The sequence below is a fragment of the Eumetopias jubatus genome, unplaced genomic scaffold, assembly GCF_037043125.1.
Source record: "Eumetopias jubatus isolate StellerSeaLion01/CBP00866 unplaced genomic scaffold, mEumJub1_p1.0 scaffold_3, whole genome shotgun sequence".
Lineage (NCBI taxonomy): Eukaryota > Metazoa > Chordata > Mammalia > Carnivora > Otariidae > Eumetopias > Eumetopias jubatus.
Window position 1 is genome coordinate 177,326,728 of NW_028274809.1, and position 72,089 is coordinate 177,398,816.

The following is a 72,089-nucleotide window of genomic DNA, read 5'->3' on the forward strand; positions in this document are numbered from 1 at the left end:
AGTGTCTGACTCTTCATTTTGGCTCAGGTCATGATTTCAGGATTGTGAGATCAAGCCCCGTGTCAGGCTCTGTGCTCAGCAAGGAGTCTGCTGGAGATTCTCTCTCTCTCCCTCTACTCCTGCTTGTGTGCAGGAGTCTTTATAAATAAATAAATCTTTAAAAATATTTACACATGGATTTTTATAGTTTAAATTTAAAATGTTTAGTTAACCTTAAAATCAAGAATTTAAGGCTTTAAAGGTTGAGTTTGAGAATTTGTATAGTCTGTACATTTTCAGATGGAGTCATATTTAACAATTCTCATATTTAGTTCTTCATTTGTATGGAAATTCTTCCTTAATCAACTGTCCTAAGTGAAATACTCTAAGAGTAACTTCTTGTTTGCATAACCTTCTAAGTTTTAAGGGTACATGAAGCCTACATGAAGCCTACACAAATTAGTTAAAATATTATCATCAAGCTATTTGATTTACTGTATACCATTTCTTGAGTATATTTTGATCTTTGAAAAATTAATCAGAATTGTCATAATAGTTATCTTTGGAACCTCTTCTGTTCTTTGTTGATATTTCTGTGAAAATTTTATTTTCTAGGCCAACATATTTATTTCTTCTTAGGACCCTCTTCAAGTCCTACAGGAATACTATTTTACTAAAGGTCTAGGAAGCAAGACTTATAACAAGCCAAGAAAAAAAAAAAAAGCAAGCATATTGAGTATGTTTTGTTCCCACTTCCATCTCCCAAGTCATGTTATTTAATCATAAGATATAATGCAAAATAATATTTTTTTCTATTTACCTCTTCTTTAAATATTTTGAAAGAAAAAGAAATCTGCACATTTTGGTTAGAAACTAGCACTTTTACAAAATGTTCCACCCAGGTAATGAACATCTTGCCTAAATTGCTTGTTTTCCTTTTTATATCTTGAAGTTTGCTCCAAACTCCTCACTTGCTTCATGTGCTTTATAAAGTTATTTAGCTGACTCTTAAAAGTAAATGCCTTTAACTTACTAAAAAGAGGCTAGGAAACAGTCCTCTTCTTAGGAGTGTGTCCTTCCTCCCTGGGGAAGGAGTGATCCCTTATTAGTGAGGAAGGCTGAAAAAGATGAAAATGAATAATCAGGTTGTTGGAAGTAGGGTTTAACAGCTGGCACAAAGTAAACAAACTGCAGGTATTGAAAGAGTACAGGCTTCCATTCCATTTCCTTTTTTGCAAAATGCCTGGCTCCTGCATTCTTTATTCAGATGGGCTCATACCTGGCAGTAAAGTTTTTTGGCTATATTTTTGTGAAATATCTGTAGGAAATGAGTTGAGAAACTTGACAGGAACAGCTTGAGGTATTTGATGAATAATAGAGAACTTCCACCATTCAAGTGTCTGACTAGGGCAGAATGAGAAGTATTAGAAACTTGGAAAAAAGGACAGATGGATTCAAAAATAATACACTGCTCTAAGCCAGTGGCAAATACAACTCTTTCTAAAGCACTGTAGACAGATCACATAGGGAAAGAGCTTAAATTAGGTTTCCTTAGGCTTATTTGGATGGTCTTTCCTGTTGTTTGTCACTTGCTGCCTGTTTCATCCCAGCAAATATAAAAGTATTTAAGGGGAAACGAAAACCTTGCACAGAAGTACTAATGTTTTAAGGGGCTCTTTCTCGTGTGTGTGAGGGGCTATTTATTTTGCATTCTCACGCCATGAGAAGTGATGGAGTGAACGCCTACAGTCCTCGTAGTTGTATTTTCCATTCACCTTGACAATTTGGAAAAAAGAAGTCTTATTTAATGACCCTGTGATAGCATAACAAGGATAGGATGCTTTCTTCTCATTTTAATATAGGAAATATCTAGCACATGCTTAGAATGACTTGACTTAATAATACAATGTTCTCTATGTGGACTTCCTAAGCACTGAAAGAATTTTTAAACTCCAGCACACATTCAAAAGGAATGAGGAAGTTGATCCTAGAGAATAAAAGGGAAATAAGTTTGGGCTAATTTGGCTGAACTTTAATCCTCTCATTAATAAAATGAGCCTGTTTGACCGATGAACTGTAAAATGTCTTTCAGCTCTAATAGTCTATATATCTAAATTACTTTTTATGAATAAAGTTTTCTTTTATTCACCATTAATTTTCTTTTTCAAAGTCCTGTGTTTTTCTAGTTTTCACTATGAATTCGAGGGCATGTATTATCATTCCATATCCATCCCCCTGGGGAAGGTACAGGTTAGGAAAACTCCAGACTTAATAGTAAATAATACTGTGCCTCATGTTCTGAATTCTATCTTATTTACAGTTGGCAAGGTGGGGAAGAATATTCTAGGTTAAAATTTTTGCAAAACTACTATCAGTTAAACTCAGTGGACACTTTTCAGTTCTTATTTTACTTAAACTTGGCAACATTCAACAGGACTGCCTCCCCCCTTATGTAAAAATATACATATATGTTTCACAGCACTCTTTTTCTGACACCACCCTTCTGCTGTCGCACTATTCCTGGTCAGTCTCCGGTACATGCTCATCTTTCATCCTTCACTGTTCTTCCCTAAGCTGTCTTCTCTTCTCTGCTTCCTCTCTTGTGAACACCTCATCTGTGACCATGATTTCAATCATCACATGTTAATACATGCCCAAATCAATATCCCCAACCTAAACTCTCTTTTGAGACACAAACTAGTTGATCCAATCACCTAGTGCACATCCCTATTTGTTTCAGAGCCACAAAGCACAGTATGTGTAAAACCAAATTCATGCCCTACCACCCTAGCATGCTCCTTCCATAAAGCTTCTTTGTCAGTGAATTTCCTCATCAACCAGTCAGTCCCTAAGTCAGTCATCAAAGGCATGATTTTCTCCCTCAACGCCACATTCAAGCAACCACCATGTATGATACTATTCAATCTGTTGGGGTTTTTCCCCTCCATATCCACTGTCACCCCTAGATCCAAACAATCATCTTTCAATTGCAGCTTGTTCCCAGTCTTTCCCTTTTGAAAGACATTCTTACTCCCTCACTCTCACCTCCCTGCAGACAGAGTGAATTTACCAAAATGTGAATATGATCATATTACTCTTACTTCAACGCTTTTATTTGTCTCTCATTAACATTAGGATAAAACCAAACTCATTAACAAAGCTTATAAAACCCTTCCTTACATGGCATTCATGTATCCTCTGGCCTCCAGCTCTGCCCTTTTCCTGCCTCAAACTTAAGGTTGCTGATACACGGAATTTCTTCTGATTCCCGAAATACGTCACTCCTTTCTCATCTCTTGAGGCTTTTGTGTAGACTCTTTCTTTTTCCTAGGAAACGTCTTTTTCTTCCTTTTCAATTCTCAGCTGAGACAGAAACTAATTATCCTTAACATATTTTGATTAATTTCTATGTATAAATCCTTAATTCTATAGCATTTTGCATGTATTAACTTCCTTAAATCTCATAACAGCTCTCTGTATTATCATCATCATCATCATCACCATTTTACAATGAGGAATGTGAAAACCAGTCAAGTTAAGGAACTGCCCAAATCAGAAGGGCAGGGAACTGGCAGAGCCAACATTTGATCTTCTGCAGCAGAGCTGATGATTTTGGCATTGTACTTAAAAATCATTTTCCCTATTTGAACTTATACTGTCTCTGCCCCACAGCACTTAGCCCGGACTAGGTTTGCTGCCCCTGGCCTACCTTCTGACATCATGTCTCTTCTGCCCCCACTACTAAAGCTTACTTATTTAAGTCACTGCTTTTTCATTTTCTTCCCTGCCAGACTATCTAGTTTTCAAGGGTAGAAATCACACTTACTAAAGGAATGAATGAATAACAAAGGAGCACCATTAACACTCTACATCCATTCGGCATTTGTTAGAATTCTGAAGACTTCAGGCAGAGGCTTTATCCATATTTATCCATATTTTCAGTACTTCCTTTTCACAATTTGTAAAGTTAGAAATATGTAAGTATTTCCTCTTAAGAACAGCCAATTAATAATCATTTGTATCTTTCACAAGTCAACACATTTGCCTCAAAAGCCCCAAGGAATTAGAAATGGTCTCCGGGTCTTTTCTTGCTCTGCACCTGGTGGTGCTTGTCTAACATTGGACAGTGTCTATCAGAGGCAGGAATCCTCTTTACACAAGTAACTGGTACAGCTATGGTTGAAGGCCTGAATTCTCTTCCATCTTTCACATTGCTTTCCTATCGTTTTCCCTAGAATGCATTTTCTGGTAAATCAATATTTTCAAATGATGCCAGTATCCCTGAGCAGGCCCACCAATGCATATTCAATTGATCCTAATAGTGAAACTATTAAAATGAAATGGGCAAATGTTCTTTCTTCAAGAGTTCTATATATTAACTTCTTGCTCTCCTGGGAATTCAACTACCACCTTTAGTATTTTTTCCTATAGCAAAATTAATTCTGTAATACCAACAACAAAGTTAGATATCAACTCATAAAACATAGTCTTCTAAATTGAGATCTGTTTCTATTCGCCTTCAAAACATGCCCATAAATACATAGAAAAAAAAAACCCATGGGGAAGAATAAGTTGGGACTTAAGGGGTAGATGAACATCCTTAAGAGGGTACATGATTATCATGAAGGTATAAACCTGTAGTGTGTATTAGAGAAATCAAGCATGCTTTGAGGCTACAGCAAACAATCTCTGAGTAACTTGAACAAGTTATTTAAGCCCCTTGATTGCTACTTTTTTCTATAAAATGACTAATTATATTGATGAATTTTTATAAGGGTTAAATAAATGTGCAGACACATAGGAAAAATTGAATAGATTCTAATTTATTAAAAATGTTAATATGAATAGATACTAATTTATTAACAAAATTATCTGCCTTAAAAAGCATGACTATGCAAGTGTTTTTTCAAGGTAAAATTTATGGAATAGGTAAAATGACTATTGTAGGTAATATGTATTTAGCACTGAGTATATGGCAGTCACTGACCAAACACTCCTTTTATCCATTCACTCATCAACTCCTCACAACAGCTCTAGGAGAGGAAGATTATTATTATTATTCCCATTTTATCGATAAATCAAAATGTAGAGAAGTTGGTAAGGGGTGGAACTGCTGATTCAAACCCAGAAAGTCTGACTTGAAATTTACTGTACTCTACATCCCTGGTTTTAAAATATGTTAGCCATATCATTGGTCAATGACTAGATTTGTGGCCAATGTAACGTTGAAGATGAAGAACAGGAAGGTCAGTAGAAACTGAGGCAACTGAAGAGAGTAGAAGTGAAATGAGGATCTTAAAGATGTCTCTGTTGTTTCCCAAGGCAATCAGATCATATACTCATATGACATACCTGTATTTTTACCTACAGAATCAATAACAGAAAAGCTTGATCATCCTTGAACTTCATTAAAAGAAGCAGTTGTACCTTATAGAAATAGAAATTTGCTTTGTAGAAGCAATGTAAAATTCCCAGACATATCTTGTGTATTGTCATAGTGGTGACTCTTCAGCAGATAGTCAAAATCCAGAGAAATATCTTTTTTTCATTAAAAAGTATTATTTGAAGGGAAGTTGTGTTCTTTGTAGTAAATACTTTTTGAGAAAGTGTGAAAAAATCATGAGTGCCATAGAACATATCAGACCTCAGTGGTTTTTTGCCCCCACTTAAAGGTTAAAGAAGATAACCATAGTTAATATAAAGACAAAAAGGACCACCAGATGGAAACAACTATATTTTTTCACCTTCAAATTAAACTGTCATTTCAAAAATGTTGCTGTCACTTAGGTTGAAAAGAATTAATATGTTCATGAAAAAACAGGTGAGCCAGGTGCATAAGAGAAATAGTTGGCTACAACAAACCGCCCTGATAGAAAAAAAAAATTAGCCAGCTGTGTAAATAAAGCATTCTTTCTAAATGTCAGTATCTATCTAAAATTTTACTTTCTTTCAGATGACATAATGTAGAAGACATGACTTGGGAAAATACAAAGAACTGTACAAATACAACTTATTATTTGTATTAGTGTAATTATTTGTATTCAGTGTAATTATTTGTATTCAGCTGGCTTTCTATAATATGATTTAATGAAAATGAAATATGCCTAGAAAATTATATTAAGTTTGAGTGACCAGGAAAAAGATTATCCAAGAAAGACTTAAATACTGTAGAACATTCTATGATGTTCATTACACTTTCTTATTATTAACTCAACAATAAGGAAATATACTAAAACAATCATCTTAAAAATATGTTAGCATGCAAAAATGTTATTGATATTGAAAAGCTCATTTAAAAAGTATAAGAAGGGGCACCTGGTTGGCTAAATTGGTTAAGCAGCTGACTCTTGATTTCAGCTCAGGTCATAATCTCAGGGTCCTGCCTGGAAACAGGCTTCACCCTCAGTGTAGAGTTAGATTGAGATTCTCTCTCTCCCCCTCTGCCCCTCCCTCTGTTTAATGTGTGAGCAAGCCTACTTTTGTATGCACGTGCTTTTTCTCTCTAAAATAATCATTTTAAAAAAGGTATAACAAGCTGTGCTTAACTCCTAGTATTGCAATTTAAAAAATTGTAATGATCTCTAATGATAAATTATGTAAAGAATATAGTACTGAGTACAGTATAATGGGAGTCATAGCATAACATACTAAAGACCTATGGATGTGAGGAAATATTCTAAATACTCTATGTCCTTTATCCTATTAAAACACCACCTAAATACCAATATCCAAGTTTACTTTCTCTCCAACGCCTTTTATCTTGCTCCATATGGAAATATAAATTCATCTCAATAACAACTCGATTTCCCTGGACTGGCACTAGAGTTATCCAGTTTTTCTCTTTGCTGTTGATCTTTTCTTTAAAATTTCTATCTGGTCCGGCCATTCTACCTACACCAGTCTACTTTGTACTCTCATTTCCTCCCAACAGTACTGCAGTGGTGCGTCCTGGCTAGAGAGGGCTTCCTTAGCTTTCTCTTCCTAATATGTGCTTGAAGTGCTTAAATTCTATATTCCAAAACTTCAGGAGGTGGCTGTGTGGCTCAGTTCATTAAGCGTCTGGCTCTTGATTTTGGCTCAGGCCGTGATCTCAGGGTCATGAGATCAAGCCCATTGCCGGGCTCTGTGCTCAGTGGGAAGTATGCTTGAGATTCTCTCTCCCCCTCCCCCCCCCTTTCTCTAAAATAAATAATAAATATTAAAAAAAAAATAAAACTTCAGTTTGCTTCCTCAAAATCCCTGTTTATTCCCCTGCTTTCCATCCATTTACCAGTTCACACCGCCCTACTTCACTTACCTCTCAGTACCATTTCTCCTCTACAAAACATATTCTTCTCAAAAAAAACCTGCCTACTAGTTAGCAAATTTGGCAGATGTTTTCTAAGCTTATCCCTTAGCTGGAGCCCACCTTCCAAAACTCAGCTATGCTGATTTCTGCTTCCTGGAAAGTCATTCCTGACTGTTTCTAGCCCTTCTTCATCCCTTCATCTCCTACCCTCTCTGAGACATCTTTCTTTTCTTGCTTGCTGTAGTTTCATGGGATGCCTTCTAGACTGGCTATTGGAATAGAAGTCCTTTAGTGTATGACTCCATAGTTTTAGTACCATGGAACATAAAAGGTGCTCAATCATTTGTGATAAATGTAGGTAGAATAGAAGAGATACATTGAGGATTGAAAAAATAAGTAGACACTACCATCCTCAGGCTCCATCAACTGAAATTTCTTTTTTAATACATATATTAATGTGCCAGTGAAATGAACCCTGTGACTTTAAACCAATGTCTCATTATAACTTCAAATAGCAAACACCTCTTTACAAAAAGCTTCCCACATTCCAGCATAACATATATATACATGCATATACATGCATGTGTTATGTGTATATATACATGTGTGTATGTACATGTATATGCATGTGTGTATACACACATGCATATGCATGCATATATGTGTTATGTGTGTACACATGTGTGTACATGTGTATATATGTGTTATGTATGTACATGTGTATATACATGTGTGTACATGTATATATGTTGTGTATATACATGTGTGTATATAGATGTATATACATGTATGTGTTATGTGTATATATACATGTGTGTATATATAAATGTGTGTGTGTGTATATACACACACACACACACACACATGCATACCTCAGAAAGAGAAAACTATCCCTGTGGCAAACAATCTACAAGCCTCTGTCCACAATTACATTCATCTGGAAAGTAAAAAAAAAATAAAATAAAACTTTCACTAATTCTTCTTTATTCCAATATAGTTTTCATGGCATAGCATCAAAAAGAGTAAAATTTGCTCAATGATTTACTATTAAGAAGCTTTTAGCTCAGTTCTTATCCAAGGTGAAGTACTAATTTTAAAAACTTTCTTTTGTAAGTCTATTAACACAAGTCAGACAAACTATATAATTCAGGCATCCAATTCTACTTGGGGTACTAAGACATATCCTGGAGAGGGAATTTGAAGTGTGTTGATCTCTATGATCTCCGATCAAATAAGTATAGCTCTATTCCTGGGGAAGGTCCTTTGTCTAGATTTCTGAGAATTTCCTAGATAGAATAAAATCCATGTGTCTGAGTTTCCTCTTTCCAAAAGGCATTAAGAATTAAGAATTTAAACAGGACATTTCATAATTTATAGTAAATATAAATTTGCACTGAGGTTTTAAATATACTAGGTATATTCCTAAAATTTCATGTGTCCTAAAGATTAAAATCAGTGCAAAGATATATGTAATCCACCAATGGAAAAAATGATAAAAGTCAAAGGTAATACAAAGTGATTCTGAAAGCATAAAAACAAGACAAATAATATTGCAATATAGTTATTGCATTATGGACTATATGTATATGTTATGGGCTATCCACGATCTCTTCCATAACTCTAGTTGGCTTTTTCCTAAAGTATTAAAATGCCAAAATAGCCCCAAGTTATATTGGATTACTTGTATGTACAGTATAGCATGAATTATATACTTGCAAGGTATCTATGTAACCCTTACATAGCATGTATATCAAATTCATGTCAAATAAAGTACCAAGAATGATGTCTACCAATAATTTTATATATTGATTTGTTTAATTATATTCTAACTCTATTCTCCCCTTTATTTTTCTTCACCATACCCACCTATTCTATGCTTATGGGTAGCCTTTGATTGTTCTATGTCCTTGTAACATCTATATCATTTTAATGTATATGTATTTTGATATATATAAATGTCATTATGCTATAGATCTCATTCTGTTTCATACCTTTTCATGCAGTGTTATTTTTTCCATACTTATTCATAATGCCATGAATACATAAATTCTATTCCTCCTCAAAACAGCATATTTTTCTTTGGAATACATTTTTCATTTCTTATCTATCCATTCCCCACTGATGGGCCTCAGACTGCTTCCAATATCTTGCCAGGATAAACAAAGCTCCAGAGAATATTCTTATGTATATCTCTTGTGGAAGACTGAATTCTAAGATAACTCTCAATGACCTATGTATGCCCTTGTAGAATATCCTCTGGAATGTGACAGGATCTACAAACATGATAGAATTTCACTCCTGTGACTAAATTACATTCTAATAGAATGAAGGGATTTTGCATATGTAATTAAGGTCTCAAATTAGTTGGTTTTGAATTAATCAAATGGAATATTATCCTGAGTAGGCCTGACTTAATAGGATAAAAACCCTAAAAAGTAATTCTCCTACTAGCTTTGAAGAACCAAGCCACTATGGGTTTTATAGCTGTGAGGAAATAAAGTCCTCCAATAACCACCTGAGCTTGGAAAAGAACCCCAAGTCTCAGATAAGACCACAGCCCTAGATGGTATCTGAATTGCAGCCTTGTGAGATGCTAAGCAGAAGATCCAACTAAGTCCAAACCCAGACTTCTGACCCACATAAACTGTGAGACAATAGATGTCTGTCATTTGAGACCTCTGAGATAGTGGTAATTTGTTCCATAACAATAGAAAACTAGGATTTCCTGTTGGGCAGGTTTTAGAATCGCCTTAGGATATATCCCAAAGGACAGAATTTCTGAGTCACTAGGTACCTGTATACTATACTTGACTTTCACAGTATGAGGGTTCTTGCATTCTAACGTTCCTGCATACACTTTAATTAATGCCACTATAACTGGTATAAAAATCTATTTTATTGGGGCACCTGGGTGGCTCAATGGGTTAAGCATCTGCCTTTGGCTCAGGTCATAATCCCAGGGTGCTGGGATCAAGCCCCACATCAGACCCCTGCTCAGCGGAGAGTCTGCTTCTCCCTCTGCTGCTCCCCGCTTGTGCACTCTCACTTGTGCATGCGCACTTTCTCTCTGTCAAATAAATAAATAAAATCTTTTAAAAAAAGATCTTTCTGATGGATGTAGTGTGTTTTTTGTATTGCTAGTGAGTTTAAGCAACTTTCATTTGCTTGTTTCATGCCCTTATTATCTTGAGTTCCTCTTCTGTAGGCCAGTTCATATTCTTGGCCATTTTTCTATAAGGTTTGCTGAATTTCTATATTCTCATTCTCATTAGTCCTAGATATTTCAAATATCCTTTTTCTGTCATCTATCTATTTATGTTTTCAAGTTAACTTGGAGTAAATAAATTTAATGTCATAAAATAAATATTTTTCCTTCACTTTGAAAATAAATAGTGAAGCTACTAGTGAAACTTATTTGAGTACATGTCTGTGTAGGCCTAATAAGTCTGGGGTCTCCTCCATCTAAAAAAGATATAGTGGGAGACAGGAAGCAGACACAGAAGAAATGCAAAGAGCAAGCTAGATATTATTCAGCTTCTGACATTCAAGAGTAGGATTTTGCATCCAGACAGCAGCAGCCTTTCAAGACAAGATCATCAAAAGAGGATTTTTTAAATTATATTCTGTGGCTACCATTTAACACACAATGGCTAACCCTGGATATTTTAGAATCTGAATTCTCCTAAAGTTTAGCAAGAATATCTCGGAATACCATTTAGTCTTATTTATTAGGTTGAAAGAAAGAGGTCATGACCTACAAGAAAAGCTCACTACTTTTCGGCCTGCAAGATGTTGGTAAATGATGGGAGAAAAAGATAGGGTAGATCAGGGGTGTTTTCCAGTTTTCCAGCTCTGAATCGCAAGACAGAGAAAGGAAGCAACTTTAGCTAACAATAGAAAGCACCTTATTCCCACTATAGTTTGAGGCTTTGGGAATAAATCACTTTGTGTGTTCACCCATACCAACCTAGGTACATTAGGGGCAGCAATTGGTACAATGTCTTTTTTTTTTTTTAAGATTTATTTATTTGAGAGATGGAAAGAGTGCACAAGTAGGGGAAGGGGCAGCAGGAGAGAATCTCAAGCCGATTCCCTGCTGAGTGTGAAGCTCACTCAGGGCTCAATCCCACGACCCATGAGATCATACCTGAGCCAAAACCAAGAGTCAGATGTTTAACCGACTGAGCCACCCAGGTGACCCTGTCTTTACTTTTCTAACGTCATCTTGGTTCCTGACACAGAGTTGGAACCTATGTTAGCTGAGAACACTGACTGGGAAGTCAGCAGAGACTGCAGCATCGACATGGAGACTACAGAAAAGACCTCCAGGAAGAAAACTGTATGGGAGGCAGAGCCAGAAATGAAAGGGGTTGAATAAACCAGGGAGTTTTAAGGAAACTGCAGGAGGAGAGAAGGAAAGATGAGACTTCAAGTTGCCTTGACCACTGCCAGGTGGAAGAAGTACAAAAGACCTTGGGGTTGCTACAAGATACCACACTTGAGGACTTCAACTCTTCCCCATTATATAAGATACACATACACTACCAACCACATAGATAAATCTTAAGGAAAAAGCACGGGAAGCTCACATCTGAGACACTGAATATTCTCATCCAAAAGAAACTAAACTCAACCAAGTAAGACCGTTAAAGTTAATATTAACTCTCCACCTTACTCCACCACATTTCCACACCAGCTGCTGAAGGCTTGAAAGGAAGACTAGGTTGGTTACAGACAAAATAAAGAAGCTGCTTTTTTCCCCTTGCACATCTGCGTGGCAGTGTGACTTAAACATTCCACTCTGTTTCATATAAATATAAGACTACTCAAAGATTGTGACCACTCAGTGTTAAAAATACCTGTTTCACTTATTTAAAATTAGCTGTTCATACCAATGTCATCTTTCATGAGGTCAGTTAAATCATATTTGAAACTGCCAGATGTTTCAACCTATGTTGACATGTTTGCCCAGTTGCATGCAAAATATCTGGCTGACTGGCTAAATTTTGCACTTTTTTACCATATGTTTGATGTGATATAGATTCAGTCTAACACTTAGAAACATCACAATATAATCTGACACAGCTGTGAATCATTTAACCCTGCTTTGGATCCCCTGGACCTCCATTTGTCTTATGATGATCTTTTGTGGAGCATGAATATGCACAGTAGGAAAACTCAACTCAGCTCTTAACATGCTATTGGAATGATCCTAGAGCTCTAAGTGGAACTTTGTGAAAATGAGAATAGTATGCCACCTCACATTCAAAGATGTCCACTAAAACTTCACAAGTATGGCATTAAATCAAAATGCACCCTCGGAAGACATTTACTGGGGCAGATGTACTCTGAAGCATCACCTCCTAATTTAGTCAGGGAATATAAGTGAGAAACGGAAACAGATATAAATATAAATCTAGGCAAAACACTACAGACATGCCCAGAAGAAACCACAAATGCCCATATGTACCTCAGAGTCTATACCCAGAAGACTGAAAGTGATTCATCACATTGTCAGGACAGACTTTCTGAAACAGGAGTCATTTTACTTAGGTGTTTGATGGGGGAGATAGTTCCGGAAGGTGGGTTTGGTCAGATATAACAAGTTATTACCATAAAAGTACCAGCTCACATGAACATCATAAAGTATTATTTCAAAATAAGACATTTATTTAAATGGCATTTTTAAATTTCAGAAATGGTCTGACTAGTTACTGAAATAAAGTTTCATATATTTTATTCTAAACTGCTAAATACAGACATGGAATAAAATCTCAAGTTCAATAGTATATTTTGTTTTTCCAGAGCATGGATTTGATAGAATAAAATGCATATGACAACACACTAAGATCTTATATTAGTAAAATAAATAGTTTTTAGTGGAAAAATTTTAATTTCATGATATTTTTACTCATTACTGCCTCTAGAACTAAATGTCTTTGGAGAATTCAAATATAAAATATATTGACAATACAAAAAATCATATAAAATATTATAGTGCTTTAGATTCTGAATGGATGCCACTTTTTAAAGTTGTCTATCATTAGAATCAAGTCTCTGCTACTTGGCTTATTTATTTATTTTACATCTTCCTGATTTTTTGAAAAAATATTCAGGAAAATAATTAAAGTGAGAAAAGATTGATAAGCAGTATAAAAATTGTGTTTTTTGTTTTGTCTTTTACTTATAGCATTTGCAGTTATACAGTGTAAAATCTGTCCAATTCTTAAAATTTTTACATTTTTATGGATGGCTTCTAACACAAGTTAAGATTTTTGGTTCAATCCATGATGTACAGGATAAGAGTCATTTAGCACTTGGAGGCATTAAGTGTAATGTAAAAAACAAATCAAAAAAATTTGAACTGAGGCTTTCATGACCTCATAACTACCAGAACACCCATTGTTTCTAATTGAATATGCAACTGCCCCACCATATTTGGTTAATGATGTGTACTTGTATAAATGTCCTTGGCTGTGTCATCATTCCCAACTTACATCTTAAATCAAATTAATCATTTTCTATGTTCCTTTTCCATGTTTCATCTCTAGGTTAAGATTGGTCTACACAAGCCAAAAATAAATTGAAATAGGATGTGCTGGAAATGTTTGATGCATATCCTTGAATCCTACAAAATTCACCTCATGATATCCTTTTACATTTCCAGATTTTTTCATATAGAAGATCTTAGAGGCTTGGTTCATATGATTTACCCAGTCAGAAGTTCATAGATCAATAGTCCAGCGATTAAATGTTTCTGATTACACTCTCTCAAAACAGAGACAGGAGATCTCTCCATTGCTTACATATCCTTGTCCAGAATCATAAAGGGATATGATGTGAAATAAGCCACATTCAGAAAGTCAGTATTTAAGTGTATATTCAGAACACTGCTATTAAAATCAATAATCATGGGGCACCTGGGTGGCTCAGTCGGTTAAGCTTCTGCCTTCTGCTCAGGTCATGATCCTTGGGTTCTGGAATCAAGCCCCAAGTCGGGCTCCCTGCTCAGCAGAGTCTGCTTCTCCCTCTGCCCCTTCCCCTGCTCTCTCTCTCTCTGTCATACTCTCTCTCAAATAAAATCTAAAAACATAAAATCAAATAATCATTTTACATGTTACTTTTTTAATACTTTATACAATCACTGTAAACAAGTTTTATTTATTGAGAATTATAAAAAGCCACCATTTTAAGATAATTTATTTTCAGCCACACTTGGCACCCTATGAAATGGGAAAAAAAAAACCTTTAAATATACAAATATTACACAAGCTTTAAGACTATGAAATAGTAAAACATTCAAATTTCCCAAATAATAACTGCAAATAATTTTAAAATATGGTTAATTTTTGGGGGGTAAATTGAGAAAGAGTTCTGCCACAGAAGTAGAACATATTTAACTTGGAAAAAGAAAAACTGCCTTTTTACTTTTAAATAAGAGTTTTCTGTTTTAGAGCAGTGGTACTTGGCTGTTTCCACGTAGATCTGTTTGATTACAAATCCAAAGAAAATGTTCTCAGAACAGTCTACTTGTTTGCTCTAGGTTTAGAACTTGATTTAAGCCTCATTTGGTTGGTGAAAGCTTACTTTCACAAAAATTTCATGTTCGCAAATAACACCAGGAAATGATCCCAGTGAGAAAATTATACAAAGTCGTATTCATGGCTAGGTTTGGCTTAAGTTGGTAAAATAATATTAAACTGTTGCTGTGTATTAGATGTACACCAGAGTTTAATTGCCCTAAATTAGAGTAAATCACCATTCTTAAATCTATTTTGTGAGTCTTTTCATGTTACTTTTTATTTTATTTTTACTTAGGACATATGTATTATTTCAAAATTATTTATTCCAAAAAGTCTAATTCAAATAGGCCTTTTGGGGCCATAATATTACATTACAAGATTAATCTCATTTCCACTCTGTGAGCTCCATGAGCTCAATGAGCTTAGAAACTTTTTATTTGTCCTTGTATTAAAAAAAAATGATCTAGACAACTTTTCATTTAGATGCTTGTTAAATTTTTTATTTAAATTCAATTAGCCAACTTATAGTACATCATTAGTTTCAGATGTAGTGTTTAATAATTTATTAGTTTCATATAACCCCAAGTTATCATCACATCACATGCCTTCCTTAATGTCCATCACCAATTACCCCATCCCCCCTACCACTCCCCTCTAGCAACCCTATTTGTTTCCTATAGTTAAGAGTCTCTTGTGTTTTTTCTCCCTCTCTGATGACTTCCCATTCTTTCTTCCCTCCCTTCCCCTACAGTCCTCTGCCCAGTTTCTTATATTCCACATATAAGTGAAATCATATGATAATTGTCTTTCTCTGATTGACTTACTTCGCTCAGCATAATACCCTCCAGTTCCATCCACATTGATGTAAATGGTAAGTATTCATCCTTTCTGATGGCTGAGTAATATTCCAGTGTGTGTGTGTGTGTGTGTGTGTGTGTGTGTGTGTGTGTACACACTTTCTTTATCTTCTTTATCCTCTTCTTTATCCATTCATCTGTTGACGGACATCATGGCTCTTCCCACAGTTTGTCTATTGTGGACATTGCTGCTATGAACATTGGAGTGCATGTACCCCTTCGGATCACTACATTTCTATCTTTGGAGTATATGCCTTGTAGTGCAATTGCTGGGTCATAGAATAGCTCTATTTTTAACTTCTTGAGGAACCTCCATACCATTTTCCAGAGTGGCTGTACCAGCTTGCATTCCCACCAACAGTGTAAGAGGGTTCCCCTTTCTCCGTATCCTCGCCAACAATTGCTGCTTCCTGTCTTGTTAATTTTAGCCATTCTGACTGGTGTGAGGTGATATCTCATTGTGGTTTTGATTTGTATTTCCCTGATGCCAAGTGATATGGAGAATTTCTTCATGTGTCTGTTGGCCATTTGTATGTCTTCTTTGGAAAAAATGTCTGTTCATGTCTTCTGCCCATTTCTTTGTTGGTTATTTGTTTTTTGGGTGTTGAATGTGGTAAGTTCTTTTGGATCTTGGATACTAGCCCTTTATCTGATATGTCATTTGCAAATGTCTTCTCCCATTCTGTAGATTGCCTTTTAGTTTTGTTAACTGTTTTATTTGCTGTGCAGAAGCTTTTTATGCTTGTTAAATTATTAAGAGACTTTAGTAGTCTTTATGTCCAGAAAGCATGGAATCATGGAGATGAAGTTTATAATAATCCAGACTCTTGGAGTTGCAAGTAACCAAAAATACAACTAAAACTACTTTAAGTAGTTAAGAAATTATTGATTCCATGTAATTGAAAAGCCCATGAGTATGTCTAACTTCAGGCATATCTGGATCCGGGAGTTCCAATGATGTCACCTGAATACTCTCTATATTTCTAAGGTCTGATTCTTTTAACTATTGATCTCTTTCCCACTGATAAGATGAAAAAAAGTAACCTCAATTAACTACACTCACAGTTTATATGCAAAAGTAATTGTGACTCTATTTTGAGACCAGAAGCACAAAAGTCCTGAGGAGTACTCAGTGTGGCATTACTTGAAACATGTGCCCATCCCTAAATCGGTCACTGCCCAGGTAGATGGGGTGACAGCAATATACATTCTATTCTTAGAACTCATTCACTCTCTCCTTTTTTTTTTTTTTTTACAAGGAAACTAAAGCCAGGAAGTAAATTACTTAACCAATATTACACAGTAAGTTACTAGCATGGTTAACTAAAATAATTTCAACAATGAGCTAGTTTGCATAAAAGACATAGCGTTTATCTACCTTTATCAACATGATACACATCTTCAAAACGTTAAAATAGTTAAACATAGAGTCTAATTTTACTGTGAGTTGTTGAAGTTCAACTTGGCATTTGTCTGAAAGTATTTAAGTAACTGTTTCTGTTTGGCATTTATTTGAGCATAAACAAAGATGTTAGAACTAAAAACTATAACACAAACTACCAAGCCAATGGAATAAGTTTCCAACTAGTTATATAATGGATTTCCTGAAGTAGGTTAAAATAAAAATATTTGTATTTCTAATCTTTTTACATCACATTACATTTACATTACGCACTAATGTTCTTAACATACTATTGCTTCACAAGTATGTGAATAAAGTAACTACTTAATTTTTTTCACCTGACCTAAAATCCATAGTTCTTTCCACAACTGAGAAGTTCTACACATTTCCGTACCTATTCACCTCTTTTGGCACTGCTCCCTCTCTCTCATCTCCTCATCCACCCAAACCAAACTTCCTATGACTTGAGGGATTCGAGATGACCTCCAAAAAGACCTACAATATAGCACAATGAAATACATTTAACAATGAGGAAGAGGCAGCTGGGAAATTTAAACCTAGATTTGAGTTAATATAAAAATGTATTCCTTTAAAACCTATAATCTTTGAGGAAGATGAGCTAGATATTTGAATTTGAGCTTTCCAGAAACCAATAGAAAGAGGAAAACTAGATTTAAAGATATGATTCACAATATCCATACAAGCAAAAGCAAACCAATTGCCTAGAATATCTGTGACCAGCCCCTAAGCCAAAAAGAATTGCTACAGAACACCTCATGACTACTGTAGTAGCGTGAACACAATCCTTCCAGGTAACTGAATGACACACAAAATGATAGCATGATATTGAAGCATATTTCAGAAAAAGCAAATTGATGTAGAGTCAAAATGTTGTGATCTAAATACCTGGTGCTCTTATTATCTGGTTAACCTTAGATAGATTTTAGAAAACCTAGATAAGTAGATAATATATTCTTCCCTCACTTGTTTATTAATTCATTTCATGAAAAACTTGATTTCCTTCTTTAGTCTGCATACTATGGGATGCAGCACACAAAATATGGAAAAAGTCCTTGCTCTTGAACTCATAGTCTTGGAACTGATAAAGACATGAAACAAGTTTTTAAAATACAATGTGATTAGTATTTTATTGTAATATTTATTTTGAGATATATGTATTATAGGATATTATTGCAGAAAATGCCAAGGTAAGAAGGTCAGAGAGGTCAGCTTCATGAGAGAAGTTATATCAGTATAGAACCAAAAAGTGAGTAGGAGTCAGAGGAAGAGATGAAATCAGAGGCAGGAACCAGTTTGTTCAGAGCCTTTAAGGTGTGAGGAGTTTGGATTTTATCCAAAGACAAATAGAAGCCACTGATGGATGGTAAGTAGAAGGACAATTTAATCTGACTTGAACTTCTGAAGCCATAATTTATAAGTCAGGAAAGCATCAATGATGATCTGGATTAGGTCAGTGACAGTAAAGTTGGACAAGTGTGAATGGATTCAAGAGGCAGAAGGTAAGATTGCCAAGACACTGGAATTTGCTGGAGAGGAGAAAGTTGATGATTTCACTTCCTGGAATTTAATAGATTAAAAAGCAAATTGCCTATTAAGATGTGATAATTAGTTATCATTATTGCTTACTAGTTCCTAAAAGCCATGCCATCCTCAGACAAGAGAATCTTTTCTTTCAATTCTCTCTTTCAATGGTAGGGGGGAAATACACACATTTTACCCAACTTGTTATCAAATTATAATTTACAAGATTTTAAAAGGGGAACTGAAGTGTACCACTGTTCTATCCTGATGGGTATTGCTATATGATTTACCCAAAGACTGTTCCTACTGCCCCTGATTTCCAAAGTTATATTAAGGGGAAAGTTGTTCACAAGCATCAGTGACATAGTATCTGTATAGAAACAATCAAGTTAGTCCATAATCAACTGCTGTCCCACAGAATCAACAGACCAAGAAAAGTGCAGTGAAAGCTTTAAAAAAAAATCAATGCCATTCCTAATAGATTCCTTCACATTGTGACAAAGAATATACCAGAATCAATAGTGGAATAGCTATTCCTAAAACCTTATATCCATGCTTTCACATACAATATTGGTCTGGAAGACCCCAAACTGAAAATTATATATATATATATATATGTATATTAAAAAGTTGACATATTTTAGAAGTGTATAATAAACTAACAAGTCTCTAATTTGAGGCTATCATTTTGGAAAATGAAATAAACTATATTGTAGATCTTACCACATGTGACCATATTGTAAAGATTGTTAAGGTGCAAAAGTCGGCAAGAATGAGACCTATCATTCTAAACAAAGCAAGGAATTTTTCTGGGACACACCCATTAGTGTTAGATTTTTAAATCAACTGTATTTATCAGTCCTAAGAAGTAAGAATAAGTCTTGACAATGTCTTTTTGTGTTGAGCTTGGTTTGTAAAGTTGAGAAAAACATTTTAAAAATAAACTCAGAGTTGAGCTTCTAAATTTTTATTCAACAAATTTATACCAAAATATCCATGATGCAGAATCTGTCCTTATTATTGGACTAAAAACAAAGTTTATTTATTTTCAAATATTAAAGATCTTATTTTTTTAAGGATGCCTGGGTGGTTCAATGGGTTATGCATCTGCCTTCAGCTCAGTCATGATCCCAGGGTCCTGGGATCAAGTCCTGCATCAGTCTCCTTGTTCAGCGGGGAGCCTGCTTCTCCCTCTTCCTGCCATTTCCCCTGCTTGTGCTTTCTCTCTCTCCCCTCTCTCTGACAAATAAAATCTTTTAAAAATAATAAAGATTGTTGCTATAAACATTGAGGTGCACGTACCCCTTCGGATCCCTACATTTGTATCTTTGTGGTAAATACCCAGTAGTACAATTGCTGGATCATATGGTAGCTCTATTTTCAACTTTTTTGAGGAACCTCCATACTGTTTTCCAGAGTGGTTGCACCAGCTTGCATTCCCACCAACAGTGTAGGAGGGTTCCCCTTTCTCCGCATCCCCACCAACATCTGTCATTTCCTGACTTGTTAATTTTAGCCATTCTGACTGGTGTGAGGTGGTATCTCATTGAGGTTTGATGTGGATTTCCCTGATGCCGAGCAATGTTGAGCCCTTTTTCATGTGTCTGTTGGCCATTTGGATGTCTTCTTTGGAAAAATGTCTCTTCATGTCTTCTGCCCATTTCTTGATTGGATCATTTGTTCTTTGGGTGTTGAGTTTGATAAGTTCTTTATAGATTTTGGATATTAGCCCTTTATCTGATATGTCATTTGCAAATATTTTCTCCCATTCTGTCGGTTGTCTTTTGGTTTTGTTGACCGTTTCTTTTGCTGTGCAAAAGCTTTTTATCTTGATGAAATCCCAATACTTCATTTTTGCCCTTTCTTCCCTTGCCTTTGGCAATGTTTCTAGGAAGAAGTTGCTGTGGCTGAGGTCTAAGAGGTTGCTGCATGTGTTCTCCTTTAGGATTTTGATGGACTCCTGTCTCACATTGAAGTCTTTCAACCGTTTTGAGTCTATTTTTGTGTGTGGTGTAAGGAAATGGTCCAGTTTCATTCTTCTGCATGTGGCTGTCCAATTTTCCCAACACCATTTGTTGAAGAGACTGTCTTTTTTCCATTGGACATTCTTTCCTGCTCTGTCAAAGATTAGTTGACCATAGAGTTGAGGGTCCATTTCTGGGCTCTCTATTCTGTTCCATTGATCTATGTGTCTGTTTTTGTGCCAGTACCATACTGTCTTAATGATGACAGCTTTGTAATAGAGCTGGAAGTCCGGAATTGTGATGCTGCCAGCTTTGCTTTTCTTTTTCAACATTCCTCTGGCTATTCGGGGGTCTTTTCTGGTTCCATACAAATTTCAGGATTATTTGTTCCATTTCTTTGAAAAAAGTGGATGGTATTTTGATGGGGATTGCATTAAACTGTGGAAAAAGCCAAGATGTCCATCGACAGATGAATGGATAAAGAAGATGTGGTATATATACATAATGGAATATTACGCAGCCATCAAAAGGAATGAGATCTTGCCATTTGCAACAACATGGATGGAACTGGAGGGTGTTATGCTGAGTGAAATAAGTCAATCAGAGAAAGACACGTATCATATGACCTCACTGATATGAGGAATTCTTAATCTCAGGAAACAAACTGAGGGTTCCTGGAGTGGTGGGGGGGTGGGAGGGATGGGGTGGCTGGGTGATAGACATTGGGGAAGGTATGTGCTATGGTGAGCGCTGTGAATTGTGCAAGACTGTTGAATCACAGACCTGTACCTCTGAAACAAATAATGCAATATATGTTAAGAAAAAAAAAAAAAGAAGATAGCAGGAGGGGAAGAATGAAGGGGGGTAAATCGGAGGGGGAGATGAACCATGGGAGACGATGGACTCTGAAAAACAAACTGAGGGTTCTAGAGGGGAGGGGGGTGGGGGGATGGATTAGCCTGGTGATGGGTATTAAAGAGGGCACATTCTGCATGGAGCACTGGGTGTTATGCACAAACAATGAATCATGGAACACTACATCAAAAACTAATGATGTAATGTATGGTGATTAACATAACAATAAAAAAAAATTAAAGACAAAAAATAATAAAGATTGTTTTAAATAATCTCTACACCCAACGTGGCGCTCCAAATTACAACCCTGAGATCAAGAGTCACATGTTCTACTAACTGAGCCAGCCAGGCACCCCAAAATACCAAGTTTTTCAAATCCTGGGTTCCTATTATGTTTTTTTATAAACATACATAATACAACTTTATATAAATCCATAAATGTGATCATACAATATATAATTTTTATTGTATTCTAATTTAGCTATTTTTGTGTGTGTTGGATAACACATTTTCCTTCTTATTAGGCTCCTTTCTGACACTCTGGTGAACTTCCTATTTACTTGTTCTTCAAAGACTAATATACAGATATCAACAGGGATCATTTTTTGTGTGTTACAAAAGCAGATGCATGGACTCATTTTTCTGAATCTTACTTTTTTTTCAGTCAATGATACCTTAAGAAATTTCAGTCAATTACACCTTAAGAAAGTCAATTGGGTTGGCTCCTATCCATTATTTTTAATAGTTGTATAATATTTGATACTAGTGTATCAATTTTTTAAGCATTTCCCTAGCAATTGATATTCACTTTGTATCTTTGTGTGTGTGTGTGTGTGTGTGTGTGTGTGTGTGTGATTATATAAAATTTTGCAATAAACATCTTTGGGTATGTATCTTTACTTAGTGGTATTTCTATAAAATAGTTTTCTAGGAAAATGACTAATAAGGTTAGGGGTATGGTTTATACACATATCTTCAATATAGCAAGAATGCTTTCCAACAAAATCTCTAACAATTGACATCTTCACCAGCGATAAAATTTGACATGCCTCTTCCTATATTCCCAACAGCAAGATGTGTATCTTGTGGGGTATTTTGTGTTTTGGCAATCTAACTAGTATAACATTCTACTTCACTTAAATTCAATCTTCACTTCACTGATTTCTAGTTCTATTTAGTATTGCTCTTATCACCAAATTCTGTGTCCTCCAAGATTTTCTTGCATGATTTTTATATTTGTTTTACTTAAATTTGCATTCGATTTTTAATTGTTTTTAAATATTATGCAAGATTGGGATCCAATTTTCCTTTCTTCCTGATGGATAGACATTTGTTCCAGAACCACTCATTTTAGGTCCATTTTATTCTCACTGACTTAGTTTTTTAATTATTAAGTTGTCAAAAATATTAGTATTTGTTTCTAGTACTGGCATTTTGTATTACTTTGCTATTTTTATGACATTTCGATATATGTTTGGTTACAGTAGTTTTACAGTGTACTTAGATACCTAAAAAGGCAAGTCTGTACTCTTTGTTTGGGGTTTTGTATGTTGTCTCGATTATATTCACGCACTTATTCCTCCATGTGATATTCTCCCATATAATATTTGAAGGGATTCAAGACTAGCACAAAATATTACTTATATTATATATTCCAACTTAATATATTTAGATATATTTTACATAGTTGGTGATCATCGTAAAGACCCACATAAGTGACTTGGATGCTCAAATGGAAGAAGTATTTCAAAGTCAGTATGAATAGATGGAAATCATGATGAAAAAATAAGATTTAGAAAACATATCCATGAAGGAAAAAAAAAAAAGACTTAAAAGGAGAAAAAGAATTACATTATAGAAAAAAATTCACTGATTATTAAAATGGCTTATCTATTTTTAAGATTGGGATAAATATTCTCATATCTAGGCACATCTGGAAAAAGCCCCTATTATCTAAGATTAAAAAAGAAAATCTTAGAAGCTTCCAGAATGAATGATAAAATTTCTTACAGCAGATAATTAGGCTGGTATCAACTTCATATCTGTTTTACTAGAAATTAGGAGATACTGAATAGAGTCTATAGTATAGATTACCAAGAGAAAAGAAATACACTGCAAGATATATCAAACCAAAACTATACATATGGAAGAATTCAGAGAGCAAGGCCTTCCACTTCCCTATGGGACAAAGGAGAAAGCAGCAGACCACACTCCCACTGGGGAAAGAAATAAATTAAAAATTAAATTAACAAACATAAAGCATCTTTATAAAGCAGAGAGCTGCTAATGCAATGATAACTAGAGAGGATAAGATCCCAGAGAGGGGAGAACCTTTAAGAGATGACCTGATTTACGCAGCAGCTCTGAGTTGCAGAGCAGAGTATTTCCCAACAGGAGCCAAACAATAGGCAGAAATTCCCGCTGTGTACCCACAGAGGTATGTCACTGTGTGGATAGAAAACCAAATGTCCTAATTTTCTCTCAAAATATTTGCTGTATCTTGGGTCTGTATATGGTTGAGGAAAGGCTTAAATTATAAGAAGAAAACCTTTGAGAAGCAATACATCACAGTCAATAGTGTCTCAAGGGATAAATATCTGAGTTTAAAATCTGTCAGAAGGAGGTGCCAGAGAAAATAAACTAGACTCTCAATTGAACCTCTGGATGGCCAGGGTAACCAGAGCTGAGTGTGCCTCTTCTAGATTATCATCCAGGTTTTCCTCAGTCTCATTCTGGGTTGGGCTTAAGGTGTTCAGGCACAGCCCTTTCTCTACCAGATGGACAGTAAACCTATAAGAAAATAATATAGTCTGGAGCATTTACAATTTTGATACTGAAATCAAGCAAAACTTAGTAGATACATAAAAAGATGGGAACGTGTAACTAAAATCCAAAAGAAAAATAGATCCTAACTATCCAATATATAAACTATGGTAATAACTAACCAGTCATAAAAAAAATCACATTAATTGCAATGTTTAATTCTATAAGAGATTTATATATGTCTGTGTTTATTATGTTTAAAATACATTTCTGAGGTAGTAATCCTCTTAATGAAGCACAAATATTGTCAAGCTAATCAATGTCTGACTGTATTACCTTTTATCCATGATCCAAACTCTCCTCTATACCTTCTCATGTTCCTCTCTATAAACTTCCAAACTCCACTCAAGTTCTCATTGAATAGGAATATCCAGACCACATGTCCTTTCAAAATCTAACCATTTTCTTCATTGCATGAAAATTGGCTTATTGTGATATCATTGGCATAAAGATGGGGCTTGTTAACTGAAATAACCAAGAATGGAGCTTGTATATATGATTCACAGACTAAATACTGGCTCTTTTTTGTAGACTTTTGGCTATATTCTTGGCTCGTCACTTCCTTGTGATCATCAGAATGCCATAATTTAATAATTTTTTTCTCTTTAATCTGTTTGAAATTATAAATTTCATGTTGACCCAAAAAGTTTCTGTCAAATTATACACACCTAATTCTACTGACTTTTTTCAATATCTAATGAATACAATAGGACATAAAGTTTTTACATTTTATAAATAGAAATTGTACCAAAGTAAGAACCTCCTGCACATTAATTTATTTTTTCCTATTTTAATAGACTAAATTTTTATCTTGATCCGTTCATCACATCAGAAATATCTACATTTGATAAGATCATAAGTGGCCTCAAAAAAATTTATAGTTAAAATAAAATTTAGCATATTAACCATTTTTAAGTGTACAGCTTAGCAGTATCAGATATATTCACACTGTTGTGAAAGAGATCTATAGAACTTTTTATCTTGCAGATCTGAAATTCTGTATCTGTTAAATGACTCTTTTCCCCCCCCACTCCTCTCCAGCCTCTGACAACCATCATTCTACTTTCTGTATCCATGAATTTGACTATTTTAGATACTGCATATAAGTGGAATCATAATTTGTTTTTAATTAGCTTAATTCACTTAACATAATGTCCTCAAGTTTTATCCATGCTGTAGCATGTGGCAGTGTCTCTTTCCTTTTAAAGGCTGAATAATATCCCATTAAATATACATACTACATTCTGTTTATCTGCACATTAATGGACTTCGGGTTGCTACCAATCCTGGCCATTGTGAATAGTGCTGCTATGAACATGGGTATGCAAGTATATTTTCAAGACCCTGCTCTCAATTCTTTTCTATATATATTGAGTTTTCTGGATCATATGATAGTTCTATTTTTAATTTTTTGAAAAACTTCCATACTGTTTTTCCATAGCAGTTGCACCATTTTACAATCCCATCAACAGTGCACAAGTGTTCAATTTCTCCACATTCTCACCACGGTTTGCTACTTTCTGTAATTTTGATAGTAGCCATCCTAATGGGTCTGAGGTGATAGAGAACTGTGGTTTTGATTGGTATCTCTCTGGTGATTAGTGATGCTTAGCATCTTTTCATTTGGTTATTGGCCAGTTGTATACCATCTTTGAGAAATGTTATTCAAGCTCTTTGCCCATTTTTTAATTGAATTATTTGATTTTTTTGTTGAGTTGTAGAATATATATATATTCTAGATATTAACCCCTTATCATATATAGGATTTCCAAATATTTTTCTCCCATTCCATAGGTTACCTTTCCATCAGTTGATTGTATCCTTTGGTGCACAAAGGCTTTTAAGTTTGACGTAGTCCCATTTGTCTGTTTTGCTTTTGTTGCTCTTGCTTTTGCTGTCATATCCAGTAACTCATTGCCACATTCAATGTCATGAAGATATCCCCCTATGTTTTCTTCTGGGAATTTCATAATTTTAGGTCTTTAATCTGTTTTAATTTTTTCAATATCGTATAAAGGTCCAACTCCATTCTTTTGCACGTAGATATTCAGTTTTCCCAACACTATTTGTTGAAAAGACATTACTTTCCCCATTGAATGATCTTGTCACCCTTATTGAAGATCATTTGACCATATACCCAAGGGCTTATTTCTCTCTACTGTATTCCATTGGTCTATGTATTTGTCTTTATGTCAGTACTACACTATTTTAATTACTATAACTTTGTACTATGTTCTGAAATCAGGGAATTTGAATCTTCCAATTTTGTTCTTTTTCAAAATTGTATTGACTTTTCAGGGTCCCTTGAGATTCTATATGAATTTTAGGATACATTTTTCTATTTCTGCAAAAATTATCATTAAAGATTTACTGCATTAAACCTAGATTTTTGGGGGGAATGTGGACATTTTTAAGCCTTCCATTTCTTGAATCTGGGATGCCTTTACATTTGTTTTGTGTCTTTTTTCTTTCAGCAGTTGTTTATAGTTTTCAGTGTACAAGTTGTTCACTACCTTGGTTAGGTTTAGTTCTAATTATTTTATTCTTGTTGATGCTATTGTAAATGGAATTGTTCTCTTAACCTCCTTTTTGGATTGTTCTTTGCATATAGAAACACAATTTTTGTGTGATTTTATATCCTGCAATTTGCTGAATTTATTAGTTTTAACAGTTTATCTTTTGTTGAATCTTTAAGGTTTCATAAATATAAGATCATGTCATCATGAACAGAGATAATTTTACTTCTTTCATTCCAATTTGTAGGTCTTTTATTTCTTTTCCTTGGCCAGTTGCTCCACTTCCTCAAAGTTTGTTTTACTATCCAGGTGTTTTGGTTGGTTGTCCAAGTTAGTTCTTGTGACTTGTTAATTATTTGGCTTTTAATATCATTGTTGTGTGTGTTAATAATACTAATGATCATTATTATTGAACAAATCATCAGATTAGTAAGACCTATCTCTGCCAATATATCTGGTTTTAAAATCAGCAATTTAATGATAGACTATGTAAAGAAAATCTTTTCCCATGAAGAACAAAAATAGTTTCTGACTTATTGTGGAAATATTTTATGTATGGGAAAGAATAATGAACAGTATAATGAACCTCTTTGTACTCATCACCAACTGCAACAATCCTGGACAATATTATTTCATCTATATTCAATCCATTTCTCTACAATTCCATATTATTTTGACTCCCAGCTATCATAGCATTTTATCCACAGATATTTCAAAATATATCTATAAAAGCAAATCAACTACACCATAATTATACTAAAGTTTTAAGCACTTCCTCTTTAATGCTATCAAATATTCACTGTATGTTCAATTTTCTGGATTATCTCAAAATTTTTTAGGTTGGTTGTTCAAATCTGTATAAAAATAAAGTCTATGTTGCAATTAGATATTATATCTCTTAAATTTTATATGATCTGTAAGTTCCTCCTGTATCTAGTTTTCCTTACAATTTATCTACTTTTTTTTTTTTTAATTGGGTCAGTTGTCCCAGAGGAGTTTTCCATAGGACAGATTTTACTAATTGTGGTCAAGTGGTATTGCTTGATATTTTAATTCTCCCTATATCTGTTTTAAATTGTTATCAGGATCTAGAGATTTGATCAGATAAAAGTTCAGGGGTCTTTTGTTTTTGTCAAAAATAGTTCACAAGTGGTCCTGGATACTTTCATTCAAAGGAACTTTGTCTGATTTTTCTCTAAGAAATAGTTATACTCTGCTTTAGTTATCAATATTTAGAACAAATAATGCTTTAGCATCACATAGCACTTTATAATTTTGGAAATTACTTTTACATACACAAATACACTGATCTTTACTATATCCCTGTCAAGTAGGTGTTAGGTCCAGGATTTGATTTTATCCAATTACAAACTAATAAATTGACCTGTTATTAATCATGAATACTGGCAGGAAACAACAGACTCCTGGGTCAGAGAATAAGGAATGTATTACTCATGGCACAAAAATCAGCATGAACATCAGCACATTTCTGTTCCTTTCTTTTTCTTCTAAGTCCCATGTGAGTGGCATGGAATGACCCAGATGGATACACATGCAGTGTGTTCTGTCATAGCTGAGTAACACTTAGCTTGGGGGAATCCACCTAATTTATAGCAAGCAGTAAGCAAGCATGCTCTTTGGCCAGGAAAGTAAGAATTCTCTCATCTCTCAACTTTACCAGGTACATAAACAATCTTGAAAAATGTCCAGTGGAAGAGTGACCAAAACCTTGCAGACACACACAGAAAGACAAGTAGAATTGCTGTAGGCCCAAGGAGAATTATCTCCCAACAACAGATATGACAGACTATTTTCTCATATTTCCAGTGAGGATATTAAGAGTCCATGTGCATTAGGGTCCCACAATAAACAGCAAAGCCAGGAATAAAACCTAAGCCTTCTGACCTGTGCCATGTACACTATTAAAGAGGGAACTGAAAAAAAAAATCAACTTATCACAGGAAAGTAACAAGGAAACTCTTCTTTGGGATTTAAATGTAGGGGAAATGAAAAAAAATAATCCTGTGCCTAAATTAAATATTTCAAATTTGCAGTATTCGTGTAATACAGGAACCTCCAAGATGATGTGTCTGTGCTCCTAAAAGAAACAAATATAAAGTAATTGCTAGAAAACCACACCATCAGTTAAATGTCACAGAATTACTCAAATTCAAGTCCAAAGAAATATGGGCATAGAGGTGAAAATACAAAATACACAAGGAAATAACTCATCATAAACCAAAGACAGCAGCCATGAAAGAACTTTAGTTAATAGAACAATTTGATAGACCATAAAAATCTTTGAAATGTTTAAAACAAAAATTCAAAAGCATAAGAAATAAATGAGACATAAAAGATAACTATTTGAAAAACACTAAAGCTTCAAAAAGAACACAGTCATGAAAAATAAAATCTCAAATAATGGGATAGTTTCAGATCAGAAAAAAATTAAAAAGAATATACTAAAAAATGAACTTAAAAGAATTCTCAAAAGTCAATACAGCAAGATAAAGAAATGGAGCATGTGAAAGAGATTTGCCGGAATGGCAGATAGAGTGGAAACATTCAATATTCCAACAATAAGAAATCCCAATTGAGAGTAGGAGATGAGATAAAAATTTTCTGACTTAATGAAACAATGTAAATCCTCAAATTTACAAATCTCAACTAAAAATAAATCCAAACCTAGACATATCACAGTGACATAAAAAGTGACAAAATTCATCATCCATGCTTGATAAAAAAAACTCTCAACAAAATGGGGTTAGAGGAAACACACCTGAATGTAATAAAGGCCACATATCAAAAACCCACAGCTGACATCATACTCAATGGTAAAAAACTGAGAACTTTCCCTTTAAGGCCAGGACCAAGACAAGGATGTCCACTCTTGCCACTTTTATTTAACATAGTACTAGAAGTTATAGCCACAACATGGGACACCTGGGTGGCTCAGTTGGTTAAGCATCTGCCTTTGGCTCAGGTCATGATCCCTGCCTGGGTCCTGTGATCGAGTACCACATCCGGCTCCTTTCTCAGTGGGGAGCCTGCTTCTCCCTCTCCCTCTGTCCCTCCCCACCACCTAGGCTCTCTCTCTCTCTCTCTCTGACAAATAAATAAAATGTTTTTTAAAAATAGAAGTTATAGCCACAACAATCAGACAAGAAAAAGAGACATCCATACTAGAAATAATAAATGAATTCAGTAAAGTGGCAGGATACAAAATAAATATCCAGAAATTAGTATGAGTTTCTTATAAGAACAAACTTGCAGAGGAGGGCACGTTCTGCATGGAGCACTGGGTGTTATGAACAAACAATGAATCATGGAACACTGCACCAAAAACTAATGATGTAATATATGGTGATTAACATAACAATAAAAAAATTAAAAAAAAAAGAACAAACTTGCAGAAAGAGAATTAAAAAAAAAAATTGCACCAAAAAGAATAAAATATCTAGGAATAAACTTAACCAAAGAGGTGAAAGTCTTGTACTCTGAAAACTGTAAAACATGGATTAAAAAAATTGAAAATGACACAAATGGAAGGATATTCCATTGCTCATGGATTGGAAGAATTAATGTTGTTAACATGTAGCAATCTACAGAGTCAGTGCAATCTCTATCAAAATACCAACAGCATTTTTCACAGAATCAGAATACTAAAATTTGTGGAGAACCACAAAAGACCCTGACTAGCCAAAGCAATTCTGCAAAAGAAGAACAAAGCTGGAGATATCACAATCCCAGATTTCAAGATATACTATGGAGCTGTAGTAATCAAAACAGAATGGTACTGGCACAAAAATAGACACATTGGTCAATGAAACAGAATGGAGAGCTCAGAAGTAAACCCACACTTATATGGTCAATTAATCTACAACAAAGGAAGCAAGAACATACTGTGGGGCAAAGACAATCTCTTCAACAAATGGTGCTGGGAAAACTGGACAGCTAAAGGCAAAAGAACAAAACAGGACCACTTTCTTACACCATACACAAAAATAAACTCAAAGTGGATTAAAGACCTAAATGTGAGACCTAGAAGATAAACACAGGCAGTAAATTCTCTGACATCAGCCATTAGCAACATTTTTCTACATGTCTCCTAAGGCAAGGGAAACAAAAGTGAAATTAAACTATTGAGATTACATCACAATAAAAAAAATTTGTACAGTAAAGGAAACCATGAAGAAAACAAAAAGACAGCCTACTGGATGTGGGAAGATGTTTTCAAATGATATATCTGATAAGGGGTTAATATCCAAAATACATGAAGAACTTATTTAACTCAACACTAGAAAAACAAACAATCCGAGTAAAAAAATCAGCAGAGGACCTGAATAGACAATTTTCCAAAAGAGACATGCAGACGGCCAACAGACACATGAAAAGATGGCCAACATCACTTATCATCAGGAAAATGCAAATGAAAACCACACTGAGATATCACATCACACCAGTTAGATTGGCTAAAATCAAGAAGACAACCACATTGAGATATCACTTCACACACAGTTAGATTGGCTAAAAACAACTATTAGTGATGATGTAGAGAAAAAGGAACCCTCATGCACTGTTGGTGGGAATGTAAATTGGTACTACCACCATGGAAAACATTCAGTGCGGAGGTTCCTTAAAAAAATTAAAAATAGGAATACCATATGATCCAATAATTCCACTATTGTATATTTACCCAGAAAAAAATGAAAAAACACTAATTCAAAAAGATATATGCATCCCTATGTCTATTGCAGCATTATTTACAATAGACAAGACATGGAAGCAACCTAAGTGGCCATCAATAGATGACTGGATAAGGAAAATATGATATATATACTGGAATATATATATGGAACATCGGAATATTATGCCACTATAAAAAAGGAGATCATGCCATTTGAGACAACATGGATGAACTTAAAGGGTATTATGCTAAATGAAGTAAGTCAGACTAAGAAAGACAAATACAATATGATTCCTTTCATAAATGAGATCTTAAAAAATAAACAAAAAGCAGAATCAGAACTATAAATACACAGAACAAACTGATGGCTGCCAGAGAGGAAGAATTGTAGAGGTTAGGCAAAATGGGCGAAGGGGAGAGGGAGATAAAGGCCTCCAGTGGTGGAATGAGTAACTCACAAAAATAAAAAGCAGAGCGTAAGGAATACAGTCAGTGGTACTGTAATAGTGACGTAATGAGACAGATAGTAGTTCTACACTTGTGGTGAACATAGAATAATGTATAGACTTGTCAAATCATTAAGACATACAGCTGAAACTAATGTAACATTCTTTATCAACTATACTCAAAAAAGAGGTTTTAAAGGCAACCAGAGAAAACAGGTTACCCATGAAGAACTTAGAGAAACAAATATATTCATCAGCAAAAAATGATGCCAGAAAATAATGTAATATTTTCAAGCTGAGATAAAAATTATTAAAATAAATTTATAAGATGCATAGTCATTCAAAAGTGAGAGGGAAAGATATAATCTTTCTTATTTATAAAAATCTACAAATATCACTCAGATCCACACTGAAAAAAAGAAATGGTATGGAAGAAGAAAATTAAACCAGATGGAAGGACATAGATTGAGTAATTTGTTAACTCCTTCAACAAAGATTTATTGAGCATCTACCATGTGCCAGGTATTTTTCTTGCTACTGAGATTATAACTGTCTGCAAAGCAATAATGTCTATTATTTTCCCTAAGTGAAATGACTAAATCATGTAATTATAATACAATGTGGATTTTCATAATTTTGATATCCTTTTATAGTACAGTTTAAAAGCATGGTCAATATTCTTCTTCTCAGTCTCTTAACCATCACAGTCTGTTAAACATGAACTTTACTTCTCATGATATACCAATATACAGATGGTCCCTGACTTACAGTGATTCAACTTACAATTTTTCAACATACTCTCTGGAGATGTTGGGTAGAGACAGTAAGCCACAGCTCTGGGTCAGCCAGTGATCACAAGAGTAAACAACCCATACAGTGATAAACATTCTATACCCATACAACCATTCTATTTTTCAGCTTCAGTACCATATTTAATAAATTACACAAGATGGTCAATACTTTATTATAAAATAGGCTTTGTGTTAGATGATTTTGCCCAACTGTAGATTAAGTGTTCTGAGCACATTGTAGGTAGGCTAGACTAAGCTACATTGATATATTAGATGTATTAAATGCATTTCAACTTATATTTTCAATTTACTATGAGTTTATTGGGACATAACCCCATTGTAAGTTCAAGATCTCTACTTTCTCTTATGAAACAATAAATGTTATGCAATCCAACTATTTAATCCCTTAGAACCATGGACTGAATTTTTCAGTATAATGCTCTCGTCCTACCAGAATTCAGCAAATACTCATCAAACTGAACTCAATCTGAATTGAATTAAACTGATCCAAGTGTATCTGTCCTTAATCAATGGCAAAAATAAAGCTAGAGCAAAAGGAATGGCAAAGAGTATAAACATTACAGAATTGAGTTTGGGACTGAATAAAGACAAAGACGTTTCCAAAGGCATCTACCTTCTCTCCACTCTTTTGGTATTCTTAGAGAGAATCTTAGATGGATAGCACATATAAAAATAGCTCACACCTGAAGGGTTAGATCACAAAGAGCAAACAGATCAAAAGCAGGATGTGGCTCTGCATTTTATAATGTCTAAAGAGAGAAAGGTTTCTTGGTTCGTTAACCATACATCACTCATTACTTCCAAATATTACAAGTGCATGACATCGTGTTTGTCCTTGAAAAAACAGCTGTAATTTGACTAAATCTGTCATCGATGTTGTTAAATGACAAGTGAGAAAATTACACAGCTGATGTAACTGTGTGGCTTAACTCTTTTTAAAGTAACTCTTTACAGAATAACAGTGCAAGTTCTATCTTTACACAGAAGACAGACTCTTAGGACAGAGGGTTGGGACCACAGATGGCCAGGATTTACCACCCAACACTTGCCCCTGGCTGTTAAGCGGTAATGTGATTCAAATAATTATGATTTAGGGTAACAGTGCTGGAGAAGACTTTAAAGATATCTACTCCAACCACCTCACTTTACAAATGAAAAAACTGAGGACTCTAAATGAGTACAGTGGTGAAAAGAAACAGGCTGATTGATTTTTAAGTGATTATTACTTATTGTTATCTTGTTATAAGGCTACTATTTAAGAACTTTGTTTATAACTGAGACTCCTTTTTATACTAAAAAAAAGTACTGTTAAGTAGGCAGGTATCAGTTATCCTAGAGGATGGAAAATAATGGGGATATTTCTGCTGCTAGAATGCTGGCTCTCATCTACAACATGATATATTGTGTAATGTTTTAATTAAAACTCACTCATCACATAAAATAGGCATGGAAATAAACCAGGGTCAACAATCACAGAGTGTGAAAGTACTTAAGAACAGATATCATGAGGGGCACTTGGGTGGCTCAGTGGGTTAAGTGTCCAACTCTTGATTTTGGCTGAGGTCATGATCTCAGCGTCATTAGATCAAGCCCTGTGTCTGGCTCCATACTGGGTGTGGAGTCTGCTTAAGATTCTCTCTCTCCCTCTCCCAACACCCCCCTAATAAAACAAAAAACAAAAACCTTGTATTAAAACCAGATATTATGAAAAGTTCGCAGAGTGCTTAACCAGAGTCAATTCTAAGAGAAACCTAAAAGTGCAAAAGATTTCCTTAACAAATCCTTTTACATTTTTATTTTATTGTTACAAGGGCAATTTGTGTGTGTGTGTGCTTTGTGTTCCTGATTTTATTCACTTAGGCAACATTTATCATGACTTGGACACAGGTAGGTCACACCACAAAGTAAACAATTAGTCAATTATTTTTAACTTTCCAAGTGTACTGACTTAGTATTTTGGAATATTCTGATCAGTGTTATCTATAAAACATATATGAATATATGGTAAATAGATATACAAAAATGACCTAGTAAAATTCCTGGAACTATATAGAAAGCCAGCAAATGTTTGCAGAATTGAAATATGTATACTTGTAAACGTGCAGCACATTTCCAAGAAAAGTGAGAAGGCTTAGCTCTGAAACACTTGAGAGCAAAGAGTGTTTCTCAAACTTTTATATTCTCATGTCCATTCTCCTCAAAGATGCAACTGGAAGGAACAGTATTTCTGAATCTCCATTTTTCTCTTTCTGTGCATGTCCAAGTAAACATCACAGCTGCATTTGGGGATATGTCTTCCACAGGCTTCCATCTTTTCTTCTTAGCAAATTTTCAGGAAAATTACTGGAAGATCAATCATTCTTGATCAGAACAGCTTGTAATGTTTTATTCCCCCTCCTGATGAAGTTGGATACATTTTGGTCTCTAAACTAAAATTATATGCTCTTTGTGTGATGTACTTTACTACGTATTAAGAAGAAATGCAAAATTAAATCATAAGCCTTTTGGTAAACTGAACATTTCATATATTTAAAATATGATAAGAGCATACCCAGAGAATGCAGACTTTTGTCTTTTTTTTAAAGATTTTATTTGAGAGAGAGAGAGCACAAGCAGGAGAGAGCAGTAGAGGGAGAGGGAGAAGCGAACTCCCCCCTGAGCAGGGAGCCCAATGCAGGGCTCCATCCCAGGACCCTGAGATCATGAGCTGAGCCGAAGGCAGACGCTTAAGTGACTGAGCCACCCAGGCACCCCTAGACTTATGTCTTTGACTGGGATGCTAACCTGGATGGAGTTTTATCAATGTGTTGTGCCTGAAAGAGTGGACTTGTTTTATTTATTATTTAATCTTGTAAGAGTGAAGCAGAAAGTACCTGGCTCTGTCAGAGTAATTAGCTGGAGGCCCATAACTTTGGATCATATACATTTCTTAGAAATAAAAACAAAAGATTCAATTTGATGGACTAAGTCAGGTAAATCTAAGTATCCCTAAATGATATTTTTCTCATAATTAAACTATTTAATTAATTCTATTCAATAATCTCAGTGTCAATATGGTTACACTAGAATAAGAAACTCTTTTAGATAGGAGTCCAAATTTTCTAAATGATACAAGTTTAATGTGCAGCTTCTCATCCAAATCTGCATATAGTCTATTCAAAAGGAATTTCTTTTATAAGAAAAAGAATGATCAGATATTACATGCTGAAAATAGAAAAATTTATGTTGAGTTCACCTGAACTCTATTCTCATTAAATTCCCTTCCAGTGAATCTAAGCATTTAAATTTGTATAAAGATGTAGTGTGATACAAGGGCTAATTTTAATGAGATTTCCTGTTGCTTTCAATTCCTAGAAGCAATGGTTTTTATTTCAGCTTTATCATAGCAGCTATGCTTTCAAAACTCTGAGATAAAATGTCCTTCTTATTATAGCTTGACTTGGTAGCTCACCTATAAAGCCCACATGTGAAATATTAACTTTTAGGTGTGTTGTATAAATATAACTGAAATATGCCAAACATTTCTTGGTTTTCCAAGAAACAAATATGAAATGAAATAGTATTAAATCAACAATTAGTAACAACCATATTATATTAAGTTGCATATCAGAAGAAAGGTAAAAGAAATTTAAAAAACTAGGCAATTATGTTTTCAATGTACAGGAAATTCTTTGAGAATTAAAAATCACCTTATTTGGGATTTGCATTGTCCATGAAAGCTTTGCAACTAGAACCCAGTTAATAATTACAGAACATTCTCATGAACACCACTGGTGCTTACTTGCCAAAGAGGCCACTAGAGAGGAGCCAACAGTTGCCTCTGTTATGCTCCACATCAATAAAGTATAATTTGCCCATGACACTCCATTAGTCTATAATTGCCTATTGCTTCCCTAAATATTGAAGGCCCTAAGGAAAAAAAATTAATACTTCTGAACAGATGTTTCCTAATCTATTCTTTAAAATTCTAACTATTACTAATACCGAAAATAAGAATAAGAAAAGAAGGAAATAGAACTAAGTGCATGATGCCTTCCTGTGTCTATCTACTTTTTAAAAATCCTGAATATAAAGCCCTTTCTTCAGGCTAATCAGATCAAGATCTCCAGTGACAGGAGCTGACTGTTTGAAGTTGTATGCTCTGCACAAATGTTAGTGTGCAGCTAAGTTTGAAATCAACTGGCAGAAGGTACACAGTTTTTCCAAGGGCCGCTAATCTCTTTTTTGTTGTTGTTGTTTTGAGCACAGAAAGAGGTTTCATGTTAATTATCGAACAATATTAAGGACAAAACAGGTCTCCTAGAGTAGAAGGTTGGGAGAGAAAGGCAATGGATTAGAGAAAATAAAAAACCTCCAAAATTATAAGGTTTGAATTGTTTATCATTTATTAATAATAACCACTGGTATTTATTGTTTACTGTGTGTCAGTCACTATGCTAAATGCTGTGTTATGCACTGTCTCATTTCTCAAGCACTCATAGCTAATAAACAAAAGAACTAATATGTAAGCTGGGTTGATCTGTATTTTAAGTTTTAACCGTTCTACTTCAGTATTTCTAAAATACGAATATGTAGAACACTGCAAAATCCATGGATGATTAACTATAAGGTTGTGATTCACTGTAAAGCTGATTTTTTGAGTAAATATTTTATGTCAATTTGTGTCAGTGTCCATGTTCATTCTGCATCACCCAGAAAACTGCTTAATAATCAAATATAAGCCACCAATATCAATATTCACATCTGTGTTTAGGATCACCTTGAAAAATACTACTTACTTGCTCACCTCCGGTGAATGAGAAATGAACAGAGTGACTAAAAGTGTAAATGTCTGATCCCATCAGGTGAAGGCCAATGTCATCATGGTTCACAGTAAAAATGAACACTGAATATAAATGCACAAAGGAAAATTAGCACATGAATGAAGCAATCACATGACACAGAAGAATGAGCATGCCTAGATCATAACTTGTACTACTGCCATCTGTAGTAGTCAAGATTCTTCAGAGAAACAGAACCAATAGGCTATATAGAGAGATTATAGGGAATTAGCTCACATAATTATGGAGACTGAAAAAATCCAAGATCTGCTAAGTTGCTAAGTGGGAGAGTCAGGAGAACCAATGGTATACTTCTAGTCCAAGTTGGAAGGGCAAAGAACCAGAATAGAGTTTCTATGATATAGTTTCAGTCTGTAAGCTAGCAGACTTGACATCCAGAAGGTACTGATGTTTCAGTTCTAGTCTATAGGCAGGAAAAAGCCACATCCAGTTCAAAGGCAGTGGAGAGGAAGAATTCTCTCTTAATCAGGGGAGAGTAAACCTTTTTGTTCTTTTCAGGCCTTCAACTGACTGATTGAAGCCCACCTTCATTGTTGATAAAGTAAAGATGAAATACTCATGACAATTAGTTTTTATTTCCATCATGTAGTCATGGCTATTATAACTACCTTTTTCATATTTCCTACCTTTTTTTTTATTTTCTACCTTCTGCATGCAAATGTCTTACAAGTCTAGAGCAGTTGCTACTTCTCACTAGGTCCAATCAGCATAATGTCACTGATGTAATGAACCAGTGTGATACCTTTTGGGAAGAAAGGAAAATCTAGATCACTAAAAACAAAATTATGACATAGAGCTGGAGAGTTGATATACCCCTGAGGTACCACAGTTAAGTTATATTGCTCACCTTGCCATCTGAAAACAAACTGATTCTGGTAGTCCTTATTGGCAGGGATGGAGAAAAACGCACTTGCCAGATCAATAGCTGCATACCAGCTACCAGGAGATGTATTAATTAGCTCAAGTGATGAAATCACAGGTACAATTAAACTCACCATTTGATTATGCTTATAATAATCCACTGTCATTCTCCAAGATTCATCTGTTTTCTACAAAGGCCAAAAAGGTGAGTTGAATAGGGATGTTGTAAAAATCATCATGCCTGTATTTTTCAAGTTCTTGATAGCACAGAGGGATCTCTGCAATCCCTCCAAAAATTTTATTTTACTATTGTCTTTCATAGAGGGAGTTCTAGCGATTCCTGCTTGGACTTTAATAGTCCTTACTCCATGGGTCAGGGAACAAACAGGATTCTATCACCTTCTGAATATGTCTATTCCAATTATGAATTCCAAAACTGGGGAAATAACTACAGGATGTGTTCAGGGACCCACTGGGCTTACTATCAGAAAAATCTAAGTTAAAACTCCATTGATCATCTGACCTCCATAAGCCCCTACAGTGATGGTAGACCAGAGTGACACTATGAGGCTGCTGGACTTAGTATCAGTTCAGAATTAGTGTCTGATAGTACCTAAAAAATCTGATTTTTTTTCCCTTAATGCACATTTACCCTAGTAAAGGGCCATACGGCTCTTTAGTAAATTTTTAGTATTAAGAGTATAAATTTTGGCAGTGGACTGAGGTCTTTCCTCAGTACACTGAGGTCCCCTGGCCTTCCCCTGGCTTTCCTTTCATTCAAGGGGTTCTGGATCTGTAAACTGGCTCAAGTCTGGGAATTACTTGAGGAGACGTGCCTCTCTTTTTATGATTCAGGTTAGATTTTCGTTCACTTGACCTAGATTTTTTTGTGCTTATACAGATCAAGTAAGAATTTGGTAAACTTCCCATTTATTTCACTTCTAATAACACCACAATAAAGTAGCCAACACCATAAGTCTGCATGAGTCAGTGTTCTGATTGCGGCTTTGACTCTGCTTTTTATTATAGTAAGGTAACCACACCCACCTGCCTTTAGTGGAGAGTGCCACCACTTGGCCCTTTCCACACCAGGATCTAATTACTCCTATCGCATTTCTGAGTTCAATGATCTCAGTTCCCACTGTAAGGACTGGCCTATAGAGAAAAACAATCATAGATCTTTCTGAGGATGCTGGGGCTCCCCTCACAAATTTACTTCTCACAGTCGTGGCAAAATTGTGTCTTCTGGACCATTTCAGGTTAAATGAGTCTTAAATGACAAATGCACTCTAACACTCAGTCTCCCTAAGCCTTTGAAGCCCTCTCTGTACATTAAACCAAGGCCTGTCAGACATTTCTAACTTAAACTTAGCCCTGCCAGCTACAGGAGATAATAATCTCCTACAGGCCTCAGGAAGAAACTTTCAGGTCATTTATGCAACACTTGAAGTAGGAATTCAAATCCCTGAGCTCATCCTTTTCTTTCCCGACTTTGTCCAGCAACACTAGGACAGCCAACCAATTTCATTCTATTCATTAGTTTGACAAAATGTTCAAAAGTATCCTATACACAGTCACCCAGATCCTTGCTGCTTATAAGTAGTTGGTTAGGAGTATCCAATGGAAAGGTTTTATATATCTCTATTGCCAGATCATGCTAAGGACTATTGCTGCTCTCTTTACCACTGGAAACAGAGTCATTAGCATCTTTAAATCTAATCAGATAATTAATTCTAAAAATGTCAGAATCAATTCAGAAAACTCATTAAAATTCTGTTCCTCTAAAACCACTCTTGATACAAAATCTGTATTATTTTGGGTTCTCCAGAGAAACGAAAATCAATAGGCTATATATATATATATATATGTATATATTACGATTTTGTTGTTGTTATTATAAGCACTTGACTCACTTAAGTCCCCAAATCTTCAGGGTGAGTTGATAAGCTAGACACTCAGAAGAGCCAATGGTATAGTTCCAGTCCAAAGGCTGGCAAGCTCAAGAATCAGGAAGAGCTCATGTTTTAATTAGAATCCAAAGGTAAGAAAAAGCCAATGCCCCAGTTCAACAGCAGCCTGACAGTAAGAATTCTCTCTTGTTCTGGCTGGGCCCTCAACTGATTGGATAAGGCCACCCACATTACAGCAAACAATCTGCTTTAATCTGTCTATTTAAATGTTAATCTTATCCCAAAACACCCACACAGAAACACCAAAAATAATGTTTGATAGAATCTGGGCACCCTGTGGCCTGGTCAAGATGATACATAAAATTAACCATCACACCATCTATAAGTATTCATAGTATAGTGGGAGTTTAGAATTGGGAGAACTAAGGCATCCATCACATTAATTTAATGATAATTTTAAAGTTAATTTAATCATTGTTTAATTTGTAAGCTTATTTTAGTTTTATATCATAAAGTGTATATTGTGCATTTATACATATTTAATTAACATTACAAATAAATTAAAATCAGTTTTCTAAACTGCAGATATGAAAAAAAATTTTCCATTTAAAATTGGCCACAAGTTACACAAACAAGATTGAGAAACCTATTACATAGAAAGACAGCCACTATCTCAAGATAATAATTTAATAAAGTATAGATTTTGTTTGGGGGATAAATTTGGTGTTGAGAATTTTGTCCTTAATTGAATCCTGTTGCTGTAGTGATTTTTGAGATCCTACCTAGCACCCACTACTCTGCTCTATTTATGTACAGAATGAGTTGAGAATAGAAGAGCAGCATCCCAGATCTTGATCTTGTCAGTTGGTGTTACAGCTTTAGTATTCCATGAACAAGTTAATATTAGTGAGAATGTTATGAGAGACCTTTATCATGTGCATAATGTGTACCATCTGGTTTAAGTGACAATCTTCATATAATAAATTTGGTTTAACTCATATTTAGATAACTCTAGAAGATTTATCTGCAAAAGCTGCTGAAATTTTGTTTCACATATCCAAGGAAATTTTAGAAAACTGAAGTGTGCAAATTTTTTGAGGAGCTATATTATACACACACACACACACACATATATACTATAGATTTTTATTTAAAATAAGAAGTATATCTTAACATCTTTTTTTAATACTCTTTGTCACCATTCTTTCTCATAACGTATTAATTGTTTGAGTTAGAACCATATGGCTCACACTTGGTCCCATATTCAGAGGTAGTGTGATATTGTAAAACTGCTTGGAGGTGCTCATAAAGAATTATTTCCTTCTTGTCCCCATTTACTCATGTTCTATTGTACAATATCCTCCAATTCCATCTCCAAGGACACATCCTGTCTGGATTTTGCCCTTTGAAATGATATTTCCCCCACCTCATTCTGTGTTGAAATTGACCCTTCCTCAGAATAACACCCATCACTTAGAGACCCAAGTTCCCTTTTTACATCTCAGTGCCCTTAAAAATAATAGATTTCTGTTTGCACAAATATCTCATGCACTCTTACAAGTCGGGCAGCAATTTCGTGGGAAATGGGTGAGGAAATTTACCTAAAATTCTCTGGGAATAATGCCTTTTATATACAATACCAAAGACACAATCCACAGAAGAAATAGTTGATAGGGTGGACTACATTAAAATTAAAAACTTCTCTTACAGTTAGAAGATGAATAATTTTGGGAGATCTAATGCACAGCACTGTGATTTAAAAAATACACAAAACTTTTACTCTGTAAAGGACAATATCAAGAGAATGAAAAGACATACCACAGACTGGGAGAAAATATTTTTTAAAAGATACAGCTGCTAAAGAACTGCTATCTAAATTATGTAAGAACACTTAAAACTAAACAGTAGGAAAACTAAGAACCTGATTTAAAAATGGGCCAAAGATCTTAACAGATACCTCACCAAAGAAGATAGACAAACAGCAAATAATCCTATGAAAAGATGCTCCGCATAATATATCATCAAGAAAATTCAAATTAAAACAACGAGATACCACCACACACCTATTAGAAAGGCCCAAGTTTGGAACATTGACACCACCAAATATTGGCAAAGTGGTGAAGCAACAGGAAATCTTGTACATTGCTGGTGAGAATGCATAATGGTGTTGCTACTTTGGAAGATAGCGTGGCAGTTTCTTACAAAATTAAACCTACACTTCTGTAAGATCTAACAATCAAGCTCCTTGGAATTTACCCAAAAGAGTTGAAAACTTATGCCCATACATAAACCTACACAGGGATGCTGATAGCACGTTCATCCATAATTGTCAGATCTTGAAAGCAACCAATATGTCTTTCATAGGTAAGGAAACTGTGGTACTTGCAGACAATAGAATATTATTCAACACTAAAAAGAAATGAGTTATTCAGCCATGAAAAGTCACAGAGGAATGTTTATATTACTAAGAGAAAGAGGCCAATCTGAAAACGCTACATTCTGTGTGACTCCAAGGATTTCACATTCTAGAAAAGGCGAAACTATGGAGGACAATTGAAAAGATCAACGGTTGCCAGCAGTGTGTTGGGTGGAAATGAACAGGCAGAGTAAGAGGATTTTTGGGGCAATAAAACTACTCTGTATATTATAATGAGAGATATATGTCATTACACATTTGTCCAAACCCATAGAATGTATAATACCAAGAGTGAACTCTAAGGTAAAAGTTTTGGGTGATGAAGATGTGTCGATGTATGTTTATCCTTGGAACAACAACAAAAAAGCACCACTCTGGTGAGTGATGTTGGTAATGAGGGAGACTACGCATGTGGGGGCAAGGGGCATATGGGAAATCTCTGTACCTTCTTCTCAATGTTGTTATAAACCTAAAATCACTCTAAAAGTTAAAGTCAGAAATATCTTTGGGAACAAGGTGACCCATCTGTCTTTACAGGAAAAAGCAGAGGTTGGGTGTGTTGTATTGAAGGCTTGTTTTTTGTTTGTGGCTCTTTATTTAGGCCAGGGTTTTGCATAAATTTATTTATTCAAAAACACTTATCAAGTTCCAACCATGTAGGGGGGCTCATCCTACACGTAAATAATCATCCTTGCTAAACTTTGAAATTTAAGAGTGTAGGTATGTATATAGTGCAGGTAGTTTGCTCTAAGGCAGCAAGTCCCCTTGCCAGGCCCTGACTGGGAGTCAGGAGTCTAGAATCCTATTTTTGGATCAATTGGCTACTATCCAAGGAAACTTTGCTGTTCAACTCACTTGCCTCAACCTCTAATATTCACATAATAACCATATTTCTGTCTGTGTAAAAAAATTATAAAATGTTTTCATGTTTATGATTTCATTTTATTTTTACACCTATTCTGGGAGAAGGCATTATTATCATGTAAATGTTACAGATGAAGAAACCTAATCTCAATGACTATGAATTTTGTAAGATTTCTGGGGCTTGAGCCCAGTTTCTTTCCACCATATTCCATGGCCTTCTAGCCTGAATTCTAGGAGTCTGTGCAGCTCCAGTTTAAATAAATTGAGAAGAGGGGTATCTGGGTGGTATAGTCATTTGAGTGTCTTAATTTTGGTTTCAGCTCAGGTCGTGATCTCAACAATCAATACATGAACCCAAATAAAAGTGACAAAAACATATTTTTTAAACAGTCCTAAACTGAGCGATTATGACAAGAAGAAAACATAGACATACCTCGGGTAAAAACACAGCGGTGTTTACAACTGGACAATGGATAGGGACAAGGACAGAAGGAGCTGACAAGATTGCTGAAAACTTACAGAAGTTGGAAAACTATGCATTTTATTATCATATGTCACATGGAATTAGATACGGGGGCAAGAGTGAATTGTGGGTTTGAGAAGGAATGAGTATGGATGTTATTTATTCCAAGAGATATAATGCAAGAATGGAAGAATTTCCATACTGGGTCAGGGAAGGTGATGCTGTAATTTTCAACATCTGCATTATTCTCCTGCTTTCAATATGAGAGTGTTCCCTCCTTACACATGCACCTGTTATTTTTTTCATAATGCCTTGTCAACCCAAAGTACAGCAAATAACATATTTTAAAATGTTACACAGTCCCATCTGAATACAAACCTCCGATTGAGAACACCACAAGGGCAAGCAGAGAGCTGGCCACCCCCCCCCCCAATCTAAGCACTTGTCCTCATGTGTGCTGTGTTTTGTAGATATTTTCATGAAAAACTTTGATATTTCTTCTCAAGGACGATTGCAATGGCTACTTCCTTATATTCTATTTAGATATCCCTTGGGCCAAGAGATCTTCTTCTTAAAAAATAACATACAAAATATTTAGAGCTTGAAATATTAAGTATATTAATTGATAATACACATGCAGGCCAAACTAATTCATTCTATTTAATAAATGTAGTAAGCTTCACAATCTCTCTTGCACAAAATTCTTAGACATTTTGACAATTTTTAGGCTCTAAGGATTAGCTACTTAATAGTCTTCACTTGCTGAAGTAAAATGGGGGAATTTCGTCTGAACTTAATTTTTACATTTCGTTGGGAGAAAAGTTGTCTCCTCATCAGTATTCACATTTTACTTGCTGCAGCTAATTTTTAGCAAATACTCGTAAGTGAAAATGTCATCTATTTATTCAGTGCCCAATCCAGTGTCTGGAAGATGCATTATAGGTCCAACAAAAAGTCCAAATAAAAGAAAATATTTAAAGGCCCCAAATTATAGCAATCCTCAATTTTCCAATTATCCCCAAAGCTCTATAACTAGGTAGGCCATCTTCTGGCACATTCAGCGAGCTTTACAAGATTATACAGGAAATGCACCCTGGATTAGGCAATGCAAAGGCAAAACAACCTGCCTTCCAATCCTCTAATGTGCATTCAATCATTCCTCTGTTAGGCAGTAGGTGGTTTTGCACAATTTATTAGCGAGGAGGGAGCAGTCATGTTTTACTAGTAGGTTTGCAGGCAAAATGAAACACTGTTCAGTATTTTTAATGAAAATAGTCACCATATCAGGGATGGTCATCAAAAATAATCAGCATCTACAGCAGGAGTACTGACCAGAGACACGAACCTGAACTACACCAGTGAGAAGAGGCTGAAGAGATGTAGGCTTATCCAAAGTCAGGACGGACTGCCCAAGGCCAGATATTGGAAATGTTGCCTTCAAGATGGCAGGTTGATCAGAACACATATAATTTTATTCCCTCCTGCCACCCCACCAAAATACAGTATAAGGACTCATTCCCCACCCCCAAAAAAAACTAAACTAAATTTATGGAGAGCAAAGCAGAAATGGTAACAATAACAGTTAGAAGCTAGTAAGCAAATGGATGATTGGTCTTCTTCTCTTGTAGACATAGTAAGATTACACATCCTTGCCCCTTGAGGTTAGGGATTGTCATGAGACTAGCTTTACCCAAGAAACTAGTGAGCAGAAGTGACATGTGTCCCTTCCAGATGGACACTTTTAATTGCCAGTTTCTCCACCCCTGACTCCCCATGCTCTTGTGGTCATGGAAGCATGTGTTGATATGGAGTTAGGGCCACTAGTTCCCAGTGCAATACATCTAATTGTCCCACACCAAGGGACATCATAATGAGATTTCAGAACACAGTGAAAGAGATATACTGAGATATCTCCATTCACTATACATCTTTTTTGTTTTATCTCCTTAAATAAGGTTTGCTATAGGCTTTTAATTTTATTGCTTTGTAGTCAGAGAATTCATATTTTGTTAAAATTACTTATTATTGATATTTGCTTTGTAGCCTGATATGTGATCTCTTTTGTAAATGTCTTATGTATGCTTTAAAAGTGTTTATCCATTAGTCATTAACTTCATGATGCTACCTGTAAATCTATCTACCCGGCCATATTCATTTATTAAGTCAAGTTTGTGAAAGCCTGTATTTGGAACTGATGTAAAAAATAACCCTCCTTTCTTCTTTTTCTGAGGTTAGAACCAATTAAAACATAAGCACATATGTCGGACAGATAAAAATAAAAATACCAGCTATTTTATAGTTAAAAACTAACTTAGGGAATGTGTTTATATGTGATATCTAATATTTCATCCAGGAGTTATCATTAAGTCAGAAGTGTAGCTAGAAAACTATGGGCCTTCCATGCAAAAACAGTTGGCTTCAGCTCATGTCATAGAGAAGAGCAGGGAAGAATGCACCTTCACTGTGGGTAAGCAAATCTAGAGTTAGAAAACCCTAAAAGGTCAACATTCTGGTTTTTCCTTCCCACCTGCTAGCCAGATAAATGTGTTCTCTTTCATGTGAAGGAACTGGTGAGGTAAGGCAAAGAGATGTGAAGAGTGTTACTAGAACCATGGCAAGAAGGCAATGGAGTTCTCCCAGAGACTCTGGCTAACAAGTCATCCATATATATCTTCACTGATTTTCATCTGCTTGAGCCATCAATTACTGAGACAGTGGGGTTAAAATCCCCTACTGACTGTGGAGGTGTCCATTTGTGATTTTTATCCAATTATTTTCCTTCATTGATATTTCTTTAAGGATGTTAAAGATAACTTAGGCTCAGAATTGTGTTCAATTATTTCTCTTATTATGTAATGAACTTTTTTTAAATGCTTAAAACCCATTTTCGTTTTTATTAATATAATGACATCAACTTTCTTTTGGTTATTATTTTCTTGGAGTATAATTTTGCAAGCATTTACTCTCACCCTTGCTATATCATTTTATTTTAGTGCTGCTATTTGTTTAAATCCAAATTGAGTGTTCCCTAATTTGATTTAGTTCATTTCACTTAGAGATTACTAAATTATTTGCATGTGGTTTTAACATCTGATTTTTGTGTTTTCTATTTGCCAGGCATTTTTGTTTGTGTGTTTGTTCTTTCCTGACTTCCATTAGACTTTATTAATCCCCTTTTCCTCACTATATTAATTATTTGCTAAGTTTTGAATTTTTTACATTCATTTAAATACATCACTGTCCTGACGGAAACTAAATTTATTATTTCTCACTTCTTCCCAAATATACAAATATTTTAGAATGTTTTAACATTTACATGTATGTCAATCATACCCTGTTTTTACCCCCCTAAATTAGTCATTCTATTGTTTTTTTCAACCAACACACTTATATACAGTAAGCTAGATATTTGCCAGTTGCTTTGATCACTACTGTAACTTCATCCCATTCCTTCATTTGGCTCAATTTCTTGGATTTTTACACATACTCTTTAATAATGCATGTAGAATTGTTTGGGGAGTATTAAAAACACTTACTCTTTGTTTAAAAAGCTTTATTTATTCCACACAGTTTAACTCTGCATAAAATTCTGTATTCCTCCATGTTTAGAATGAACTTTTCATATTGATAATTAATCTAGTATTCTTTGTTTTCTGTTAAGGGCAATCTGTCTTTTCCCTGGATACTTTAAAAATTTTCTCTTTGGGGACTTCTGTGTAAGACAGCAGAGTATGAGGACCCTAAGTTCACCTTGTCCCCTGGATACAACTAAATAACACATCAGTAAAAATAACTGAAAAAAGGACCCAAAGACGGACAGAACAAACTCCACAACCAAATGTTGATAAGAGGCCACACTGAAGAGGATAGGAAGGGTAGAGAAGGGGTGGGGAGTTAAACACCATGGGTCTGACCACAGGTGTGAGGGAGCCACAGATGACAGACATGGAAAGAGGTGAGAAACTATCACACTAAGAAGCCTGCATGGCAAAGACAATAGCACTTGGCTTTAAAAATTCCAGGGGCTGAATTTTGTGAGTTCTTACAACCAATGGGACCTTAATGCCTAGAACTATAAAAATCAGCAGGCTCAGCTCTGGCAGAGCCCAGAGGATGATAGGAAGCTGAGCCCATGCCCTTAAAGAGACAGCACTACAAACCGCAAGCAGAGATACAGCATAGAAGCAGCAGTTTGAAAAACATCTGGAGCATACAGGAAAGAGTTATTTACTAATCTCAGAGTTTCCTGAAGGACTTCTCAGGAACCAAGGAGCTGGTAGCCACCATTTCCCTCTCTTGCCCCCAGGATAAACACATGGTCACCTGCAGGAACCAGCACACCACCAGCATTTACTACTAATCTACTTACATCATGCCCTGCCTCCTTTAGCAGGGCCTGCCTCAGTCCCAATGCTGCAGGTCCCCTTCTCAAGGAGAACCTGTACAATCCTTGCCAACACTGAGTTTCCCAATTGTATGCTTTGCAGGACTTCAGTCCGGGTGGCTGCAGCTGGTCACCTCCCACTGAGGACATGTGCACTCTACCCATGCACCTTGCAGAGTGATCCCAGTCACTCCAGTCTCAGTGGCAACTGGGCATCTCCTGTGGAAGAGACCAGCACCACCTTGTTAAAAGTTCATGCCCTGCCCACTACTTTCAAGAGAAAGAGACATAACTGACTTTCCTAACACAGAGACATAGGCACAGTTAGATCGAATAAGGACAGAGGACTATGTCCCACATGAAAGAATAAGACAAAATCACAGCAAGAGACCTAAGTGAAACAGAAATAACATTCCTGATAGGGAATTTAAAGTAGTGACCATAAATATACTCATTGGACTTGAGAAAAGAGTAGAAAACAGCAAAATGCTGAACACAAAGATAAAAAAGAATCAGAGATGAAGGATACAATAATTGAAGTTAAAAATACACTAGATGGAATAAATAGCAGGCTAGAAGAAACAGAAGAACAGATCAGCGACCTAGAGGACAGAGTAAGAGAAAGTAAAAAAGTTGAGCAAGTGAGAGAAAAAATTTATCCAAAATGAGAATAGACTTAGGGAACTCAGTTACTCCATCAAGCATAATAACATTCACTTTCTAGGGATCCCAGAAGAAGAGAGAGAAAAGGGGGCAGAAAATTTATTTGAAGAATAGCTGGAAACTTCCTGATTTGGGAGAAGGGAACAAATTCAGATCCAGAAGGCACAGAGATCTCCCAACAAAAAATCAACCCAAGGAGGTCCACACCAAGACACATGGTAGTTAAAATGGCAAAAAGCAATGATAAAGAATTTAAAAAGCAGCAAGAGAAAAAAGAACAGAGAACAGTTACATACAAAGGAAAACCCATAAGGCTATCAGCAGTTTTTTAAACAGAAACTTTGCAGGTCAAAAGAGAGTAGTATGATATATTCAAAGTGCTAAAAGGAAAAAATCTGCACCAAGAATACCCTATCCAGCAAAAGTATCAATCAGAATAGAAGGAGAGATAAACAATTTCCCAGAAAAAAGTTAAAGGAGTTCATGACCACTAAACCAACCCTATAAAATACGTTCAAGGGGACTTTTTGAGTGGAGAAGACAGACCAAAGTAAGAGTAAGAAAAGTAGGAAGCACAGAATCAGTAAAAATAAGTATATCTGTAAAAATCAGTCAAGAAATTCACAAAATAAAAAGAAGTATGACACCGTATACCTAAAACATGGGGAGGAGAGGGAAGTAAAGAATGGATTCAAACTTAACCATCAACTTAAGATAGAATGCTGTACACAGATGTAATATACAAATCTAATGGTAACCACATATCAAAAACCAGTAATAGATACGCAAAAGATAAAGAGAAAGGAATCCAAGTATATCACTAAAGAAAGCCAACTTATGTAGAGAGAAGAGAGCAAGGGAAGAAAGGAACAGAGAGGATCCACAAAAACAAACACATGAAAAATAACAAAATGGCAATATATAACTTTGAATGTAAATGGACTAAATGCTCCAACCAAAAAATATAGGAGCACCTGGGTGGCTCAGTCAAGTCAGTTAAGCATCTGACTCTTGATTTCAGCTCTGGTCATGATCTCAGGGTTGTGAGACTGTGTCCCACATGGGCCTCTACACTGGAGCCTGCTTAAGATTCTATCTCTCTCTCCCTCAGCCCCTCCACACCCCTCTCCCTAAGGGGAGAAAAAAGACATAGGGTGATGGAATGGATAAAAATACAAGACCCATTTATGTGCTGCCTACAAAACACATGCCTATTGAAAGTAAGGAGATGGAGAAATATTTATCATGAAAACAGATGTGAAAAGAAAACTGGAGTAGAAATACTTACATCAGACAAAATCAATGTTAAAGCAAAGACTGTCACAAGAGAAAAAAAAAAGGACACTATATAATCATTAAGGGGACAATCCAAAAAGAAGATATAACAATTGTAAATATTTATGCACCCAACATGGGAATACCCAAATACATAAAATAGTTAATAATATAAAAGAACAAATACAATGCAATGAAATAATAGTAACACAATGATAGTAAGGGACTTTAACACCCCACTTACATCAATGCACAAATCATCCAAACAGAAAATCAAGAAGCAATTCATGGCTTTTATTGACACACTGAACCAGATGGATATAATAGATATATTCAAGTTTATTTTTTAAAGATTTTTTTATTTATTTGAGAGAGAGCACAAGTGGAGGGAGAAGCAGAGACAGAGGGAAAAGCAGGCTCCCCACTGAGCAGGGAACTGACACAGGGAGCAGGACCTTGTGATTATGATCTAAGCCAAAGGCAGGTGCTCAACCAACTGAGCCATGAGGCACCCCTGATATATTCAGAACATTCCATCCTAAAACAGAATACACATCGTTTCAAGTGCATACAGATCATTCTCCAGAATACATATTAGGTCACAAAATAAGTCTCAACAAATTCAAAAAGATCAAAGCTATACCATGCATCTTTTCTGGACACAACACAATGAAACTAGAAATCAACAACAAAAAAAATCTTGAAAGACCACAAATACATGGAGGATAAATAACACACTATTAAACAATGAATGTCTCAACCAAAAAATCAAAGAAGAAATCAAAAGATACCTGGAGACAAATGAAAACACAATCATCCAAAATCTTTGGGATGCAACAAAGCTGTTCTAAGAGGGAAGTTTATAGCAATACAGACCTAACTCAAGCAGCAAGAAAAGTCTCAAACAACCTCACCTTACAGCTAAAAGGAACTAAAAAAAGAACAAACAATGCCCAAATCTAGCAGAAGGAAGAAAACAATAAAGATTAGAGCAGAAATAAATGATGAAAGGAAAGGAAAGGAAAGGAAAGGAAAGGAAAGGAAAGGAAAAAGGAAAAAGGAAAAAAGGAAAAGATCAATGAAACGAGGAGCTAGTTCTTTGAAAAGATCAAGAAAATTGATAAACTTCTAGCCACACTCATCAAAAAAAAGAGAGAGGGAGAGGACTCAAACAAAATAAAAAATGAAAGAGGAGAAATAAATAATAACTAACATCACATAAATACAAAAGAGAATATTATGAAAAATTATATGCCCACAAACTGGACAACCTTAAAGAAATGGATAAATGCTTAAAACTGTATGACCTTCCAAAGTTGAATCAGGACAAAATAGAAAATTTGAACACTGCTTACCAGCAAGGTAATTGAATCAGTAATCAAAAATCTCCCAAAAAACAGGACCAGAAGCCTTCACAGGTGAATTCTATCAAAATTTAAAAGAGTTAATACTTATTAATCTCAAACTATACCAAAAAATAGAAGTGGCAGGAAAGCTTCCCAGATCAGTCTATGAGGTCAGCATTATCCTGATACCAAAACCAGAAAAAGACACCACAAACAAAAAGAGAACTACAGGCTAATATCTCTGATGAACATAGATGGAAAAATCCTCAACAACATATTAGTAAACAGAATCCAACAATACATTAAATAAATCATACACCATGATCTAGTGGGATTTATCCCGGGGATACAAGGGTGATTCGATATTTGCAAATCAATAGGATACAACACATCAATAAGAGAAAGGATAAAAACCATATGATCATTTCAACTGAAGCAGAAAAAGCATTTAACAAGGTACAACATCCATTCACATTAAAAACCCCCAACAAAGTAGGTTTAGAGGGAACAGACCTCAACATAATCAAGGCTTTATATGAAAACCCCACATCTAACATCATAATGGAGAAAAACAGAGTGTTTTCCCTAAGGTCAGGAAAAAGACAGGGATGTCCACTCTCACCACTATTATTGAACATAGTACTGGAAGTCCTAGCCACAGCAATGAAAAGAGAAAAGAGAAAGGCACCTGGGTGGCTCAGTCAGTTAAGTGTCTGTCTTTGGCTTAGGTCATGATCCCAGGGTCCTGGGATCAAGCCCTGTGTCCCTTCCTGCTGAGCAGGGAGCCCACTCCCCCTCTCCCCTTCCTGTGCTCCCCCTCTCTCTCTCTCACAAATAGATATACAAAATCTATTTAAAAAGTTAATTTTTTAAAAAGAGAGAAGGAAATAAAAGACACCCAAATTAGTAAGAAAGAAGTAAAACTTACATTATTTGCATTTCACATGATACTACATATAGAAAACCCTAAAGACTACCAAAAACACGAGAATGGTAAGTGTATTCGGCAAGGTTGTAGGATATACACTTGATGTACAAAAACCCATCACACTTCTATACACTAATTATGAAGCAGCAGAAACAGAAATTAAGAAAATAATCCCATTTACAATTGCCCCCAAAATAATAAAATACCTAGGAATAATCTTAACCAAAGAGGTGAAAGACCTGTAATCTTAAAAACTATACAATGTTGATGAAAAAAATTGAGGATGACTAAACGAAATGAAAAGACATTCCATGCTCCTGGATTGGAAGAGCAAATATTGTTAAAATGTCCATACTACCCAAAGCAATCTACACATTTAATGCAATCCCAATCAAAATACCAACAGCATTTTTCACAGAACTAGAACAAACAATCCTAAAATGTGTATGGAGCCACAAAAGACCCCAAATAGCCAAAGGAATCTTGAACAAAACTGTAGGTATCACACTTTAAGACTTCAAGTTATATCAAAAACTACAGTAATCAAAACAGTATGGTACTGGCGCAAAAATAGACACATAGTTCAGTGGAACAGAACAGAAAGCCAAGAAATGAACCTACAATTACATGTCAATTAATCTTTGACAAAGGAGGCAAGAATATGCAATGGGAAAGAGACAGATGGTATTGGGAAAACTGGACAGCTACATGCAGAAAAATAAAACTGGACCATTTTCTTACACCATATACAAAAATAAACTCAAAATGGACTAGGAACCTAAATGGGAGACATGAAACCATAAAAATCCTAGAAGAGAGCACAGGCAGTAATTTCTCTGACATCAGCCATAAAAACATTTGTCTAAATATGTCTCCTGAGGCAAGGGAAATAAAAGCAAAAATAAACTATTGGGACTATTTCAAAATAAAAAGCTTCTGCACAGAAAAAGAACAAAACAAAAAGGGTAACTTTACTGAGTCAGAGAAAATTGGAAGGTCATTGCAAATGACCTACTAATAAAGCATTAGTATCCAAAATATATAAAGAACTTATACAACTCAACAATAAAAAAAACAAATTTGTCAAAGATTCATTGACTACAATTAAAAGTGGGCAGAGGACATGAACAGATATTTCTCCAAAGAAGACATACAGATAACCAACAGACACAAAAAAAGATGCTCAACATCACTCATCATCAGGGAAATACAAATCAAAACCACCTCACACCAGTCAGAATGGCTAGTATCAAAAAGACAAGAAATAACAAGTGTTAGTGAGGATGTGGAGAAAAAGTAATCTTCATGCCCTGTTGGTGGGAATGCAAACTGGCGCAGCCACTGTGGAAGATAGTATGGCAGTTCCTCAAAAAAATTAAAGATAGAACTACCCTACTATCCAAGAATGGCTCTACTGGGTATTTATCCAAAGAATATGAACTAATTTGAAGAGATATAGACACCCTTATATTTATTGCAGCCTTATTTACAATAGGCAAACTATGGAAGTAGCCCAGGTATCCATCTATAGATGAACGGATAAATGGATAAAGATGTGGTATATATATTCTTATATATATAGGAATATGATTCAGCCATAAAAAGAACGAAATCTTGCCACTTGCAACAATATGGTTGGATCTAGAAAACATAATGCCAAGCAAAATAAGTGAGTCAGAGAAAGAAATACCATATGATTTCACTCATATGTGGAATTTAAGAAACAAATGAACAAAAGCAAAAAAAGAGAGAAACAAGCCAAAAAACAGACCCTCAACTACAGAGAACAGATGGTTACTAGAGGAGAGGTGGGGGAAGGGATGGGTAAAATCCATCCCTTAAGTGTACTCTTAGGAGTACACTTCTCTTGATAAGCACTAATATACGGAATTGTTGAATCACTATATGGTACAGCTCTAATATAACAATGTATGTTAACTACCTTGGAATTAAAATGTAAAATGAATGAATGAAACTGAATTTGAGGAACTAAATAGACATATTCCAAAGAGACATACCAATGGCCAACCGGTGCATGAGAAAGCTAAGTGCTAAACATCACTAATCGTCAGAGAAATGCAAACCAAAACCACTGTGTGATATCACCTCACACCCATTAGTATGGCTACTATCAAAAAGACAACAAACGTTGGTAAGGATGTGGAGAAAAAGGGAACTCGTGAGCACTGTTAATAGGAATGTAATTTGGTTTGCACACAATGGAAATCAACATAGAATTCCTTAAAATATTAAACATAGGACTACCATATGATGCAGCAATCCCACTTCTGGGCATATAACCAAAGGAAATTAAAACAGGATCTCAAAGAAATATCATTACTCTCATGTTCATTGCCTCATTATTCACAACCGCCAAGATAAGGAAACAGCCTAAGAATTCATTAATGGGAAAATATGTGGTATATATACACACAATGGAATATTCAGCCATGAGAAAGAAGAAAATTGTGCCATTTGAGACAAATGAGGACATTATGATAAGTGAAATAACTCATAGAAAGACAAATACTGTATTTATATACTTGAATGAAATATACTTATATACTTCATTTATATGTGAAACCTAAAAAAAGACTAAAGTCAGAAACAGTAGAGTGGTGGTTACCAGGGACTGGGGGTGGGTAGTGGTGAGGGAAATGGGGAGATGTTGGTCAAAGGATGCAATGGTCCAGGTATAAGATAAATAAGTTCTGGTGATCTAGTGTAGAGCATGGTCATTATAGCTATAATACTGTATTATATACTTGAAAGTCACTGAGAGATTCGATCTAAAATGTTCTCACCACAAAAAAGAAATGGTAATTATGTGACGTGATGAAGATGTGTTAGCTAAAACTATGATGGTAATCATTTGCAATATTTAAGTATTTCAAATCAGTGTGTTGTATACTTTAAACTTACACAAAAATTGTGTGTCGATTACACCTCATTAAAGATGGGGGGAAGAAAAACTGAATTAGAGAAACATTTTTTTATAATTTTGTGATTTTCTGTACTCGTTTAAATTATCAATTTATTCATTCACCTAATTATTACCAAGTGCCTACTAGGTGAACACAGAAATTAATGAGGGATACCCTACCCTCAAAGAAAGACAGCTATAGACTATCAGATTTCAGATACCCCTAAAGATCATGAAAATATATAAAGTTATATCAAATATTTTTCTGTACCAATATCTACTCTTTGAATCATGTTATGTGTGCACTTAGTTTCCTTAACCCAATTTACTAGTAACATTTATTTTTATTCACATTGTACAGATTAATATTTTGTGAATAAATAGGTGCATATTTTCTTAATTATGCAGATAAAATTACCTGATAAAGGTGGAATTATTGGGTTGAGGTAACATATATTTAAAACATTTTTATATATATTGACAAATGCCCTAAAAAGGAGGTTGTATCCTTGATAAAACTGACTATTATCTCCTCTCTGCCTTGCCTTTGTCACTGGACATTAGGTAATTGACATCATGTGTAAAATGATATTTATTTTCTTTCCAGCAAAGAAGGCTTTTCAATTTTTTTTTAGAGATAAGTTAAACTTTTATCTTGTAAATATCCATTTACTTCCTTTCACCATTTTTCTATTGGGATTTTTGTTGTTTTCTTATGAATTCTAAGAACTCTTTCTGTGTTAGAGACATTGCTGCAACATGCACTGCAATACTTCCTCCACTTCACTATTTGTCCCTGTACTTTACTTTTCCACGTTGCACAGAGATTCTTTTTTTCAGATGTTAAAGCTACTACTCTTTTATTTTATAGAGTCTGCCTAAAAATCTATATGCTTTCCCCCACCTACACGTAAATTTAAAAAAACAACCTGCAGGATTTGTCTGCTTCCTCATTATTTATACTTAAGTCTTTGGTCTTAGAGGCACTTAATTTAGAGAATGCTCTGGGGTAAATATCTATTTTATTTTCCAAATACTTAATCAATTAGTCAGGACTGTATTTTGACTAACCCTCCTTTCTCACTGAAAATGCTGTCATTTCAAAGTTCCGTAAAACCGAAGTCATGTCTAAAGTCATCCAGCCAGCCTATGGCTGAGTCAATGTTTGACTGCAAGTTCAATGCTTTATTTGTGTAGTGGCAAAGAGCGTGGTGCTAGGATCAAAGAGAACCACATTTGACTGGGACACACCTGGGATTTAGCTACAACCACATTACCTTGAGCAGACTACTCCTTCAGCTCCTAATCTGTAGATGGGAGAAAATAATTCTACCTAACTCATTCGACTGTGTGAGAATCACATCTTTCAATTTATTCATTCAGTGCTATTTATTAAAAGCATACTATGTAATAGACATTTTTAGACTATTTGTAGAGATAAATTATTTTGACTTTGTTGAACTCAAATAATGACCTATAGTCCACCCCCAACATTTAAATCTGCCCTACATTCTCACCATTGGTAGAAAAGACAACAGTTGTTGTTGTTTTTTGTTTTTTGTTTTTGTTTTTTTTAAGACTCAAAGTATGAAGTAAAAGCCTGTAAATGTATAGTGCATATCCAGTCTCCAGCAGGGTGCCTGACAGAGAGGTAGCAGAAAGTAAATTTTGTAAATGAGTGACTAAACTAAGAATTAATTCTTGCCCATGTAATTTTCCTTATTAAAAATAGAGAATAAATTATCTTTAAACATAGTCTTCATTGTTCAGTGAAGCTAAGAGAATTTTTTAAATATGTGGATAGATGAAGTGGAGAGAAAGAGAGGAAGAAATACCCACATTCCCCTGTCACAAGGCAAAGGTTGGCATATGCAGGATAAAAAAGCAGCTACATGGGGCGCCTGGGTGGCTTAGTCAGTTAGCCATCTGACTCTTGATTTCTGCTCAGGTCATGGTCTCACAGTCCTTGGATCAGGGAGCTTAGGGCTCTGCACTCAGAGGAGAGTCTGCTTGAGATTCTGCCTTTCCCTCTCCCTCTTCCCCTCCCCTCTATACACGTGCATGTGTGTGCACATACTCTGTCTCTAAAAGAAATTGTTTTTTAAAAAACAAAAAGAAAAGAAACTACAATCCTCTCAGATTCATCAAGTCATTTTGATTCAACAGTTTACTTGCCACATGAATTCTAATTCTGAGTACTGACAGTTGCTTAATACACAAAAGTAGCACATAATCAGCCATCCCAAATAAAGGAAGAAAACACACACACACACACATATTCTGGGCAACATAATTAATGTTCTGTGTTCCCAATATGTGGGATTATGTTCCCAATCTGTGTTACATGTTGATTTCTTGGTGCCCAGCAAAGTGCCTGGAGTCAGTCCAGCTAGTGATCAGAACACAAGCTGGGTCTGGACTTCTGGATCTGACCCCTGCTTCCCCTGTTCACATGTTACTTAACCTCCCAGGGCCTCAGATTCCTCAGCTATAAAATCAGGCACAGTAACAGTGCCGACTACATGGGACTATCATGAGAATTACACAAGTTAATGTTTGTGAAGTGTTTAGAACAATACTGGCACCTTAGCATGTGCTCTATAGGTATCGCCAAATAAATTAACACATGACACTTCTTTCGTGGTGCCTTTTCTGACCAAGTTACATCCATCCCTTTTACATACTTCATAGTACCAACCATCAGGCATGTACCCAAATTTTAATAGCACATTTATTTTTATAATAATATGATTATCTGTCTTCCCTCACCAAACACAGAAATATGAATTTATTGGCATCTTGTATATTGCTAAGATGCATGAAAAAGATTATTCAAAGATTACTTTTTGTTTAATGTATTAATATAATAAATTCCCAAACTAATTTTTTTCTGTTATGGGTCTTTGGTTAAGCTTTGGTATAATTTACAATTAAATTAAATTCCTTTAAGAAAACCATCTTTGCATCAGATAATTGCGGGGCTAGCCTTCTTAGCACGCTCAGATTTCTTGACAGATGTCAAGATCACATTGTGATTTGATCCGAAACTGTAGCCTTCACTGCAAGGCTCTTGAAGGGATCTTTAATTGTTATCATATAAGTCTCATCTCAAAGGTCCATCATCCTTAGAACTATTAATAACATCTCTACTTCAGATGTGAAAATGACATCTGCTTGAAAGTGGGATATCCCTCCCAGCATTGCCTGACTTGCTGACCCAAGATTTAACCTCTTTCTACTTACACATTTTTACTCATTTTGATACCCTTGAACCCAGACCAGTGGCTAGCTTATGAATGAATGAAGCTCAAAAAGGCATAAGAAAAAGTTACTCATGAATCCAACCCAGACACCACTTCAGGGTGTTTTAAAAGAGAAAAGCAAATCCCTTCAAGCTCAAATTTATACAATTATCTTGGAAATAAATTCTTTTTAATTGCCTAAAGCCCTAATAGCTCCTTGTTAAGCTCTGGCTATAACAAGAAGTATGAAACCATGACTAAAATATTCACACTCTGGTCCCTATTAAAAAAAAAAATCACTAGTTTATTCATCTTGCCTAATGACAGAGAAGGGCAAAACAGCTACCCAAACAATGAATGATAATGTAAGAGCTGTAAAATCAATATGTCAGATCAGTAGAGCTGTGCTTCGTTTTAATGTTTTCATCCCTGAATGCAGTAGAGCTTACCTTCTGAATCGTATACGTGTATTGACCTGATTACATAAATATTGACTTTTCCTTATATGAGGATTTTTTCAATCTCACTGTAATTACGATGTCAATATTTATGGCTGTAGCAACACTGAATTTAAACTTTATTAATTGTGACTGATAGTGGTATGCCATGAGATATTTGAGATGGCCATCTGGTCTCAAAACATTGCAGGTACTACATAGTAAATGATAAGTTAGTAACTCTCTACAGATATCACAGTAAGGTAGTCGTCTTTAAGAAAAGGATTATTTCATTCCCAATAATTTGGGGGCTGGTCTCCTCAACTTGTCAGGTTTCATAGAACAGAGAAGTAATAACCAGGATGTACCTGGATCTTGGTCTATCATTTTACCCATTTTTTTTAAATCCAACACATCATTCCTAACTTTAATCCCCACCCTACTAACAAATTATTTGATCTGTTGACAGATGTCTACACCTCCATCCCTACAGCTGTGTAGGTGTGTAAAGGATATCATTTAATATTTGTTATTATTCTTTGATATTTTTCCAATGAGGATCCTATGCATAGTTCAGTCTAAAACAAAATACAATCTGTATAAATTCTATTTTAAAAATGTCCTAATTGTTTCTCCTTACATGGTTTTGTTTTCACTAGAAAAGTTTCACACAGTTACTGCAATTGTTACATCTCTGAGGCAAGCAAGTGCCATACCTCAGGACACTTTAATTAAATTTCTTTTTTTTTAAACCAATCAATGACATTAGAAAAATATTCCAAGTGCTTTAAAGAGCTGGAGAGTTTTCATTTTGCTCTTATAATATTTTTGAGAACTTCCACTCAAGGGCCTGAACTCTCTAATTTAAGAAGAACAGAAGTACCTGTGGCATGTCACCCATGTTGAGTTAGGCGAACGCATGGGGAAGGCTAGGATAAAACACTTGTCATCCACATTTTGGGTTTAACAGCTGTTCTAGACACATCATGGCGAGGGGTTCATGCATTATCCTGTGTTTTCTTATTTGCTTCTGCAGGGATGCCAGAAGAGATGAACCTCAGTGACGTAAAGCAGATCCATCAGACAGACCAAGGTAGTACTTTAGATACAACGGGAGCAGGATGTTCAGCAGCGACTGAATCTACCACATTTATGCTGATGGGTGTGGTAATGTTACTTCCTTGGCTTTGGTAACTGAACTCTTCCACCCTGATAAACCTGTCTTATTGGAGTCTTGATTTCTCCCGTCTTCACCTGACTGGAATAAGAAATCTTTTCGAATGTAACAATTATATTTACGAAAAAGTATGTCACACTAACTTCTTATAAGCCAAGTGGGAATGTTCACAGAGTATTTAAAAATGATAGACTATTTGCAAACATGTCTTCTAGTATTCTAACTTAAATCTTCTTAAATTCTAACACATTAAACCTACAAATGTGAAGAGTACAGAAGCGACTTCAAATAAGAAGGATTTAGAATATCTGTAATTTTACTATCTTTGATTCTAAACTCTTTATAAAAGAAAAGTGTCTTAAATTGAAAGTGTATTTGCAGAACAATGAAAACAGTACATAGTGTTTCTTGAAATACTGAAATTAGAATTCCATTAAATGAATCAAAACAAATGATGGCAAATAGCATGCATGAATTTTTGAGATTCTTCCATTTTTGCAAGCTATATGAAGAAATTACTTGAAGTTTGTAAGTTATAGAGTAGATTGTTGAGGAGCATTTCATGTAATTTCATTGAAGAAACTTGATAAATTTTATCCACTGTAACTTCGCCATTGACAAACTTTAACCTGAATATTTTGGTAGCATCTGAGCTGTATTCTAATACATTCAAAATGCATCTTTGGTATTGTGGCTCTTTTCCCTCCCTTTGCCTAATGGATTTTGCCATGTTGTAAACACACACCTGCTCTGGGAATATCTCTAAGAAAGCCATTAATTATTTGGTAAATAACTTGCAAAATGATATATTCATCCATCCTCCAAATATTATTTGCTATTTTTTAGATCAGTATTAAATAATTGAATATCTATACATTTCTAAGGCTCCTATTAATATCTAAAGACATGTACTAATACAGAAAATGTAGCACACAATGCTTAGCTCTTTTTCTATTCGCACATAAGGAGAGCCACTAACCCACAGTCCGATTTCCCAGTTGTGATAACATGCCTCAGCAGACTCCGATTAGGATATGTTTATTGTTGTACTTAAGGAGGAAGAGATAAGTCAGCTTTTATTAAGAAGTATCATATCCAGTTGGTAGCCAGAAAATATCATTAATACAAAGTGACGGAATCGAAAAGAGAAACGCTGAATTTGTAATTTTTTTTTTTTAATGAAAAGGATTTGAAATGACCTCTGAAGGAAAGTCAAACAGGACTCAAGTGATTGCAAATATTTGTGAAGGTGAAATCAATCTCCCCAAATCAGGAAAACAGTATATGATCAAATCTTGTTCTCTCATGGGTTCTAAATTAACCAAAGGATCTGACAATGGTCCATTGAAACTACGATATGTTTAAACTGCCAAATCAGATTTTATTGCCTTTTAAACAGACCTCAAAACTGTAAGTGTATTCTACCTGCCAGGTCTGGCTGTCATTTCCCTAGGCTTCCATTCCAGATCTTAATATTTATTCCATGATCTACTTGGTTTATAACTCATTTGCACCACCACGCTCCACAAATTATAAACTTCAACATATATTTGTCTAGTCTTTACTCATTATTTAAATAAACAGGTAATATGAAGTCACCCATTTGTGACACTCCTGCCCAAGTCATGGTTGGTTTGCTCTGGCAAAACTTCTTTCCCAAACTTAGAGGAATTTAGAAGCAAACTGAAGGGCATAGCTTTGCAGACTATGATGTTTCTGGATTAAATAACATTATAGGAGAACATTTTAGATGTGGCAAGAGATGCATAAAAGCAGAGTGGTAACAAGAGTAATAGTATGAATGAATTTTTTTATCAACTAAATTTTACATCCTCAAGTGGGTGTTGTCTACCTCCAGGCAGGCACTCTAGAAACGATATACATCATAACAGTGCTACTCTAGCTTAAAACATGAGTAGGCTTTTAGAATTCCTTTAAGAGCCTGAGGCATATTTCCTAATATTCTCAATGAGGATATTCATTCTTTAATACTCTACTCCATAGCATTGTATGTTTGACCAGCTCTTTATAATTTAAAAGCTCTTTAAAATGGAACAGAGTATCCCATTTGACCTTCCTCACCCTTCAAGGATGGGCTCAATTTTTAGCCAAATAAAAACAGTAACACTGAGGGTTTTTTAAAATGGCTCAGAATTTCTGAAGCCTTCCATAAGTCTAAAAACCTTTGAGCAATGGTAAGATTTTTGAATATGTGTCTATTTTCTAAGACGACTTAAAGGATAACATTCAAGTGAATATGTATTTTTAAAATATCACTTAATCTTTATAGTCATATCTTATGCTTTGATCATTTAAACAATGGCTTTTTGTTAAATCTGAGTTATTTTGACATAAATTTAAGTGATCTTGGAACAGTCTAGTATTATGCATGTATGAGAGAAGAATCAGTTAATGATATGAGATAAAATTTATGTGGCTCTTCCTCTGTATAGCACCATGATCAGTGCTTTCATGCACAATTCCCTTTGGTCCTCCCAATAACATTATCACCTCCATATACCAATGAGAAAACTGAGGCTTACAAATATTAGGTAATTTGTCTGGTGTCATACAACTCATCACAGTAGAATCAGATGGGTGAACATAACATCTCCAAATAAACTGTATATGTTCCTGGTTCAAAGATGGTATAGTTCAAACAATAGCGAAGAATCATGAGATTAGCATAAAAATTATTCAGAGGTAATTTAAGGCTCCAGACTAGGATTTAAAAAACAAATTCAATTGACTGTATAATGATAATTGTATAATTATAAAACTGCATATTAGTGCAAAAGCATAAAGGAAAGGAAATGTAAACATGAACCTTTTTTCAGTACTAGTCATTGCCCTCCCACATGTTGAAAACCCATTCGAACACATCAACACCCAAGATACATCAGCTACCAAAAATGAGATAGAAAATACACAAGTTTTACAGCTATCATGGAATCATGAAATTCCTATTCTGTGCGACTGAAGGCTATAAAATATTTCTTTAGCCATAAGGCACAGATGTCATAAAAAAATAGGAAGGCAGGAAGAAAGGATGGCAAGGAAGAAGGAAGGAAAGATGTAAGGAAGGCAGGGAGGGAGGAAGGCAGGAAGTGGCAGAATATCATTTTTAAAGCCCTAGATTTGCCTTTTATCCTCTATTCGTTCAGGAATGTCTTATCAATGAAATAATGTCTGGAGTATTCTCTTGTCATTAAAGGATAGAAGTTAATAAACTATTTCCTCCCAAACACTCAGATTTCTCTGAAGTGCTCAATGATGATGCTTGAAATTAGTTTATTGCTAATTGTTTTCAATCACTTAAAATATTGTTTCTATCATCATCACCCTTCAGGTACAATAAAAATTGTTTCTTCTTGAGTGAATGAATTCAACCTAGACTTCTGTTATTCTATGAGATATTCACAGGGCAGTCTGTGATATCAGTATTTCTTTATATTGCAAACTTTAGTAGCCTATATAATTATGTGGGTTGTATGAAAATTCAGAAATAATTCTTAATGTTGTTAGGTATGACTTTGGGCATATCAAGTTTTTCTTTAAATGCAGATTATTGTAATTTATTATTTCTGATTAAAATATAGATAAAACATATTGCTCAGGTTGAAAGTCTGCTTTCTTTGCCTTTGCTATAATTCCATGGTGACTGAAGTGGTGTTATGTCATTATTTTATAAATGCAGATTTAATCTAATGCAGTTCTTAAACTAGTCTCTTTGCTTTCATATGCAGAAAAATACTAAAGAATTTCTTCACAATATAATTTATCTTTATAGTGGAAACAACAATAGTATTTGGAACAGGGTAGGGTGGGATGAATATTTCTTGATAAATTTGCAAACATGATTCAAGAGTCTCTCGCCTTCTTGCACTCATCAATTGTCACAATGGAATCATCTTCACCATGAAGGATAGATCACACATCCCCCCAATTTTTACTTTGCCCATATCAAAGAACAAAAGGAAGAGGGAGAGAAGGAGACAGAGGAATTTGAAATCACCCAGAATTAAAAACAGAATAGTAAATATTTAAAGATCAAGAATTCATTGATGACAGAAGGGATAGGATTGACCCATAGGATGAATTTGGGTAACCTGGTAAATTAGTAAATTCCTACTTTTATTAGTTTCCATAACCACTTTTGAGAAGCACTGAACTAGAAGAAAGGAAGAATCGTAGAAGGAAAGCAGTGAGGAAGAGTCTCTGATTTTCCTAAGATTACCCAGGGAAGGCCACGAACATTAGAAAGAAAAAAAGCTCAATTGCAAGACAAATGCTGTGAGCAGTACAGTTTGTGCACCTGTCTTATCCTAGCTCTTTAAGAAATCTAAGCACTGACCAGGTGAAGAATGTTCAACAGTAGCAGTTTCCTCAGAATGAGGTTGAAAGACCCACATAGAACCAAGAAAGAGTCCAACTCCATAACTGTGGTCAAATTGTCAAAGACTTCCAGAATACAATTTACAAAGTCACTGTCCTTTTCCAACTCACCGTGCATGCTCATTGCTCAACCTGTTGCCCACATACACACTTTCACACCCCATATACATTTTCTTGCTGTTCTTTCTATTTCCGCTTTGGTTTCTTATCTATAAAATTGAGTTAAGCGTATCTAACTCACAGAGTTAGAGGCCTAGATAATGCAACACATGTGAGGAATCCTCCTGTTCCGCTACACACCTTAATAATTCATGTTTGTTCCTTTCCCATTAAGCCTTCTGTTCAAATGCACATGTTCCCAGGATGTGACAATGACAAAATATTTAGTTATGGATTCTGCCTGTGGATAAGCTTTTGAATTGTAAACAGAACAACAAGAAGGAAGTGTGAAATTGAGTAAATAGAGTTTGGGGAGGGAAAAGTGAAAAACTACGGTGAGAATCCCTCCTGCCTGGTTTCATATTCCAAGCTTTGCTTAGCTTCATCCTGGCTACAAGGTAATAACCTTGTTGAAAATATATTTCAAAAAATATATTGGGAGTTAGGGAGTGATCTTGCTTTCATTGATTTTTAAAGGGATGTCGTCGCTGACCCAGTGTTTACTTGTGAATTGATCTCTGTAACAAACTGAAAATCTCAACCTCCCCATCCTGCTTGAAAGTTTACCTGACCGGTATGTTTGGACCGCCATGTTGGCACCTATCCCATGGGGCAGAGCATAGCCCAAATAGAGGTTTCTTCGGAATGGAGGTGAGAATCAATCATCAATAAGCAAGGAGTGCATTGCTCAATATTGCACCAAGCGTCACCAAGAGTGGCCAAATCACTCCTTTAGGTATACATTGCTAATAAGTGAAAAAGCAAGTATTCTAAATTGAGTCGAACCACAAAATCTTTCTTTCTACTGCACCATTCAGTATCCCATGAGCTCAAAAAACCTTGATTAGTCAGACGATTATGTTGGCCAATTTGCAGATTTTGCAAGGTATTTTTAAATTTTTCCTTATTACATTTACTTTTTATTCCCATCTAGTCTTCAGATATATTTCTTTCTTTTGTCTTTCTTTCATCTCAAATTTAGCTTGGTAATAAGGTAAGCATCCTGAAGAGATTCCATATGCTAGATGCCCTAGTGTGGCCATCTGATGGAGAGATTGGCTCAATCACTGACTTACAATCATCCAAAAATGCTGGGGAAACCAGAACAAACACAGCTTCAAAAGTTACGTACTAATTTTCTGCATGACCTCCAGCAACTTCCATACCCTCTCTGAACTACAATTCCTCATCTGTAAAATAATGTGCTTGAGCTAAATGATCACTAAATTCCCTTCTACATTTCTGGTCTTAAAACAGGAAACATTGATGCAGCAACAGAGAACATTTATTTACTTGATGTCTTATATTATAACCAACATTACTTAATATATTAAAGGTGCTTTTACAAAGTAATGGATAAAATGTAATTTTAGTTACAACTTTATGCATATGTTTATAATTCAGATTTCTTTATCACACATAGAGATGTGGCTTTTCTCTAAGATTGAGTGGGATAATCTTTTTACAAGTAAAGGAAAGAATAGCTAGCACAAATGTTCTTCAGGTTTCATTTAATGGATAAGACAATAGCCTGAGCAAAGAAATCTATCCTGTCATTAAATAGTTAGCAACTAATTGCTTTTTGTTTTAGCTAATCTTACAGGAGTTGGGAACTGGTGCCTTCACTAATTCAGCTGTGGCATCTCACAATATTTAAAAACAAATAATACACAGAGTGACACCAGTGAGAGACCAAAAGATAAAACGGTGTAGAAGAGATGAAGTTATAAAAGTTAGTTTGACAGTGTTTTCTCTTCTCGCAGATTTTCCCAGGAGACCCTTTTAAATAGGCCTAAACAAATGTTGTTGTCTCTGATGATTTATTGCAGAACAAGCTGACAGAGCACAGAAGCATGTTATCTGGTCCCCTGTAGTGCAGGGGCTAATTCAGAAAATGAAGAAAGACCGGAAGTGCAGCAGTGGGAGCAAATGCTCTGTATCACTCAGCAAGTAAGCAGATGGAAGCTTGAAATCACAGCTTATTAAAAATACAGCTCTTAAACATGGTGTGTGGGTAATTTTAGTATTTTTTCCTTATTTATAAAAAAATTAATGAGAATCTAAAAATTTCATCACAGATGGTAACTGCAATAAATTTATAATAAATATTTTTACTACTATTTTAGCTACACATCTATTACAGTATGGGTGTAATGGCATGTAAATACATGAACATATATACACATTTATCTATACCTATTCATAAAATATACATACACATTCATGTGTTTACTGTTGTTATCGTGTTTATGTTTTATAAACATATAAAACTTGCCTTATGTCAACTGCCTTATGTCCATTAGTTCTGGCTTTTTAATCAGACTGAGAAGGTCAATGAAACATAATTTTTTTTAAATTGCTACTTGGGCACCTGGGTGGCTCAGTTGGTTAAGCGACTGCCTTCGGCTTAGGTCATGATCCTGGAGTCCCAGGATCGAGTCCCGCATCGGGCTCCCTGCTCAGCAGGGAGTCTGCTTCTCCCTCTGACCATCCCCCCTCTCATGTGCTCTCTCATTCTCGCTCCCTCAAATAAATAAAATCTTTAAAAAAAAAAATTGCTATTTGTTACTTTTCTATATGAACTTTCATTTTTAATTTGAAACAGATCAGCATTAAACAAAACTCTCTTACTCTACACAAGGGATAATAGATGGCCTCTGCAGCAATAAGATGAATGCATAAGTTACATATTGCAGAAACCTTCACTTACACAGTCTTATATACACATTCTATTTTCCTTAAGAGACTTCCCTGGGGGAACAATGCAACCAACAAAAATAGTTAGCTTAGTATTTTCATTACAAAATATATAAAAGTGACTTTTAACTACCCACTTGCTTTTAAGTTGTTACCTAACTGGTAAGCTGACCGAGCAAGGAATGACAATTCAATGTAACTAAAATTTATCATTTTCCCCAAGTCACCAATTGTGCTTTCTTCTCCTTTAGTGACACCCATCTTTTAGCGTCCCATTGCCTTTATCTATACTCTCAGTGTCTGTGTGGGATGCTATGGCAGAAACAAGCACTCGGGCTTGGAAATTAGATGAGCCCTGGTTTTGAATATTAGCTCTGCCACCAACTCTCTGAAATACCTGTAAAATAAAGATGGTCATACATCCAACCCTGATTTATTGGGATTTATGCAGATATATTGGGATTTCTTCTGATTTATTGGGAAGTTTTAATTAGTGATGTACCTATCATGATTGGAACATTAATCTTAGTTAACATCTTTTTTTTTTTTAAGACTTTATTTATTTATCTGATAGAGAGAGACACAGCGAGAGAGGGAACACAAGCAGGGGGAGTAGGAGAGGGAGAAGCAGGCTTCCCGCGGAGCAGGGAGCCCGATGCGGGGCTCAATCCCAGGACCCCGGGATCATGACCTGAGCCGAAGGCAGACGCTTAACAACTGAGCCACCCAGGCGCCCCAATCTTAGTTAATATCTTATCAAAACTTGCTCTTAGGTGAAATATTTCACGCTAAGATGTGAATGATATGCTGAAAAATCATTTTGTTTCAAAACTATATGGAAGCCTAAAGATCATGTATTTTGCAGTAAAGAACGCTAAAATCCAAAAGATATATGAATTACCAAAGGTAATACAACTAGTTTGAAACAGAAGACCAGCAAATGCTCTTTGTTTAAGAATAGTTCTATGTATACTCTATTAAATCAAAATCTTTTCTTCAAGTCAACTAAAAGAGGTCTGTTTTTAAGTCCTGATATTCAGTAGAAATTACCCCATAACCACTGGGACTAAACAGATAGAAACAGGCAAATACATCAACTTGGGAGTAGACTTAGACTCTTGATTCTAAGGGTTACCAAAGAGAAGATAAGGCATTTAGAGAAATTATAAAATCTTAATATTACCTTGACATTCATTAAAATAGTGAGATAATATAATATAGTTTATATTTAATAGAATATAGAGAGTATTCAGGACATCTTGATAAATAACTTATTCTAACATATAGATCATCATTTTCAAATTTTCCAATAATTTCCTTTGAAATATGGAAAATAAAATGTTTTGTGTCACTTTTAAAGGCATTAACAGAAACTTTTTTTGCTACTGTTATTGTTTTCTACTATAATATTCTGATGCAATCTTTAAATTTACCATGTCTGTGCCAGATTAAAATTAGGTTATATCCTGAAACATGAAGATAATAGAACTTTTCCATGTTTATTTTAATTGGTAGTTCTTTGTTAAATACTAGTTTATTGTGCTATAGCATCTTCTAGATTTTAAAATAATGAGAAAATATGAATATTTGAAACTCTCCTAAACAACTTCCCCTCTGAGAAGAGTTCTTTCATTCTACTGTAAGACAGAAGGACAAGTCAGCTAGAGTTGAAATATGTGGTCTTCAGTTCCAGAGTTTTATTCTTTTCTTAAAATCCAGGGAGATGTTAACTATTTGTCTTTATTGAGCCGAGAAAGAAAAGTCTTCTTTTCTCTTATTAGCTACCTTTTGTTAAAACAGAGTAAATTGTCTTTATAATACAGGAAACTTTAGCAACTAAATGATGGATTCCATTGTAATAATAGAAAAAATAATTTAATGATCAGTATATTCATAGATACTAGCTCATATGGTAACTGAGAAATTTACATTACTGTTGTCCTTCAAGATTTATCTAAAATACAAGATTCTCTATAAGACATTAGTCAACCTTTGTTCTGATGAAAAGTTTCCAAAAATTCTGTCAACCTCTGTTAATGTTTTGCTGCATTTTTAAAAATCTCTTAGAAATGCAGCTATATAAAATATACACACATATATCTAGATACAGATAGCCATAAAGAAGACACAAATACATGCATACACAAAAGGAGACCGAGGTATGTAGTGATTATATCTTTACATAAATATTCAATGATATGAGTTTATGATATAGTGATATGATGTTTCCTTTTTTAAGCCATCTTTATTGCTTAACAATATATCATGAATGTTTTCTAAGTCAATAATTCTAAAAATTATAATTTCACATCACTTTAATCAATTCCCTATTGATTCATTTCACAATCAATAATTCACTGGCACTGAATTATTGCCAATGTCATAAACAATGTTCCAATGAAAATCTATAAATTTTACACACCTCCATCTTAGAATAGTTCTCCTCTCTTAGGTGGAATAAGGAAAGGAGAGTCTATCTTCTACTGACCACAATCACCAAGAGCAAACCAACCAAACAAACAATAAAGATACTAGGTGTATTTTTCATAATCACTGATCCTGTTACACTTTCTTCATTCCCTCTAATTAGAAGTAATTCTCTCCTAAAATCAACTTAATAGAAAATTAGATTATAATCATTTGTGTATTTATCTTATTTTCTTTAGTAGATTAAAGGTTACTAAAGGTTTCCTGAATCCTTCATAGTAGCATAGTCTTTTGAAATTAATAGATGTCTAAATATATGTATTGGATCAAATCTAATTCCAAGGAGACACAAAAAGTGTTGTTTTACTATATTCTAATTGATTAATCTCAGAAACTTCCCATCTCAAAATATCCTAACAATAGTCACAATATGAATAATAATTCCTGCCTATATCAAAGTAAACTTGGGGAATAAATGATATATAGTAGCATGTGAAAATATTTATAAATAGAAAAATAATACAGATTAGAATTGCTACTGTTATAGCCAGCCAGGACTATTTGCCAGGGGTCCATACATTTTTAAGTATTCCACATACTACCTTTAAAAGTAGTGAAATATAACCTGAGGGACCTGAAGCTTTGAAGATGTCTGTATCAGAAAAGAGTTTATTAGAATGTGTATCTGCCAAGCTCAGAGTCCCTTCTGATGAAAATCAAAATATGATCCCCTTCCCTTGCAGCTGAGTGGATGGGGTGACCTAGGATAGCACTGTCCCATAGAAATATAATACGAACCACAAATGTAATTTAAAATTTCCTAGTAGCTTACAACCTAAAAAAGATGAAAAAGGTACAGTTGATATTAATTTAACAATACGTTTTACTTAATATATATAGAATATTATTTTTCAAATTATAATCCATATAGAAATCAGTGAGATATTTTCTACTTTTTATACTAATTTCTTTTTGAAATCTAGGGTGTGCTTCCTGCACATCTCAATTTGGATACAATTACAGTTGCCCAGCTATTGGCTAATGTCTTGCACAACACAGATATAGAAGTAGAGAAACCAAGGCACCTTGGCAAAAATTATCATTATTAAAGGAAAAAAACTTGAGTAGCCTCTCATAGTCAAAAATCTGAAGCAGGAGAATACATATCAACCGGGAGAAAGGCCCTTTTCTTCATGTATTAGCAAAACCTATCTTTCAAATAGGATTTGACAATTGTAAAAGAGAGAGAGATCTTTGAAGAGGACAAAGTTTCTCTCCTTGAATAAATTCTAGTCAGTCTCTTCAGAACACTCTTCTCAAATAGGCTCTGATTTGGGGCTTCCATATTGGTGTCTGTATTATCCAATTTTACCAAGAATCTGGCTCCATACGTTTAGCCAGAATTCTCCATCTGCAATATCTGGTCATCCTCAATATCTAATAGGGTTCCTCGTCCTTTACTATTCCCACAGGTGGTTCTGATCACCCTGGACCGCCTTCGGCAAGAATTTGTTAGATCACTTTGGCCAGAATTCCCCCGTACTCCCGATGTTTCCTCTTAGTAAATACCCATCCATTGAAAAGAACTAATCTACTTGTTCTCCTTGGCTATACATTCCTACTTGGTGTTTTATTCTGAATTGAACAGGATCTCTCTCCCCCGCTGCAAAACCCCACTGAAGCGATCCCAACAATTCATCGCAGTAGTCCCCCCACCAAATAAAATCTGCCTTACAGTTTTAACAAGTGTCATGTAATGTTTTTCTTTAATTAAAGGGTGGGACATTCAGAACGGCAGTGTGAGGAACTCAAGGAAACGTTTCAGAAGAGGTATCTGCTAAGCTGGTCAAAGTTAGCCCTGATAATCATTCAAAATCTCTGGAAGTTGTTTGAAGTGTTTACACAAATTCAGAAGAATTTATTCATTAAATCTAAAGAAATCCAGTACAAGCAATGTGAGGCTGTGGCACTCCAGTCAGGACTGCAT